The 53,564-nt window shown below is 44.3% G+C and overlaps 1 protein-coding gene across 4 annotated transcripts; it reads right to left on the bottom strand.

Moving 5' to 3' along the window:
- Window positions 1-17,703: 17,703 nt before the first annotated feature.
- Window positions 17,704-49,282, bottom strand: TBC1D24 (TBC1 domain family member 24). 4 transcript variants are annotated; one of them, XM_069983970.1, is made up of 8 exons: window positions 49,233-49,282; window positions 30,834-31,858; window positions 30,251-30,268; window positions 24,536-24,694; window positions 21,279-21,342; window positions 19,828-19,923; window positions 19,029-19,254; window positions 17,704-18,256 (listed from the first exon to the last, which is right to left on the bottom strand). In XM_069983970.1, the coding sequence occupies exons 2-8, from the start codon at window positions 31,796-31,798 to the stop codon at window positions 18,081-18,083; spliced, it is 1,704 nt and encodes a 567-aa protein (XP_069840071.1). In that variant the 5' UTR covers window positions 31,799-31,858; window positions 49,233-49,282; the 3' UTR covers window positions 17,704-18,080. The 4 variants fall into 4 exon arrangements, with proteins under 4 accessions (XP_069840071.1, XP_069840070.1, XP_069840069.1 ...); XM_069983969.1 differs by lacking the exon at window positions 49,233-49,282 and adding an exon at window positions 48,970-49,117; XM_069983968.1 differs by lacking the exon at window positions 49,233-49,282 and adding an exon at window positions 48,979-49,117.
- Window positions 49,283-53,564: the final 4,282 nt, after the last annotated feature.

Here is a 53,564-nt window from a genome sequence, read left to right as displayed (position 1 = left end):
CGGTACTGCAGTACCGGCTGGGATGATCTTCTCTGACACCGGGTCACGGAACAGCCCGTGTCTTACTATGTTGGAACATGGCCTTAAAAATTATATTGATATCTTACTTTCCTCAGGATTGTAAAGAGAATCTGTCAGCTGTATATTATGCTCAGAGCTGCAGAGACAGGTATATTATACCTTAGCTCAGTGCTTCCCAACCTTTCCACCTCGGGGCACCCCATGGAAAAAAAAATTTCTTTGGGGCACCCCTACTAAATAATGTTCTACAAAATAAGAAAACTGTCATACAGTGACTCACAGGTGACGTCTTCTTTGATCTGAGGCGTCACTTTCCCTTTTCCTCTCCATCCGGCCCAGTCCTCCATGATGATTTCTTCCAGCTACTTTTCATCTCTTCAGAACCTGCGAGACAAACAATTTAGGCTCCGCACATTTCTAGCAACTTCCTTCCCTTTCTCCCTCCTGTCGGCTCCCAAAGTAACTGCGCTGTGTGGTGTTATGTGCAGTAAAGCGAGTAGGAATGTGGGATGCCCCCTGTATGTAGGATCCCCTGCTGTGCCCCCATGAGCTAATAATGCCCCCAGAGGTGCCCCCATGAACTAATAATGCCCCCAGAGGTGCCCCCCATGAACTAATAATACCCCCAAAGGTGCCTTCCATGAACTAATAATGCCCCCAAAGGTGCCCCCCATGAACTAATAATGCCCCCAGAGGTGCCCCCATGAACTAATAATGCCCCCAGAGGTGCCCCCCATGAACTATTAATGCCCCCAGAGGTGCCCACCATGAACTAATAATGCCCCCAGAGGTGCCCCCATGAACTAATAATGCCCCCAGAGGTGCCCCTAAAAAAACCCAAAAACATCCTACTCACCTAATCTGCGCTGTGTGGCTGCAGGCAGCAGCTCTCCTCCTCTTCTGGCTCCATCTTGCGAGCTGCAGGGACGGGACCTCCGGCAGGCGTGATGACATCACATCATCACGCCTGCCGGAGAGGTCATGTCCTGGAGTCCCATAGGCTGCAAATATGAAGTGTCGGCGGCCTATGGGAGTGAATGTAGAAGCAGGACGCTGACAGGTCCTGCTCCTACATTCTGCTCACTTTAATGTTCCGCCTGCTTACTGTGCGGGCAGAACATCAAAGCGATCTGTGCATCCCTAGATCCCGCGGGACCCCTGGCAGGTTCTCCCGACACCCCAGTGTGCCGCGGCACCCCGGTTGGGAGACGCTGCCTTAGCTAATGGCTGTTTGCAAAGGTATAAAATCAGGTTTTCCTTTTAAGCTCAAGTGTCATAGCATGCACACTTCCTCTCTGCTCTGTATGAATAATATATAGAGTTTGGCTTCCAGCTCTAAACTTTGTACATCAATGATGCAAGGAAGGGATGAGGGGTGCATACTGCTTTTAAGCAGGAAAACATGATTTTATAACTTTGCAAACAGCCAAGAGAAAGGAATCATTTTTGTATCCTCCCTATCATCTATCTGCCCGTCAAAATATTACTATAGTAGCTCCATTGTACAATTATCTGTCCTAGTGTGATGGTTTCAGCCATTAGCTTCCTATAACATATACGAAATGTTGCAGGGCTTCTAGGTGCAGGTATAGAGGAGATCTAGTTGCATAGAGGAGATCAAGTCAGGGACATGAGTGTTGTCCTCTGCTCAGTTCTGTTTGATTCATTCTTCCCCGTTTTGTTACAATAAATAGGGAAGCATGGTGAGTAAGTGGCGGTTAGAGGAAAACAGAAGTTATTATTCAGACGAAGGGTCACGAGTTAGGAAATTCTTTAGGACAGGCAAAGTATAACCACAAGTGCTCAAGTACAGAAGAATACTCATCTTTGTCAGTGCTCTAGCTCCAAGGATGGACATAGTTGAGAAGAAGGGTGTAGGGTTGAGCACTGCTTTCTTACAGTACAGGGTCATGGGTTCAGATTCTTTCTTTCTTTTATTACCTACATTTCTTTGGTTTCTGTCACATAGATAGATAGATAGATAGATAGATAGATAGATAGATAGATAGATAATGGCTTACTGACTACCAGATGTGGGAATAAAGTTGAAGCGGTTTTATCTGACAGGAGCAGCGCCACTCCTGTCCATTGGTGGTCTCCGGTATTGCATGTGAGCCCTATTCAAATGAAAACATACTATGCACATAGCAATTGTACCTAGACTACAAGGAACAATTTTGTGGGCAAATCTATGTCTACAATTGAGGAAATTTACAGCCTAAGGGTCCATTTACACAGAAAGATTATCTGACAGATTATCTGCCAAAGATTTGAAGCCAAAGCCAGAAACAGACTACAAACAGAGATCAGGTCATAAAGGAAAGCCTGAGATTTCTCCTCTTTTCAAATGCATTCCTGGCTTTGGCTTCAAATCTTTGGCAGATAATCTGTCAGATAATCTTTCTGTGTAAATGGACCCTTAGGCTATGTTCACACAATGTTTTTCAAGCTCTGTTTGAAATTACGTCCGTCATTTTGAGTTTAAAATAATGGACATCTTTTAACTGTCTGGCCTTCCCTTAGAGCAATGATGGCTGCTGGTACATTATTCTAGTTTGGGTTGCTTATTGGCCTTTGGGTGTGTCTTAATTGAAAAGTCCATTGAATTTAATAGTAAAAACAGAGAAAGAACGGTGAAAAAAAAAAAAGTGTGTTAACAATTATAAAAAACGTCCGCTGTTTGCAAAAGACGTCCGAAAATAATGATCATGTTCATTATTTTGACGTCCACGGTAAAAATGTCCGTTAATCAGTACATTGTGCGCATTGGACGTCTGTCTTTCCATTGACTTCAATGCATTGCCATTGCAGTCAGTTAAATCACGGTTAAAACGGGGGTTATTTTAAATTGCAAAAACGGCTGCCTTTTGACGTTGTGTGAACATAGCCTAAATCACCAAATCTCAAGCAGAGGTGGTTGATTTTTTTTTGTGTGTGTGTGTCTACCACCGTTTTGTTTTTTTTTACAATACCATAGTTTTCGTAGAAAGGTGAGCACTTGCTTGAGATTCATATTTGGTGACTTGTACTGTAAATCGCTCATCTCTATTTTGGACTATGCATGAAAAAAAGATCTGTTACAGACAGTAGTATAGTCCCTGGTAGAATGGACATCTCAAAGATGTAGGTGAGACACTCGTCAATATGTAGCTGCCCGTAAAGAAGCACTCCATTTTTTTTTCTTTCTTCGGCCCAGCGGCAAGCTTGCGTACATTCTCACCCGGGCTGATCGCGTTCCCACTTTTCAGCGTTATTTCAATGTTCCAATGCTGTTCAGGTCCCACAGAATGCCTTTTTTAAAAAGAGATTTGACATCAGTTTCACCAGCTTGATACACAAGCAGCATGCAGCATGGGATAGATAAAAGGCTTCCAGAAACAGCGCTCAGGATCATTGGGGTTGCTTCTCCCCATCAGCCTTAACTGATATATCTGTTTACGTATATGTAGATCATCGATTATTCATGCACAATAGGGTGAGCGGGACCATTCCCATTGCAATATTACAGCTTTTTTCCAGCTGACTGGGGTTTGGGCCGCTTTAAATTGATGATCGGTTCACTTCAACTTCAAGAGTTTCCTTCAATAGAATGAATTGCCTGATTTAGTTCTATGTGACTGTCTTGGTCACACATTCAGCTTGAGTCATCTATGTGGGTAGGAATAACTATTTATCCTTAACACCACATAGATATGACATTGCCGCAGGTAGAGATGCACATCCTAAAACAATACAAGAACTTAGGTGCTCTAAGCTGTCCCATAAAAGTAGAAGTTCACATTCACAAAATATACAGAGAGAGAAGCTTGTACACATTATACAGCAAACTGACGCAACCATCACAGAATATCGCCATATAGTTAATACTTAGCGCACAAAAGGCCATTTGGGTGAATCCTTTTGTATAGGATGGGGGTTGTAATTCTGCAACAGCTTTCTAGCCACAGGTTGGGGAACACTGCCCTATTAAAGTCCACACAACTCTGTATAACTATATAGTAGTCACTCATAAATTATCACACTCTCTTAAATCTATCAAGTAAGGGGTTACTGAGTCTTAAACCAGAGCATAGTTTATTAAGTTGTGTTGCTTGTGTACACATTGGGTTGTGTCTCTGTGTACTGTAAGCAGAGCTCAAGATGACACAGGCTACGTGGACCCTGAATATACAACATCTTCCAGGAGAAAGTTTTCTCATCAAGCCTCTAAATAGTCCTTGTGGGTCACGTGTGTTTTAACACAAATAGAGCCCTCGATGCTCCGAGGAGCTGTGAGGCCTTTCATTGGCCTGACATTGCTGTGGCAATACTAAGGGGAAGCGGTAAAACGCGTGACATAGCGTTCATTCCACTAGTAAAACGACAAGTGGAAAATTATCGACTTTCCAATGCATTTTACACTACAAATGGGTGTTAACGTTTTCGGCTTTAGGCTATTTAATTTTTTTTTAAGAATATTCAGTATTCCGTGACTTGGCTTACCAAGGAGAGCCATTCAAAATTAAGGGTACAATGTCGCTTCTATCTCTTCTAGCTGTCGGTGTGGGTCCATATCAATCACAACTTCTAACATCTCTATAACATGTCAGAAGTTGTATGAAAGTTAAGGTACGTTTAAAAATTGTGGGCTTCTTATAGACCAACCCTTAAAGTGGCCTCACAGTTTACATAGATGCTGGCTAAATGATGGTTCAGCCAAAAGCCAATCCTCCCGGTCCATACATATACATATACCCTTTACAATGTATATGTATAGTATAAAAGCTAAAGCTGGCCATACTCAGTAGTTATGTGTTGGCCAAACCTGCCATCTGATGTGGTGTATAGAGATCTCCTGGCTGTCCTTGATGGCAGATGACGGGGAAGAAAAGGATTAGACATGTTGGATTTCAACTGCACAGTTGTTTTGCTCCTGGGGAGATAAGCCGCCACTAGTTGAGTCAGGCAGCAACCTTCTGCCCCCTTTCCATTTAGAACATATGCACGCTTGCCTCAACTGAGTGTGCACATGTATAAGGGAATATTAGTTAGCAATAGGATACGGGGTCAACAGCCACATCCAAGGGGAAGGAAAAGAATAGTAAAAGGCGTAACACAGACAATGTGGTATCAAGTCTGATATACGACTACTAGCACACTATGGGACAGGAGGATGCTGTAGTTGACCTAGACATAAAGATGGGCCTAAGCATCTACAAGGCTCATAAAGTGCAGCACAAGAACATGCTAAGGACACAATGACTAGCACCTGATGTGAGATTGACCAGATGGGTTGAAAACTGCATATCGACCTCCTAAACCATGGGTCTCCAAACTGCGGCCCTCCAGCTGTTGCAAAACTACATTTCCCATCATGCCTAGGCAGCCAAATCCAAAGCTTAGCTGTCCAGGCATGATGGGAGTTGTAGTTTCGCAACAGCTGGAGGGCCGCAGTTTGGAGACCCATGTCCTAAACCTTGTTATAAATCCCCGGTATTGGCACAGAAGTATAATCATAGCTATCATTATACGGAATGAGAACAATCATGAAAAGAGTCTGATGTCCCCAAAACGTGTAGCTGACCCTGGATATGAGGCACAGATGGCGGCTATTCCTATGTGACCTATACATGAGTGGGAGCTGTTTAGAGGTCATCCATCTCTCCACTAGTACACATGGCTGGTTGTATCTAGATGAGATGTTTTCCCTCTAAACACAATTTCTTTTTGGGAGGTTCTGTAGATACCTGCTGTGAAGGAGGCTGCGGCTTACGACTAGCCTCAGGTAGGACAAGCAATGACAGACTGTGACAAACCGGTCAGATCTTCCTTCTGTCTGCACCGAGCGGAGACAAGTGTCATGGCTTGGAGATGATGTGTTTGTTGGTAAAGAGACAAAGAAAGTGCAGTCAGGACAAAGAGGGTCTGTTATACCATACGCAGTGACCCCAGGGGCTTGTGGAAGGATCAGATTGTGTCATTGATGTGCGATATGCAAGGAAGGATATGCAATCTTTACTTAGATTATGCATGCACTGCCAAACTCTGTCCATGAAACTGAGCTGCATCCTTGTTACAGCAAGGGAAAATATACTAGTATACTAAAAAATTATACTAATATACTAGAAATTATACCACCCCAAAAAAATTGAAATTAAGAATTGTGGGGTTTCTGTATAGGATTTGGAAGACCCAAAGTATGCAAAGCAAATATATTGGTCAATACCCTTATGGGGGTCAGCAACCAGCTGTCAAAACTGTTTTTCTATCATGCCCTAGCAGTCGTATGGTTGGAATTGTAGTTTTGCAACAGCTGGAGAAACTCAAGTTGGGAAACACTATACTAGAATATTTCAATGGTTAATAATGGGAGTCTAAAGGGTAGAATATAGGCTGTCAACCTAATGGAGTGTGTGGGTTGGGCCTGACAGCTCCCACCTTCTAGCTAACTAGTCCTTCCAACCAACTATTTAGGTTAATTACCCAAGCCAACCAATAAAGATGTGTCACACAAGCTCATGCCCTCCTAATGGTGAGCAGCCCTGCCATATAGCAATGGCTTACACACTGGGATCCATACATGACAGCCATACAACCCTTCCCCCCCTTGTATAGCTCCTCTTGCAGAGCCCTTTGCACATCCCACTGTTATCAGCAACAATTCTATGTAATAGATACATATGTAGCAGTAGCTGCTATCCATACAGCATATTGTTTACCAAGATAGAAAACATCAAATTCACATATGTTTAGGAATGCAAGGAAACCCCACCAGCCAAAGATAAGAGCCCATATATGCCTAGTGGGAAACATATAAACCACTTGGTGTACCCCATACGGGTAATAAAGAGGTGATGGCCCACATGTGCTTACGACAGCATAAGACAGGGGGTTTGGGGTGTAAATACAGCCCTGCTTAAAGCCAATTCCAAAAGACTTCACAATATCCTCTAACATGCACACCTTAAGGGTGCGTCAACACTACGGGATTCACGTGTATAACCCGCGGCGTATTCAATCGCTCGTCCCCGCACGCGGCGGTGTGCTTTTCCACCCGTGCCATAGACACTATTCTGTGCATGGGCGGATTACGTGTTCTGCCGAATGAATTGACCTGTCAATTCTTTTGACGGAACGCGGAATCCGCCCGTGCACAGAATAGTGTCTATGGCACTGGTGGAAAAGCGCACCGCCGCGTGCGGGGACGAGCGACGGAATACGCCGCGGGTTATACGCTGCAATTCGGTAGTGTGCACGCACCCTTATATAGCAAAGTAGGCTGAAAAATTTCAGGAAAAATGATACCCTGTGGTATACTTATTGCAGGGCCGGAGGAGGAGGAACATGACACAGGAATTCACAGAACACTAACAATAGTAGTCATGTGCTGTCCCTTTATCCCCTGAAATCATGTTCATGTAGAAACCATGATGGTGGTATGAACAGAGCCTAACATATGGGGTTAGTAGAGGACAACAAACAAGATCATATTAGTATTATGAATTCATTTCTATATCCAAGGGACATCAGATAGGGAGATGACTCATATACCCCTCTTAGCTGATGTCTGTTTGCAAATGTATAAAATCATGTTCATTCTAAGCTCAAGAGTCACAGAGGTCACGCTGCCCTTCATCAATACCTACATCAATCATTCAGGACAGGGAGGGGTGGGGGAGGGAGGAGACATGCATTCTGCAGCTCAGCACCACCTCTATTACTCTTGAGCTTAGAAGCAAAACATGATTTTTAGGCTGCGTTCACACTATGTATATTTCAGTCAGTATATTTCAGTCAGTATTGCAACCAAAACCAGAAGTAAATTAAAAACACAGAAAGGCTCTGTTCACACAATGATGAAATTGAGTGGATGGCCGCCATTTAATGGCAAATATTTGCTGTTATTTTAAAACAACGGCTGTTATATTGAAATAATGGCAGCTATTTACTGTTATATGGCGGCCATCCACTCAATTTCAACATTGTGTGAACAGATCCTTTCTGTGTTTTTAATCCACTCCTGGTTTTGGTTGCAATACTGACTGAACTATACTGACTGAAATATACGTAGTGTGAACGCAGCCTAAAACTGCAGCCATCAATCAGCTCATTTGTTTAATCTCTTTTATCAGCTATCATCCCGTGTCTGAGCATGATATACAGCTGACAGATTCCCTTTAAGGTTGGCATTGCTTTCATAAGGTAGATCTCCCTAGCGTCACCGCTACTTTATCGCTTGTAAATTCAAACTGAATAAACTCAGTCCTTTATCAAGGAAATCATCTCTTCTTGGATCTGAGATCCAGTCCTGTCATCCCTGGCTAAGTAATGGAGCCTCATCTCCTTGATACTACTGTCTATGTACGCATTATTGAAGTGAATGAGACAGTTATATACATTTAACACGATCAGTTCTCCAAGGAGACCGTAAGAGGCCTCTGAGAATACAGATTATCTGATCATCCCGTTGCAGCTGTAGAGTATACATTATTTACACACAGCGCTGTAGGGAGCCAAGATCATACAGCCTGGTTATGGTGCACATACAGCTCCTTCTGCATCCCAGACATCCAGTGCCTAGCAGTCAGATTATCAGACACATAACTTGACATGATCCTGTTTTCCTCACTTCCAGGAGTACCGGACGCTAATGGGCCCAGGAAGAAAGGAACTTGCCGTTTTCTTTCTGCAGATGTATCTATACAGATGCATAGGTTAAAAAGAAGGAAATCACTTCCACTGTTTAGGAAAATATAGGGGGTGTTAGGTGGTACACTGTATATTAAATCCTATAGGTAACCTTTTAAAGGGGTTGTCTACTTTCTTCCACCGCACTTTACATTGTCTGCAATGGATAATTGGAACGCGGGCACACCCGAATGAGCCCACATTCCAATTCAAAAGAAATTAAATTCATCCGGCTGGTACTTCAGTACCGACCGGGTTGAACTTCATAGTCACAGAACAACCGCTGTCTTACAGCATGTGAACGTGGCCTTATACAACAATACCAGAGTCTTCACAGAGGTTGCTTTTGGCTGACCACTGCAATGGTTATTCTGACTGGTTCCTGATGTTACACAATTGCTTCTTCCTGTTTTCTCTGGTCACGTTCCGCCCTAGATCACCAGTGCCATTTACCCTGCAGAGCTCTGTCAGACGTCCTGTGTGCTCAGTGGGGAGATATCATACTCTCTTTGCTCTTCATGGTCAAAGCAAAAATCACTTTATTTTCTTACATTTAAGTCCTTCCTTTATATTTCTTATACTTTTTGGATCCACTTCTGGTTTTGGCTCAAAAATGAATAAGAATATTGCAATGTGTGATGTCTCATATGCTTCCCTTCCGCTCTCATGTGAGCTGCCTGAGGCTTTACTCCAGCTACAAGAGTCACATAACATATTACTGTATACAATGTGTGTGTCTATTCTTCTATTGCTCTAGTGCAATATAAAATAAAGTCAGCCTCCAGATCTTCAACTCCTAGGCCCCTATGACAACACTTCCTGCCTGGTCTATGATCATACAGAACATTCAATATATGTTATTGACTCTTTCACAATCTGCGTGTACATGAACGGCCCCTCTAAGAATATGGAATATGAAATTAAATATTCTGCGGGTATAGATACTATATTATTCCTGTTATGCGATTCATCCTATAGGTGTGGTGAGCTGGCTGTATGCTGGTGAAGGAATGGAGGAAGGGCAGATGTTGCAATGTCTAGGGTTACATGTTTCCAGGAACAAAGCAGGGAAATACTTGGTGTTTGTGATCTATAGCAGTGTGTGTTCAGCGTTTTACTACCTTTGTAGACAGTAAGATGTAGGTTGTCTCAAGAAGGAATGAAAGGGTTTGTTTGTTTTTGTTTCTTAAACAGTGCCCCCCTTGTATGTGGGCAGTGTTTACTATTGCAGCTTAGGCTTATTTGCATAAAAATAGAATGGGGGGTATCCTTTTAATTCTGAACCAAGTCTCTGCGTCAGTATATAATTCTAGGGCTGGACTGTGTTATCGCCCTATGGCCAAAGACAGCAGTCACAACTAATACACTAGTTGGTTAAATGGTGCAAGACCTAAGATAGTGACAGGGGTGTTGCTAAGATTCATGGAGCCTTACAGCAAGAAACTGTAGGGCATCCCCCATACTCATACGGAGTCCTGCAGCGTTCTGTTCTCCCAGCTCCTCGATGCACCAGTACTGCCTCCGGCCACAAGAGACTGGCAGAGGGTGTTGTAAGCCATAGCTATGATGGAGGCAGACCATGTATCCGTGCACAGGCCCTGTAGCATTTGCATGGTCTACCTGCATGTACAGTAGTATCCAGGCTGCGATTCTCCAGCTGTTGCAAAACGTAAAAGGCCCTATTTCACGGGTCGTTTAGAGGAGCAAACGAGCGCTCTCAGTGCTTGTTTGCTCCTCGTTCCCCGCTCGCGGCAGCAGCAAGCGGGTGAGTGCGGGAGGGGCAGCGGGGAGCTGCAGGGGGGCTGCCCGGGTGATCGCTGATCGTCCGGGCAGCCCATAGGATACAGCAGCATCTACTGCCGATGCTCCTATTCAACGGAGCGACGGCAGCAGATTGTTGCTGTTTCCTATGTATCCTATGCTATGTATCCTTTATCGTTGCACTCTATTCCACGGGACGATTATCGTCCATAGCGGCCGAATACGGACGATAATCGTTCCGTGGAATAGGGCCTTAACTTGCTTTCCCTATCCAGTGATGGGAAACCAACGGCCCTCCAGCTATTGCAAATCTAAAATGTTACAATGCCTGGACAGCTAAACCCAAAAGGTACTGCTGCTTAGGCATGAAAGGAATTGTAGTTTTGCAACCACTGAAGGGCTGTAAGGCTGGGTTTACATATATAAGTTGGCATCAGTTGCGTTTTTTGCCTAAAAACTGACCACAACTGATGCCAAAAATGCATCAGTTGTCATCAGTTTTTCTATCCTTTTTTCCATCAGTTGTCATCAGTTGTCACAATTTGCTCTTATAAAGTTGACATTTCTTTTCCCTATAGGTTTTCCTGTCATTTTCAAAGTGATTTTAAGGTACTTGCAGTATAGTATAGTGGCAGACCCCTTGGGTATGTTCACATCTCATTTTTGCCTGCTATATGGGAGGGGGTAGAGCTCACAGGGGGGGCTATATGGGAGGGGGGAGAGCTCACAGGGGGGCTATATGGGAGGGGGGAGAGCTCACAGGGGGGATATATGGGAGGGGGGAGAGCACACTGGGGGGATATAAATATTATGGGGAGCTCACAGGGGGGCTATATGGGAGGGGGGAGAGCACACTGGGGGGATATAAATGATTTTCAAAAGGTTTTATTTACACTGTTATACACAGCCCCGTTGGGTGGGCTTTCACAGGACCCCCGGGTTCTGCAAAGGCAATCCTCTTCGCCTGAACGCCGGTGCCGTACGGGATGCGTCCTGCCCGGCCAGGCATCCGGCGTTCTATTCGTTATAATGAGTGCGGCGCCGCATCGCCGGAGCGGTGGTCCGTCAGGACGCTGCAAGACATGTCCGGCGGTCCGGCGATGCGGCGGCCACTAGTTCACCGCCGCACATTTTGAACGATCCCATTGAAAACAATGGGATCAGTTCAAAGAGGCGTTTCCCTCCGGCGCTTTTCTCCTGCGCCGGAGGGAAACGCCGCCGCACATATGTAAACCCGGCCTAAGTTCTCCCAAATTTGAAGTAAATCAGTTGTAAAACCAACTTAACTGCACTAGATATAACCAGATGAACTTGCAGAAAATCTGTAATTTTCCATCCACATAAGGTGCATTCATTTGGAGTACAGAGAAATATCCTTAAGGCCTTATTCACACATTCAGTGAAGTTGTCCGTGATAACAGATCCGTGATCTTGGACAATATTTTAGCCCATTGCTTTCTTATTAATTATTCACACGTTCCGTTTTTTTCACGGATCCGCCATCCGTTCCATAAAAAAATAGGACATGTCATAACTCGGATGAGATGACAGCAGGGATTCCCCCATAGAAGTCTATAAGATCCGTGTTTTTCACGGATTGCACGGATCTGACATCACGGAGGTAGATAGCGGACTTTATCCACGGACCTTGAAAATCACTGAACGTGTGAATAAGACCTAAAGCTCCAGACCATTTGAAGTGTAAGCTATGAAAATCCCTGTTGCAGCATTCTCAATCACCAGAGGCCCAGAGCACTGTGCTCGGCCTACAATGATCCTGAAAAAGCGTTGGCTCTGCATACAAATACATTTCTTTAAACAACACTGCCCCCTCTGGAGAAACAAGGGAAGACCATCTTTATAAAGGCTTTACCAGCAGCTCATCTAGCGATATGGCTGCCCTATTCCAGAGACATGGAGCAGATATAGTTATACACTCAATGAAAACAAATAATGTACCCAGATAGAAATATTGAATTACAGCAATACTCAGCATTCAGCAGATATATAAATGATGACAGGTCTTACAGATGATACTGGGTCTTGCCACAAGAAGGTATAACAGAGATCCCCATATTAAAAAAAGACTCTCAGAGGCTACTTTTCAGTATTGCACAACTTGGTGAGAGATCACTTACTGATAAACATGCCTCTAGCAAGTTTGCTCAGTAGTCAGACTTTGAGAGGGGATGCATCAGTGGACAGAGAAGCAGGATGGCCGTTTCAAAAAACTGTCTGCCATCTAGGCCATTTCGACCAAGATGTTAGGATTATTGGTTATGTGAGGGCACAAACATTGTGAACAGACTCAGGAAGGACCACACAGATCTCCAGTAATGGGGACCATTTGAGCTCCCACAGTTCCCTTGTCCACCAGCCAGACTGTATAGTCAGTGATGTATTCAGGTTCTGTTAAGAATCCAGTGAGAGGCAGGTTGGAGTATAGAGGCCTTGTGTTTCCATCCTGCCTTTGTTATGGAGTGACACTGCCCCGCTGCTAGAATGATGTGGGAAGGACACACTGCCCCCTGCTGGTGTGATAATGTGGAGGGGACACACTGCCCCCTGCTGGTGTGATGATGTGGAGGGGACACACTGCCCCCTGCTGGTGTGATGATGTGGGAAGGATACACTGCTCCATAATGGTGTGATAATCTAGGGAGCCATCACATATGAGTCGGTCAACCCAAGTAGCGATATATGGGACACTCCTGCAACCCCCTGTTGTCTTTTATGCAGACGCATAACTTGAAGCCTGTGTCACACAGCCCCTCAAATATAATGCTCTATTTATAGTACTGTCTCATCATATGGAAAAAGCCCCCCCTAGCTATGCCCAACCTGGAAAGCCAGCTTTGCCAACCTATCAGCAGGATCTACAGGCCCAGCTGTAACTGTCTTAGGATAGAACCATGATCTTATTCATTGACAGCAAGAATAGAACTTGGGGATTGAGACGAACTGAAAGACAACAGTACATAGAAAGTTACAGAACATTTACAATACAGCTATTATAGGGGCTGTCCCATCAGTGTTATATTAGCACATGTGAACAGAATAACGGGGTCCCCTTCACTTGGTGCCAGATGGGGGAGCCCCTTACAGATGGTGGCCGCTTGTTTTGCTGGCCTCCGGTACATTTCCTGGCAGAATCATGTATTTCTCAGTCCTTTTGCGAACTAGATTATACATAGCCCTTGAGGCTTCATTTACATGAAACAGGAAAATCCCTTCAATACGGCACGGCTGACAACGCCAACTTCACAACAATGGTTACTTGGAAACAACAGTAGCATTTTTAGGGTTCTACTTGCTAAAACAGCTTGAGAACCACTACGCTAGACTGTATCAGTCTGAAATATGAGCCTATAATAGCCGATGATTAGAATACATTAATAGGATATGCATATTTATCCACCCTGGAACAGAACATTACCCTCTATTACCACCCAGCAGTAATGATAGCTGTAATGGGCTTATGATAAAATGCTGCCACCGCTGACATCTAGTGGACACGTAGTGAAGTTCACCTGGCTGAATCCTGACTTGAAACTAAAGGGAAGCAAAGACATTTACTGGCAAAAGATCAGACGATAAAAGCATTTTCCTATTAATAAACATTTAGCCAGTTTTCAATAAAAGATAGGGTAAGCGGAAGTGAGAGTAGTCTTGTTTTGTCGCAGTCATGGAATGACTGGTTAATCATTTACAGAGTCCGCTCCTTATAAACATACATTAACCATTTACAGGGCAATACTGGATAGTTAGTGTACAGCAGTGCTCCCCAACCGGTGACTCTTCAGCTGCCGCATAACTACAGCTCCCAAGCTGCCAGGGCATGATGGGATTTGTAGTTTACAAACCTGTGTTCTCCAGCTGTTGCAAGAGACATGGCTAACAAATCAAGTTTTCACAACACTGGCATCAGGAAATCAGACTGGTGTAGACAGGGATAAAGTGATAAAGAAGATACTCTTCCTGTTCCCACACCAAACAACTGGGTCCTTTTCCTGCTATAGGTGGCACAATGCAGTGATCAATGGGCTACCTTTAACAGGACGTTAACCTCCAGCTGCTCTCAACTCCTTGAAATGTGTACAGTAGCCAATGGCTTACAAAAATAAGCAAATGAATGGAGACAGTAGAAAGCAGCGCTGGGCCAAGTGTCTCTCTTCCCAGTAATCTCCATTTTGCTGAGACTTTTAAATGGAGACTGGCTCTGGCAGCAAGATGGCGAGTGAAGCACTTCGCTAGGTGCTTCTCTTGTGTCTAACGATTCTTGGGGGTCTGAACACCTGGACCCTGTTAAACCTTTTAACCAGTTAAAGGGGCATTCCCCCCAAAATTATTTTTGCATTAATACGCTGCCCACCCGTAGCTTTCCATCTTTCCAATATAAAGTTATTATGGATTCTGCACAGTTTTGCTGTTATCCAGCTATATTCACCCCCACGGATTACAGAGAATCATCAGACCTCAGTCCACTCAGACACGCTCCCTGCTCCTGGCCCCCACCCTCCGTGTCGGCATCACGTGTCCTCAGTCCCAGCACAGTAACACTGATGAGGCGGCTGCTGTTACAGAGGGAGACAGTGATCAGCGCAGCTGTGACAGCATCCCTCTCTAACAGCAGCCACCCGGTCACCCCCAGCCCAGAGCTCACCCAGTGTCTAGAGCCTCCAGGCAGCACTCACCCGCAGCACACAGCCTCCCCCCCCCCCCCCCATCACCCGTGGCATCCCTCACTCACCCGCGGCAACCCCCCCCCCCCCCGCAATCGTCCGCAACTAGCTCCGCCCCCCGCCAACTCAGCTCTGCTGCACCGGCGTCCCCGCCAGCTCAGCTCTGCTGCACCGGCGTCCCCGCCAGCTCAGCTCTGCTGCACTGTCATCATCTCCTTCATTGTCTCAGCTCTGCTACTTCACCATCATCAGGCAGAAGCATTGCATGATGGGAAATGTAGTTTCCTATCTTGGATATAGACCATGTTTTAGAAAAAGTTGTAACTCAGGAACGTCAGCAGCTAGAAAGATGGGAGACGGCTCAAAATACTCAGGGGGACTTGGTGAGTAAGACCAGCTAGGTTTGGGAGCATTTCATTTTTTTAGCTTTTGGGGGGAATACCCCTTTAAGGTGCGTTTACACAAAACAATAATTGGCCCGATCGTACGATTAACGATGTCGGAGTAACGATTTTTTTTCATAACGATCAGTGTTTAGACGGTACGATATATCTTACGGAAAATCGTTTTGCGATCGCTTAAGCCTATCTCACACATTGGTTAAAATCGGCGAACGACTGTTCACACGGAACGATCTGCAAATTTTTTGCGAACGACGATTTCATGACATGTTGAACGATCAAAATGAACGATTTCTCGTTCGTCGTTTGATCGGTCGCTGCGTTTACACGTACGATTATCGTTCGAATTCGATCGTTATCGCGCAAATTCGCACGATAATAGTTATGCGTAAACGCACCATTAAGCATTTCACAGCAAAGGTTTTAAGGCAATGTAATGGGTGCATATAGATGCCAGTGCAGCCGGGTCTCTAGTGTATTGATGTGAATATGGATACATGGAGCAAGATGAAGTCCGACAATGTATAGTCACATTTTCTGCTCAGATTCAGTGAAATCTTGTAAAAATTAAAAATTGACAGATTGTTTTTTATGTCATCATCCATGTACAGTGTAAAGCTCCATCCTACGTCCATCCATCCAATAACCTATATTGATATATTATGTGTTAGGGTCCATTTACACAGAAAGATTATCTGCCAAAGATTTGAAGCCAAAGCCAACAGTGGATTTGAAAAGAGGAGAAATCTCAGGCTTTCCTTTATGACCTGATCTCTGTTTATAGTCTGTTCCTGGCTTTGGCTTCAAATCTTTGGCAGATAATCTGTCAGATAATCTTTCTGTGTAAATGGACCCCAAGTGGCTTTATTTACCAGATAGGCCTTTTTCCCCTTTAATTTGCTGTAAACTGTCTATTAGGGGAATTCTATATCTAGCAGTAGAGTCCTACTAGGAACATGGGAAGTGGGGGCAGGGCTTAGCTTGTGCTATGTGCAGAAAAGAGGGAAGTGAGCCTGTCTGCCTCCTCCAGAATAAAAGCAGAGGGACCCGTAAAGAAACAAGTGAAAGTGGACACACTTTATCTATGAATATAATTTTAAAACCATAAAAAATGCTTTAATCTGTTAACAATCAGTGGACCTTTTACTATTTGTCTCTGCATTGAAGGTAAAGGCATAATGTTTTGTATAACTTTTGTGTTTCAATAAAGATGGTTTAAATAAATAAATAAATAAATGAATAAATAAATAAATAAATAAGGATATGGCTTAGCTGTGACCTTAAAGGGATACTGACAGCATGGATATGCAGATCACATAAGCATTGCATACATGTCTTCTGTTTCTGTTCTGTGATCCGGTGTCTTCAGTAAAAAGCAACTGTATTCTGTGCGGACAGTGTAAGAGAGGTGTCTCCGTGACACTGTCAGCGCCTGCCCTGCTTTGCGGCCGCCGCTGTATCTGTCCTGCCTCCTCCAGAATGATTAACAGCAGGGCCAGAGAGCAAGAGGGCTGAGGTTGTGCGGGGCAGGCACTAACAGCATCACAGACCCACCTCTGTGACACAGAGCCTGGATCACGGATCATTGCCAGAGAGGTATGCTTGCACTGCTCCTGTGGTGGCCTCTGGAAACTGGCAGCACAGATACATGCATATCCATGCTGTCAGTTTCCCTTTAAGGAGTCAAATGCTGATATTGTGTCTGCCTACTGCTTGCACACCAGTGTCTCAGCGTTCAGACCGTGACCAATCAGAAGAACGAGCTTGAAGAAAATGGCGCTTATTGCATTCATCTTCTGGCTCGGTGTCTTGTGAGGAGACGTCCACATAATGAAAGTCTATGGGGCACGTCTCTTCAAGGACACAGAGCAGGATGTCCTCAATCTACTGATAGTTTTGGGCCTGAACACTTCTTACATGTCTCTCTGACCTTTTGGTGCACTTTAATTTAATCATGATACTTATAAATCTGAAAAAAAAAGAAACCACCAGTGCCTGAGATTGACTTTTATTCCTGAAATCTTCACCACCTACAGGGTGATCCATATAATCTCACAGCTCTCCAGACTCAGGGTTCTTTCTTTATTGGCCCTTTAAAGAATTGCTAGTTTTGTAGAACAAATAAGAGAAGGGAGGACTACTGAACATGGGGCACGGGGGGGGGGGGGGGGGGGGGGGGAAGGAAGAGGACTAGACACAAGGTGACAGAACCACAGGGAAGATGTACACAGCAAACACGAAGGAGAGAGACGTCACATAAGGGGGTCTGCCATCAAGATATAACCAGGAATGTATCTAACAGGAAACTGTTCAGGGACTGGAAAGTGCATAGTTCTGCTTGGTCCAATGATATGGTAAAGATACTTTCACCACTGCTTGCGTGAGGACACAAGCCCATTAATAACCAGACGATCAGTATCTAGAGTCCGACAAGGCAACTCCTCACATTGATTGAAGACGAGCAGATGAAGATGCCGCCATACCTGCACCAATGTCCCAGCTGACATTTGTTCGGAATTGCACATTAATTCTCTGAACAGGGTTCACCTCATGGCAACGCAGCAGAGCGCTCATCATTCAGATTGTCCTTGAAGCCCCAGACCTCAATGGTGGCGATCTGGAAGGTCTCTGAGCACAGAGGCTGGTTGTTGAAGGTATTGCAGTGACTGGTTCGTCCATAGTTCAGATCGGAATCCAGATACAAGGCTTGTCCATCACCACCACCTGAGGGGGCACCACAGTCAGGTTATACACCACATGCTATAGCCAAGGGTAAATTCTACTATAAATGAGCACATCTCTAGACTTATAGTATCAGTGGAGGTGCCAACAACTGAGAGCTTATGGCTGCTGTCACCCCATAGTATGCAGTAACCCCCCCTTATCTTGCCTGCTAATATCGATAGCCTATCCTAAAGGCAAGGCCATCAATTTTATATTGGTCTAGGGTCTTACTCCTGGCACCCCTATCTATTAGCTGCTGGATATGCATAAATTAATGCTGTAATTTTCTAGAGCTCACATGCAGTGCATACATCCCTTCTGCGCTGCAGTGAGATCACACAGCAGTATGAAGGTATGTATGCACTGCATGTGTGATCTGAAAAATAACAGCACAGATATATAAATACCTGTGCTGTCAGTTCCAATGGCCACACAAACAATACAAGGATGGTTCATTTGGCCTGGTTGCTCGAATACTGTGCTATGTAAATGCACTGCAGATGAGTGCTGATGAGAGTTCATTTGTGGGTGGCTGAGAAATCTCTAGGTGATAAAGAACACTTGGCTACCACTTAAACAACTCTCTACTGAACTTCCATACATAACCTAGTACAGCACTCTTGCCATGTTCAGAAGTCCCATAAAGGGCAAAAAAAGAGGGTAAGTAAAGCATGCATGGTACCTATTGATTTGGCTTAAACGGATTTTTTGCAAATTGTCACATCAGCTGGTATAGGCCTTCCCTTTCACAGGAATGTCCTGAGCGACTTACCAATGATGATGCACTCTGTGCTCCCAGCCATGAACATGGAGGCCGTTTTAGATGGGAGGTTGAAATGACGAGTGGCCAGAAAAGGCGATAGACGATTGGAGGGGTCGGAGCTTTCCGCTGTGTCCTGGACAGAATTGGAATCGTTGTCGGCAGCTGCTGAAGCAGCTCTACCGAGCTCAGGATGTTTTATTATAACCCACTCATAGCGCTCCACCTCTGGCTGCAGCTGTGTGAACAAAGGGAATTATTTTTATTTAACCAGTATATTTGAGCTTCTGGCATAAACTGTGCAGAAAAATATTATAGTTACTTTGGTGTGGCCACAGAGACTGTACCATACCCCGCATGTACTTGAAAATAGCGACTTTGGAACTGACATTATTGATAAAATTATGAGGACAGATAAACTAGGTTCTAATCTATAAGCCAAGGAATGCCCAGTTCACTTACAAAGACACCTGCAGCACAGAGGATTATAGCAGTAGATCCTTACCCTTGTGTATGGACAGGATACAACATAGAAGATCTGGCCAAGTTGAATTATTAACAAGAAGTAATGGAGGAGTTTTATTACAGTAGAGATACCCTTTGAGAACAGCGACGCAAACTATAGCAGGTAAAAGGTCTTGTAGTGGAAGAGGGAGCTGTGGTTAAAGCTTTGGCTGTCCAGGCATGATGGGAGTTGTAGTTTTGCAACAGCTAGAGAGCCAAGGTTCCCCACCCCTCACATACAGGTTGCAGAATGAGCATAAAAGCGGATTTGTTCATTGTGTTATACTCCAGATGAAGTAATTCTTACCCGAAATACGAAGCACTCTCCAGTCCCAAAGAAGCTCAGCTTGTTTCCACTTCTCCTCCGTTCACTCCAGTCGGTAGACAGATATGCACCACATACCTAGGGTAACACCAGTGCAAACGCACAAGAACCATAGATTATAGGGATCCCATTAAGAATGAGCAGAGAATGCAACATAAGTATTGAACACAGTACACAGTCCAGTTTTTAAAGTGAATCTGACAACTGTATGTGATGCCCAGAGCTGTAGACAGGGGCAGATAGTAAATAGGAGAGATAAAACAAATGATTGTTGTCTCTTTGCTGATGGTGTTTGCAGAGTTATAAAATCATATTTTCCTTCTAAGTTCAAGAGTTGTAGCAGTGGAGCTGAGCTGCAGCATGCACACCTCATCCTCCTCCGCCCCTCTCTGCCCTGCACGATTGATGTATAGGGTATGGCTTCCAGTTCTGAGCCTTTATATCAACCATGCAGGGAGGAGGCAGCATGCTGCAGCTAAGCTCGGCCCCTTCAACTCTTGAGTTTCAAAGAAAAACTATTTTTTATTTTTTTTTTTTAAATCTGAGTTTAAAGGTTACATTTTAAACAGAGCAGAGTAAAAAGTATAAAGCATTCTTGGAGGATAATTGCTGCATCACACATGCGACAAAGATCATAAAAAGTCCATCTGTTCGCAAGGTCCATCTTGAGGAAAAAGGAGATGTATGGAGTCCATATGCCAATGATGCAACGTGTGCCAGTATTCCGGGGTAGGACTGATCTCTCAGCATATAATTGAAATAAAAGGTGAGATAACCGCAACCATAGCATAAAATAGCAATAAACAGACCAGCAATATGGCCAAAAAGGAGAGGGCTGAGTGATAAGATGATCAGAAAACAGTAAGGGGCGGGGAGGAGGAGGCAAAACAACAACAACAACAACAACAAAAAAAAAACAAGATGTGAAAGCAAAAAAAAATAAAATAAAAAAATCAGTCCATTTGAGCCACCCATTCAGCAATGGAAGGAGCAACTGTGGACTTCCAATGTCTGGGGATGACAGTTCTTGTCAAAAAGTGGCGGAGCAACCCTTTCTTGGCAGTGGAGGAGGGGCCAGGAATGAGAGACGGCAGAGCCTTGGACTAGGGGAGGGAGTAACATCCTCATCAGTGACCTGCATGTAAATATCAACAAGTGCTCTCCAAAAAGGATGGAACAAGCCCACCAGATGTGAAGCATTGAGCCTATATCCACCGCCAACTTGAATCCAACACATCTGGATAAAAATTGCTGATGTGTTTGGGGGCACCAATACTATTGCATTAAGATTTTGATGTTTTTAGAAAAACATCTGCCTATCCTCTACCTGTCCCCATCTACAGCTCGGAGCATCATTTACAGCGGATAGATTCCCTTTAGTACTGCTTTATATACAAATAAAAGTAGTAGACACATATTGACTGATTACTCGCCTCTTGGTTGCTGGATTTGATGAGAAGCAGGGTGGGCTCATGTCCTTCACAGTGCATGTAAAACCTGACAACAAGAGTACTGGGATTAGACCATGGGCAAAATAGTCTGCAGGAGTGCTTAGAATAACCCTTTCCTTGTCTTCTTAAACAACACCTTGTAAAGTCAGTGTAGCAGTAACCTCTTTTCCCTCCAAACGCCATCTATACCAGCGTACTGGGAAAATCATCAGCCAGGAACAGTGCAGCCTTTTCAGTGTACTTTCACCAGCACTATATCATGACATAGTACAGAGGAATAGGTCTTGTGAATAGACAGGCAACTATGGGAGGAAGTAAGTTTAACCTCTTTAGGACGGAGCCAATTTTCGTTTTTTCCTCCTTGTGCTTAAAAGGCCATAGCACTTGCATTTTTCCACCTAGAAACCCACATGAGCCCTTATTTTTTGCGCCACTAATTGTACTTTGCAATGACAGGCTGAATTTTTGCATAAAGTACACTGCGAAACCAGAAAAAAATTCAATGTGTGGTGAAAGTGAACAAAAAAAAAAAAACACAAAAAAAACACATTACTTTTATTTGGGGGGGGGGGGGGGGGGGGGTTGGGGTTATTGTTTTTACACCGTTCGCCCTGGGGTAAAACTGACTTGTTATGCATGTTCCTCAAGTCGTTACGATTAATAACATGTATAACTTTTCTTTTATCTGATGGCTTGTAAAAAATTCAAACCATTGTTAACAAATATATGTTCCTTAAAATCGCTCTGTTCCCAAGCTTATAATGCTTTTATCCTTTGGTCTATGGGGCTGTGTCAGGTGTCATTTTTTGCGCCATGATGTTTACTTTCTATCGGTACCTTGATTGCGCATATGTGACTTTTTGATCGCTTTTTATTACAATTCTTCTGGATTTGATGCGACCAAAAATGCGCAATTCTGCACTTTTTTTTGCGCTTATGCCGTTAACCGTGCGAGATCAGAAATGTGATTAATAGTTTGGGCGATTACTTACGCGGCGATAGCAAACATGTTTATTTATTTACTTTTATTTAAAACATGGGAAAAAGGGGGGTGATTCAAACTTTTATTAGGGGAGGGGGCTTTTTATTGATAACACTTTTTTTTTACACTTTTACTAGAAGCTCCCCTGGGGGACTTTTAGTATAAGTATACTGATCTCTCATTGAGATCTTTGCTGTATATCGTCTGCTGCAGCCGAAAGCATCTGAGTGCAGAGTCGGGATCAGCGCCATTTTCGGAGACCCCGGCCGGAGCAGGATGTGTGGATAGCTCCTCCGGGACAATGTCCAGGAGGAGCGATCCACCTCCACTAGACACCAGGGACGGCTGCATGCAGTGATTGGATGCAGCTGTCAACTTTGACAGCTGCATCAGATTACTGAATTAGCAGGCACGGCGATCAGACCTACCCGCTAATAGCCGCGGTCCCGGGCTACACGCGACACCTGGGATTGTGGTGGTTCAGAGTGGGGTCGCCGCGTGGCCCCGCTCTGAACCCCTCTTAAGGACGCATGACGTACGGGTACGTCATGCGTCCTTAAGAGGTTAAAGTGTCACTGTTGTGAATTTTTTTTTTGCGGATATCAGTAGTACAGGTGATTTTAAGAAACTTTGTATTTGGGTTTATTAGCCAAAAAATGCATTTTCATCATGAAAAAAAGTTTGAAGCTCTCCCCCCAGTCTTCATGGTTCTTTTATGGAGAGGGGAGGGGTGGAGGGAGATGAGGCACCAAAACAGGACAACAAAGATACAGCTACATCACCGGGCTATCTCCTCTAAAGTCAGCACTGACCTCTCTGACCTCTAAATATTGGCTTTCACACAGCTCCCACTGTGTAATCCTTTGTTCTCTGCTGGCGACTAATCTCCCTCCTCCTCTCTCCATAGGTTATACAGTGATAATGTGCAGTGAATGAGAGAGAGGAGGGGGGGGGGGGACCTGGGGAAAGGCTTTCTGAATGCAGATAATGGCATATTTGCCTAATAAATCCAATTACAAAAAATTCTTAAAATCGCCTGTACTATGGATTTCTGGGGGACAGTGACACTTTTTCAGCCCTGGTCCTGCCCCTGAAATAGAGAGAATGATGTACACCTAGGAGGGGCTTAACAGCAGCAAGAGCCCACCCAAAAGTCCCCTTGTCACCAATCTAATAAAACCCTTCAAGATTTTAAAAGTCTTTTGAAATAATCGGTCCGCTTTAATTCACGCAACACATTTCCTCCTTTAAAGAAATATTAAAGAGTGTTCTGGAGGCGGAAGTCAACACAATAACGTACAGAAGAACACAAGTTAAGGAATTTATGAAGGTTGAATAACACCAAGAAGCCTTCAGGTGCTGTTGAAAAGAGTCTAAAATAGACTGAATACAGTGCCACAAAATAGCGGCATAACCATACAATGCAAGTAACAATGGTAAGGCCCATACAATCACTACGGGGAATACACCAGGATAAAGCAGGAGAAACCCCACACAGATGTGTAATGTGTACTCTACCACAGTGCTTCTCAAACTGTGAGGCGGCCCTCACCAGTGAGGCGCCCCCTAGTTGTTAGTGAGGCCCAGCTGGGGAGCCAGTTTTCACAAAGTAACTATGATCTGCACTGTCCTTTTGCTATTTACAAAAATCTCCATTTCAGCAACATTAATTTATTTTGTACTTAATATATTAGTATCTAGAGCTTGGGAGACAGGTGAAAGGCGGCCCTAGCATTATTTTCAGCTTTTAAATGGACTTTCACCACAGATTGTGAGGCCCAGGCGTCCTCTTGGTCAGTCTGGTAAGGCCCAGGCATTGCCTTGGTCTGTTGGATGAGGTTCCAGTAAAAGTTTGAGAAGCGCTGCTCTACCATATGTTACATGTGTTTGCCAACAACGGCAGTCTTTTATTTTCAGCTTTTGTTCCTCCTTTATAAACGGTGTCGACCAACGAAAGCCATTCCCTATCCACATGATCTGGGATAAGTGTCTGATCGACGGGGGGGGGACAACTTTTGCAACCCCCAATAATAATAAAAATGGAGGTCCAAGCATGCTGCACTCCAACTGTATAGGTGATGATGGTCTTTCAAACCCCTTTGGAAAATGTTAGAACTATGGGAGTATGTGTTTGAAAGTAGGCAAGAAAAAAAAATAAAAAAGTAAAATACCTATTTAGTAATCTGCATTATAGTATGCTTTCCATCCCCAACCCACCACAATACAAACAGAAGGTCTGTACTCACAGACCACTGACCTGCTTAGGCTGTTGCCATGTTCTAGATTGGTATAAAGCAATAGCGGCTGACTGAGGGCAAACCTCTCCGGGATCCAGGACCATATGTCTTTCATTTCTTTCACGCTCACAATCTCAGACTTGAAGTTTTCTGCATGGACAGCCAGGTGGACATTCTGTCTGTCAGAAACATGGAGGGGAAAAGATCATTAGGAAGAAGAAGGCGGCAATGCCGACACCATATCGGGGCGGCTACAAGGCACAGAAGACTGCATCATTTTCTCAGGGAAGTATTGTTTGTATAAAACTTGGTAAAAGCTTGACGCCCTTACAGGGGATCTGTGCTCCAGCCATGCCAATACCAGACCTGAAGCATGCAGCAAGCTATGTATATATAAGCCTGATCCTTCCGCCAGGAACACCCATCCAATGCATGGATGGATGATACACCCATTTATATATACAGGTATTTTTACATCTGGTATTGCAGCTCTGCCCCATGATAGGAGCTATGGCACATGCAACAAGTTAGTATAAGCATGGAGAAGATAGAGGACCGAGCGAGCCCCTCACTATGATTGTGTATGGGATCAGCCATGCAACATGGAACAATAAGCTGGGATTGGGTGTCATACAGAGTTTCTCAGACAACCTCTGCGTCACTGGAATTGAACAAAGGTTCTTGTAAATGCCCTTGTAAATCTATAAAGATAACATAAAAGATTCATTACGCGACATTGTCTGGGATATGGACGCATCGCTGAATAAACAGCTGTCCCAGTCACAGTGACTTGTTCCTGCAACAATAGTGGCATCACCTAGAAAAGGTTGGACCATTTAGCACAGCTCAATACCTTTTGAGCACGAACATTTACAGTACTGGCTCCATGTGAAAGCCCCCTAAATCTGAACCCAGACCTGCACAAACTGTCCTGGATGCCGGCTAGTGTCTGGACTAGGTTTCTTTAAAGATTAGGTCCCAAGGGATAGAAAAAAAAAGTTATTCTCACTTTACCCCAATACCTATGTTGGTTGTCGCTTTCCTGTGTAAGTGCTCATTACTATAATATTAAAACCCCTTAAGGTCAAAGCCTATTTTCGTTTTTGCGCTTTTGCTTATTCCATTTTAAGTTTAAAAGTCCATAGCGCTTGCATTTTTTCACCTAGAGACGTATATGAGCGCTTATTTTTTGCGAAACCAATTGTACTTTGCAATGACAGGCATTATTTTTCCATAACATATGCTGCGAAACCGGAAAAAAATCATTTGTGCTGTCAAATTGAAAAAAAAAACGAATTTGTTTTGATTTCGGGGAGTTTTGCATTTACGCCGTCCGTCCTATGGTAAAACTGACTTGTTATGCATGTTCCTCAAGTCGTTACGATTACTATGATATATAACATGTATAACTTATATTGTATCTGATGGCCTGTAAAAAATTCAAACCATTGTTAACAAATATACGTTCCTTAAAATCGCTCCATTCCCAGGCTTATAGCGCTTTTATCCTTTAATCTATGGGGCTGTGTGAGGTGTCAGTTTTTGCGCCATGATGTGTTCTTTCTATCGGTACCTTGATTGCGCATATACGACTTTTTGATGGTTTTTTTATTACATTTTTTCTGGATTTGATGCAACCAAAAATGTGCAATTTTGCACTTTGGAATTTTTTTGCGCTGACGCCGTTTACCGTGCGAGATCAGGAATGTGATTAATTAATAGTTCGGGCGATTACGCGCGCGGCGATACTAAATATGTTTATTTATTTATTTATTAATTTATATTTATAAAATGGGAAAAGGGGGGGTGATTTGGACTTATTAGGGGAGGGGATTTTTTATTAATAAAAACACTTTTTTACTGTAACTAGAAGCCCCCCTGGGGGACTTTTATATAGACAGCACTGATCTCTCATAGAGATCAATGCTGTGTATATACACAGCAAAGATCGATTAGATCGGTCATAGATTACTATGGCCTGCTGCAGGCCATAGCAATCTATTGCCGAGCCGGGATCAGCGTCATTCCGACGCTGAGGCCCGGCACGGGCAGAACAACGGTTCTCCCCCCCGCGATCGCATCGCGGGGGGGAGATCAGTCCCACTAGACACCAGGGATGCACGGAGGAAAGCCTCTAAATGCAGCTGTCAGGTTTGACAGCTGCACTTAGAGGCTTAATTAGCCGGCGCGGCAACGGGACCCGCGCCGGCTAATAGAGGCACTGCCCGGCTGCACGTGTCAGCCGGGATCAGCGCCGTTCAGACCGCGGTCCCGGCGGGACCCCGCTCTGAACACCCCGAGCGGCACCATGACGTATCAGATACATCATGGGTCGCTAAGGGGTTAAAGAGCTGACTGGTGATTTTACCATGGCCTAGGCTGACTCACTGCTAACTATGCTGAAACAGCAGGGGTATAACCTGCCCATACCACATCACTGAAAGCTGTATAGTGCTAAGATAATGGAAAGCTTAAAGCGTAACTGTCATTTCAGGGCCATTTTTCTGAAAACATTAAATATCAACAGTACAAGCGATTTTAAGAAACTCTGTAATAGGTTTTATGTACTAAAAGAGTTTCCTTCTGGACTGAAAAAGCAATCTCCCAGCCTCCCCCCTTCCTTCAGATGAAGCAGGATTTCTGTCTCCATTATGTGGCTATGGAGAGGGGAGGGGCTGTTAGGAGTGACTGAGCACGGAGGATTTCTGCACAGCACAACACCCTGCAATCTTCTCTCAGTAAGTTCATAGATAAGCACTGACCTTTCTGACCCCAGAATCCTGCGTTTTAGGTGCCCAGAGAGTCTACAAACAGCTGACCTTCATGTCACCTCTTCCTGCTCACTCATCTCCCTCGGCCCCTCCCCCCTTCATAGGCTTACAATGGAGAGAGCAGAACCAGTCTTCACTGGCTTCTCTGTAATGAAGACGGATTTGCCTGATAATGCACAGATAAGAAGTCAGGGGGGGAGGCTGGGAGATTGCTTCTTGAGTACAGAAGGAGGCTTTTTTGGCTGATGAAACCTATTACAGAGTTTCTTAAAATCGCTTAGACTACTGATTTCTGCAATAAAAAAAAAACACATGACAGTTACGCTTTAAAGAAGCATTCTGGACATTTTTTTTTATTTGTGCCCCCCACTGTGCGCTGGCGTGTATACTCACCAGCGAAGATCAGTGTTGCGCTGCTTCGTTCCAGTCCTGCGTCGCCGTTCACGTCACAGCTCTTTTGTCTCCATGTTGATTGAAGGCCAGAAGTCACACTCCACTGTGTGTATGGGACCCGGCCCCTTTAACCCCCCCCGAGCATACATTACCTGCTCGGCGCCGCAGCTGTGTGTGACGCTCCCGGCTCCCCTCGCTCCCTATCAGCCGGCTGATTGCCTGATGGGGAGCGAGGGGAGTCGGGAGAGTCACACACAACCGCGGCACAGAGCAGGTAATGTATGCTTGGGGCCAGGGCTGCGGGCGGGCGGCCGGGAGTTTAAAGGGGCTGGGTCCCACACACGCAGCGGAGTCGCTGCGTGTATGAGACCCATGCAGCTTCACAGTACAGGATCCGCAGCGGATTTCCTTGCAAACTCGCAGCATGAAATCCGTTGCAGATACAGTACGTGTGAAGCTACCCTTAATTCCAGCTCTGTGTTGCGGCATTCCTCAGTTATTATTACTAGAAATGCATGACTAAATAGGCAAGTAGGCATTACCAGTTCGGGGAGGGGTTTTGTTGTCTGTACAATCTGGCACGGTCAGCTGTGACTGGAATTAAAGGGGTTGTCCAGCGGAAAACATTTTCTTTCAAATCAACTGGTGTCAGAAAGTTATATAGATTTGTAATTTTCTTCTATTAAAAATTCTCAAGTCTTCCCATACTTATTAGCTGCTATATGTCATGCAGGAGGACATGTTATTTTCAGTCTGACACTGTGTTCTCTGTGGACATCTATGGCCAAGAAAGGAACTGTCCAGAGCAGGAGAGGTTTTCTATGGGGATTCATAGAAAACCGAGACACAGTTCCTTTCTCAGCCAGAGATGTCAGCAGAGAGCACTGTGTCAGACTGAAAACAACATTTCCTCCTGCATGACATACAGCAGCTAATAAGTATGAGAAGACTTGAGATTTTTTAATAGAAGTAAATTACAAATCTGTATAACTTTCTGACAGCAGTTGATTTGAAAGAAAAAGATTTTCGCTGGACAACCTCTTTAATTCGTGTAGGGACACACACCCAAGTAGCAACACCCAGTTGGCAATTTCGTTGAATAGATCTCTAATAGGAATCATTAAAGAACAGAACTAGATTTAAAAAAAAAAAAAACCTGCAGCACATTGCCCCCCTTTGAGAAACTGGTGGATAGGAACGACCTAGCTAATACTGAACGCTTCTTTTTCATGAAAGTTTGTCACCTTTTGCTGACCCACTTGGGATCGCTCACTGTCTCTAAACAGGCAGCATTTGAGCAATTGATGCGTATGGGTACATCCACCAAAGGGTTGATTTCGGCTATATGTAATTAATTCCCCTGTTGGCGATACCCTTGTTAGGTACAAATACATTGACAGTTGGGAGGCAGTGTTGGGTAGACAGCTTTCACCTGAGTGTTGGAGCATTATCTGGCATATGGCGGCAACATCATCTATTTGTACAAGAGTTAAAGAGCGGAGATCCCTAGAACGTTTAATGGCTTTGTTAAACAATAAACCAGATACCTCTGACCAAATAGGGTCACCCTGGAATTACCACTTCCTTCCCAATATCACGTGAATTGACAGAATCTTGAATCCTCCCCCCCATATTCCCCTTGTATTTTTAAGGCCCTATTACACGGGCCGACAGAGGAACAAACGAGCGCTATCAGCGCTCATTTGCTACTCTCGTTCCCTGCTCGCTGCAGCCGCTATTCCACGAGGCAGCAGCGAGTGGGTGAGTCCGGGGGGAGCTGCCCAGGTGATTGCTGATCATCCGTGCAGCCCATAGCATATAGCGGTGGTCCGCTGCCGCCGCTCCTATGCCACGGAGCGATGGCACCAGATCGCTGCTATATGAGTCGTTTGTCTTTCAACAGGTTGAAAGACAAACAACTTCAACGATCAGCAGAAATGAACGATGTCGGCCAATCGTTGCCTTCTATTCCACGGGACGATTATCAGCCGTAACGGCAGATATTGTCCGAATACGGTTGATAATCGTTCCGTGGAATAGTGCCTTTAGTCTATGTCCTTTAAATGTTTTTTGTGTGTTTTTTTATCCTACACAAATGTTATTTGACTGGTGTTCTGAAAGAGGGTAATTGTTCAAGCATTACTATTGTTGTGACCTATGATCAGCTTGGAATGTTTTCCTGCCTTATGATATATTATATTTTTGTATATTTTACAATGAAAAACTAACAAAAATTACATTTAAAAAAAAAAGGAAAAAAAAAAAAAAAAAAAAAAAAAAGCGTTCGAATCAGTAGGGGCCACAGATCCTCTTTAATATACAAAGGATTAAACTGATATACCTAAAACTTACATATCCTGTGTTGCAATGAACAAAAAAACAAACAAAAAAAAAGGTATGCAAAAATGAGTAGCAAACAAATTAGTGTTGAAAGTTTTAATGTTATTGCAGTCTATGGGGGGGGGGGGGGGGGGTTTAGACAGGCAGTACAGCAGGCACTGGGAGAATAAGCAAAAGTTCAAAAGTTAGCTCCAGGGTAAGGAAAAGTAGAGAGACAGCAAGGTCACTTACCGGGCAGGAGACTTTACTCTGGAAAAAGGACAGCAAGAAGCGGAGGAAAGGAAGAATAAAGAGAAAACAGAGAAAGGGGAAAAAGAAAATCTGTCAGTGAAACATTTCACATTAAAACCACTGACCAAACGTTCTACTGACCGAGCCCAATGGAATTTCACCTTGGAAGGAAAATATTCTTTATTCTGAAAGTTCAACACAGAATCACTGAGGTCTACTGCATGGCTACAGACCAGCAAAACAGTAAATCAGCTGTGTAAATGGGTTGATATCCAGGAATCTGCACTTTAGAATGGGTTTCACCCAAGGCTCACACTTATCATTGGAGCAGGTGCAAACCTCTTAAAGGGCATGTCCACTTTTGCAAATAATATTTTTATTTTTTATTTTTATAAATTAACATAATAGCTAGGGATGAGCGCACCTCAAGCATGCTCGAGTTACCCTCATCTCTAGTTATAGCATCAGACCACATGCTTCTGCCAATAAGAGTGGCCACAAAAAGAACGCTATTGTCTAGTGCAGATTCCACAACAGATTCCTATAGGAAAGATATCATTCTTACTATATTTTGGCCACTTACCTTTTCTGTTTTACAGTGATACCTTTCTGCTGGAGAGCTTTTTCGTTTGCCATCTGAAGCAGATGAATTTCTTTCCGGGAGAAGAGCCGTATAGCAAAGGCCTTCTCTAATAACTTTTCTGGAGACACAGACTTGTCGATTTCCCTCACAAATGCCTGGATATCTCCTTTTACATTGTTTGACTCCATTGGTTGGCCTCCTCTTACCTTGTGGAAGAACTTTAGAAGAGCTAAGGCTACCCTGTATAGCACTTTGTAGCCCTCCACCAGAAACACGTCAAACAAACGTGCAATATAAGTAAAGGGCAGGTCTCCGAAAAGCCACCTCTGCCAGTCAGTATAAACTTCCAGGACATCTGCGGATACGGCTACCATGAGCTTGTGAGGTCCCTGACAGTATTTGCCTGCGAGATCACCAAATGTCATGCAGGAGGACTCGAAAGCCAAGAAAGTCTGGTCTACAAGTCGTTTATTTGGGTCATTGCAGGCCAGTATTCTGGAAACACTTTCAAAGCATTCTGCCTCATCCCGACTATAATGGAGGAGAAGGGCCACAATAGATGGAAGGACAGGGCAGAAGGAAATGTCGGGGAACTGGTTTGATATGCACAAGAGTATTTTTCGAACAGCTCCGATGCCTTCAGAGTTTAGACAGTAGCTGGGAACCTGTCGATCATCCACAAACTCCGGCAGAGGTAGAGTACTTGCATTCCGCTTGCCCACTATTTTGCCCACAATGTCTCGATACACGCTAGCGTCGGGTGTGACTGTGCGGCACGGGATCTCCTTTATCAGTTTCTGATACACCTTGGCCCGTAATGAATGGCTTTTTGCCCAGTACCCCTGACGGGACAGCTGTTTTAGCTCCTGGAAATCTGTACAGTTTAATACTTTAGGGCTCTGTTCCTGTCCTCCAGTCTCCATCTTATCCCAGTCCACAAAACTGCCATATTCTGTGTCATCCATGGCTGCCCTTTGGAAGGAAAATCAATTTTCAGGATTTTTATTCTCAGTTCATAGTGTGATCTGAAAAAAGACAAAACAACATTATCAGCCAATAGCATCCCAGGCCAAGCATCTTCTGGTATAGCTCTGTGATGTGCCGTTCCTGTTACTTTTACTAGAAATGTACGACTAAATTGGCAACTAGGAGTTACCATCAGAACTGTGATTTCATTGGGAATACAAGTATTTCCTAAGACAGGTCAGGCACAAGTCATCGTCAAAGGGGTTGGCCACTTTATAGTAAAATTGTTCAGTGTACAGTATTAGTAAATGTACTCACAGCACTTACTGACACCCTCTTCCAGGCTGTGACATACTGTTCTGTATACTAAATGGTGATTCTGTCCTCCACTGAGCCTGTATATCCCTATGGAGGACACAGAAGGAGGGGCATGGTCACATGGTCCTCTATCTTATGGACAGGTTTGCCGTTCAGCCTACAGAGCAGGACAAGAGGGGAGTCTGATTTTAGCATGAATTTAGCATTATGAAGTACACAGGGAGCTGCTGTCAGTATATACCAGTGCTTCCAAACCTTTTCCACCTCGGGGCAACCCTTAGGAAAAATATTTTAGCTCGGGGCACCCCTACCAGAAAATGTTCTATAAAATACAAAAAAACCAAAAAAAAAAAAACACCAGTGACTCACAGGTGACATCTTCTTTGATCTGTGGCATTCACTTTTGTTTTCTTTTCCATTTGCCCCAGACCTCTATGATGATTGCATCCAGCTACAGTTCATCTCTTCAGAACCTGCCAAACATCCATCTTAGGCTCCACACATTTCTAGCAACTTTATTTCCTTTTTCTCTCATGCTGTGCCTCCCATATAGTAATAATGCCCCTGCTGTGCCCCCATATAGTAATAATTCAACCTGTACTGTGCCCCAATATAGTAATAATACCCCTGTTGTGCACCTTATAATAAAAATACTCACTATTGTGCCCTCCCTAATATTAATGCTCCTATTAATGTGCCACTCATGGTAATAATGCCCCCCACATGCTGTTCCCCTCATTAATAATGCCCCCCATGCTGTTCCCCTCAATAATGCTGCCCATGCTGTGCCACTCACAATACTAAGCCCTCCCATGCTGTGCCACTCACTATACTAAGCCCCCCCATGCTGTGCCACTCACTATACCAAGCCCTCCCATGCTGTGCCACTCACAATACTAAGCCCTCCCATGCTGTGCCACTCACAATACTAAGCCCTCCCATGCTGTGCCACTCACAATACTAAGCCCCCCATGCTGTGCCACTCACTATACTAAGCCCTCCCATGCTGTGCCACTCACAATACTAAGCCCCCCCATGCTGTGCCACTCACAATACTAAGCCCCCCCATGCTGTGCCACTCACAATACTTAGCCCCCCCATGCTGTGCCACTCACAATACTAAGCCCCCCCATGCTGTGCCACTCACAATACTAAGCCCCCCATGCTGTCCCACTCACAATACTAAGCCCCCCATGGGATTGAATGTAGGAGCAGGACTCTGACAGGTCCTGCTCCTACATTCATTTCACTTTAATGTTCCGCCTGCTGACTGTGCGGTCGGAACATCAAAGTGATCAGAGCATCCCTAGAAGCTGTGTGGCCGCAGCTTCTAGGGATGCTTAAAATGACAGGTTCCTAATTCCCACCAGATCCCATGGCATCCCTGGCGGGTTCTCCTGGCACCCCGGTTGGGAATCGCTGGTATATACAGTGAGTACACTTAATACTGTACACCGAGCAACTTTACTATGAAGTGGACAACCCCTCTAAAGTCAAATGTCAGAATACAGTAGGAAAAATCTTAGGAATATTAAATGTATCTTGAACTTACTGCAGCTGTCACATTTAGGCCCCTTAAAAAAAAAGCCCAAAAAGTGCAAAGCAACATCTACAAGTATGACACGTCTTATTTATAGAGCTCTCTGAAGGAAACAAAAACAGAACCCAGTGAACCTGTGCGAGCCGCGATAACATCAGCGCTGACCCAGATAATATGATACCCCGGGCTAAAACATTAAACAGGGATGTCCAAACCACATGCAGCGCCAAAGCAACAAGCAGGAACATTTCACCCATACTGCTTACATTAGACCCTGGAAGCTTCACCTTAACTACACAATCCAAGATTTTTATAAACCTGCCTGTTTTTGTTAGATTAACCCTTCTGAATGGTGGCAGGTGATTTTAGTGCTCACTGCTGTTACTGAGCCCAAGAGTCCTCACCATGGTGTACAGCTATTTCTCGCTCCCTCTACATCAGGGGTGGGACCAGAGCTGAAGTTTCCCAGTAGTACATAAATGACTAAATTTTACTTACTTCTTTGGTCAATCAAAGCACATACAGTGGAGAAAAAAAAAAAGTATCTAATATACTGCTGATTGTGCAAGTTTTGGCTAAGCTTGCAGGTAACTATCTTGCACAGTGCACATGCTAAGCCACATCCACTTCCTGTAAATTGTCCTCATCTAGCTGTTACCAGAGTCAGAATTCATCTAACAGATGGAAACAGTTAAGGGAGATACCTAGTGACTTTACAGATATTATTCTGGGGTAAGGAGCTTTTTTTTTCCCCCAAAGTATGTTAGGAATCAATGGCTACTAAATGGATAAATTGTGGGGAAGTAGCTTGAAATGACAGTGCCCAATTAAGCTGGCCATACATTTTAGACATGGGTCAGCTGAAAAAAAAAAAGAAAAAAAAAAGGTCATCTAATCTTGCTAAAAGCTGTGGTTTTGGACAACTTTGTACATGTCTGGCCTTCCCTACACAGGGAACACTTGAACCTGGCAGTCTGAAGATGCACCACATTGACACATAGGTTGAAATCATGATGCAACATCATGCATCAGTTATGCGCTAAATATTGGCACATTTTACGCCAGACACTCCAATGTTTGGCATCTTCCATTGGATGCTTCATGCATGAGGCTTCTCTCTCCTGGAAGTTTCTAAGGGGAAAATCTCTTTGTACATAAGACAACAGAGCCCGTACATTGAGGTTGGGAGGCCTCTGTGCACTGCTGGTACAGGAGTTCTCTGATGAAGTAGTTGCCTTTGGGAGTCTAACCAACTGTTGCGCTGTTCCACTGACAGATCTACTTCCAATTATTTCTGGAGCGGGATGAGAGCGGTAAGAAAAAAAGGGGGAAAAAATTTAAGTTTAAGTGCGGACTACTGGCTCCCAGTTATTATTTTATACCATTAGTAACAACTATTTACGTCTTTTCCATGAGTTGATGGATTTCTGCAAGATGACATACTCCATAAAGCCTTGTTTTTGGCTACAGGAAGATGTTGAGGTTTGTAGTAAAACTGTCAGAGACACAGGATACCAAATTCTACTTAAATTGATGGCTGAATTACACAAGAACACAGACAAACATGATGGTGGGAACACAGGGCCTTGGATTACATCATCCTGGACAGAAAGCAACCAAAACACATTTTCCAAAGGACATGCCTGAAGAATGGCAGTATGCTTCTAATATGGCAGAATCACTATCAACACCAAGGACTGACAGGGATCTCTTACAAGGTGAGTGGAGGCAACAAACAGTACCCGCAGGCTCTCACTGCTGGCACTGAAGCATTACACATAGAACAGGTTTTTCATCCTGCTGCCCTCTCTACAGATTAAAGCGGTATTCCGCTTAAACATAACATTTCATGTATTGCTGCCCATTGTAAGACTAACAATTTCTTCCATATATATTATTATCTATTCAGTCTCCTCTCCCAGTTCTAATCCTGCTGAAGACACAAAAAGCTGTGTGTTAGCTTTTCTCCTTCTCCCCCACCCTTCTAAGACACAAGTCCTTATCTGCATCTTTGTAATACCAGATAATCACAGTGAGTTCATCAGCAACTTGACCTCAGAATAACCCTCCCAGCATTACAAAGAAGCTACAAAGTTGCAGATAAAGCCAGTCAAGGGCTTTTTTTGTTTAGGGGAGAGGGGGAGACGGAGAGAAAAGCTCACACACACAGTTTTTTGTGTTTATCAGAAAGCAGAAGCTCAGAACTGGGGAAAGGAGAATGAATAGATAACAACAAGTATGGATGAATTGTTAGTCTCACCATGGGCAGCAACATAGCAAAAGTTATGTTTAAGTGGAATACCCCTTTAATGTGACCATTATTTGGGTCCAGATGGACCCATGGAAATTCTGCTAAAATAGTAAATTAATGGATTGCAGGTCTATGCAGTTCCTCTTAGTTTAAGGCTTTCTGTCAGAGTATAACAGAGGATAATATGTCTCCTTAAAGTGAATTTGTAACCCTCCCCCTCCCTCCACCACCAGTAACATTCATAAGCTGTGATGAAATCCTTTCCTGTTGCAGAGTTTAAAACCTCCTGGTGCTGTATTTAGCCTAAAAAAAAATTCCAGAGTAGGGGTGTGAAAGAGGCAGGCCTAGAGTGTCCTTGCCCTAGGCCTGAAATGCCTCTGAGGTCTTCCTTCCCACCTGTCTTCTCTTTAGTGACAACCCCGGCCGGATTCCCTTTTCAGCTCAGGGCACAGAGCCAGGCTCACCAGTGTTCCTATGCCGCTTTGGGTTGCAACAGCACATGCACAGAATTGGGGTCGGTGCTAAAAAGGAGAATCCTGCCCTGGGGAGTTGCTAAAAAGAAAAAGGGTGGGGAGGAAGAGCTGAAAAAAGGCATTGCAGGCCTAGAGCACAGATGCTGTAGGCCCACCTCTTTGACTCCGCTTCTCTAGAATAAATCTGCAATTTTTCGGTAAAAGATGGCATTGGGAGCGTTTTAAACCCTTCAACAGGAAAGGTCTTCAAAACAGCTTATGAATGGTACCATGTGGGCCATGCAATGCTTCCTGGAAAAAAGGTATTGGTTTTCTCGTGAAGGAATGCTAGCTTGCATTCCCCTGTGGAGCCTTTAAGAGTTCCTACACCTGCTGGTGGCCACATCAAGGAAACATATTTCCTCGTCACTCCCACATCAATGGCCTCTCTGTTAGCCCTAAGAAAAACCAGCTGTCTACAGATGGGTGACTCTTCCTTTAGGAGGTTTAGCTGATAATCCTTGGTTGGGTTATGAAGTTCTTTAAAGTGTCATCGTCACGTGTTGTTTCCGTCATGGTGGCTCATCTACCAAAACAAATGATAGATGGTAATGAAAGTGGAGATGATTAGGTAAGAGGAGGAAATGCAATGCAGCAACTATAGCTTCCACCCTGCTGTGCACCAGAGGAGGGGGCTACCAGCACAGCTCCATTACAGAATCGCTGCACTATTCAATAAAGTCCTGTAACAAGATTAAACACTGATTGATTTTCCCTAGCATAGCTGCCGGCGACTTGGCGTACCATACACATCGCTACACACTGCCAGCACAGGAGACTGACCGCTTCTCTACATACATAGCTCTGGACGCAGGATCCTTACACTGCATGCTTCTATGTGCATATGTTCATCATGGACAGCATAGACCGGCACGGTGCACAGGAATCAGTTATGGTAAAAAAAAAAAAAACAAAAAAAAAAAAACAAAGCTATGTACCCTACAAAGCTAATGTATTTAACATTAATGTCATCACCTGACCACATTGCCAAATCCCTGGTGCATTACATTACTACAACCAAAGAGTTACTGGGGCCACCATTGTTGTTAACAGAACAGTTTTCGGAATGTTGGTAAACTCCTGTAACTGTATATGATTCTATTATATAAAATATTCCTGATCGGTCATCAACTTCTTGGGATAACATAAATGCTGTACAAGCTCGTTTCACGCAACTGCGCTTCAACAGACCCCTGGGTCTGTTGAAGTGCAATTGCGCAAAACAAGCTTGTAACCTGCACCTTTCTGGCAGCCCCCCAGTTTATGTCCATGCGTTAAATAAAAGAACTCTGCAACAGCATCTTCATCGGTGAGTGCCACTACTGCTTCTTTATTGAACTAACTTACCATTATGGATTAGTTTTTGCATAGTGAGCACCACTGAGCACATAAATATCCAGTGAAACATTGTTGGCAACCTGCTCTGGAACTTGTAGTGCCGATCATTTCTTATTTTTGTCACATAACAAATGCACTTGTGTGTGCAGTGTGTATAGGCTGTATTGAACTGCAACATTTTTCATCACGTCGATGAGCTTTATGCACGGTCTGGTCCCGCAGCACTTCATTTAGCTAAACAAGGGCAGAACCTCCTTTACCAATAATTAAGACTGGCTTCACTGAGAATAAAGACATTTGCTTTGTTCCAATTGATAACCTGGGCACGTGAATTAAATGGAAATGCCAGGCTTCTAAGACTCCAGCCAGCAGACTGATGAGATCTCCGCAGAGCAGACAGCACCCTGGGGACCCATAGTGGAGGAGAAGGGATCGCCTTACCAGGTGTCGCAGCAGCGGCGTGGGCAATTACACAAATAAAAAGTAATACTTCTCTCACCGCCTACGTCAGCTGGACCGGGACGAGGAGCGGTTCACCTAAAGTTCAGCTGAGGCAGACTTAACCATTACTATGGATGGGGATTCTTTGGCAACAAATGTAAGCACACATAGGCCGAGGGTTTATTACAAGGGATGCCTCACAAAGATGACGCCTGTCTTTACGCCCTGGTAAAGGCCATGTTTTAATGGGTTTCCCTTGCAATAAAACAATCTGGCCAGAGAAGGCTTCTTCCTGTAAAGTCTGTTTGCTGGGTACGAAGACGCTGAACCAGCAGGGTAACGTTAGAGGCCATTAAAAGTGCTGGATTTGCACTTTTGTTCAAATTGTGGCTAATAGGAGTCAAGAAACCAACACATATACATTGGTCAACTACATTAAAACTTCCTGTCTAATATTGTGTAGGTCCTCTTACCACCAAAACAGCTCAGACACCTTGGGACTCCACGAGCCCTTAGCTATCTGCAACAGCTCCTTCAAGCCCTGTAGGTTATAAAGCAGGGATGGAGAACCTTTGGCCCTCTAGCTGTTGCAAAACTACAATTCCCATAATGCCTGGACTGCCAAAGCAATGCTTTGGCTGTCCAGGCATGATGGGAATTGTAGTTTTGCAACAGCTGGAGGGCCAAAGGTTCCCCATCCCCGTTATAAAGTGACGCCTCTACGGATTAGACTTGGCCTTCAGATTTTCTAGAGCTCAATCTGGTTGAGCATCTGGGAAGTCACCACCTTGATCCCTTAGTTATCTTCCTCATTCCTGAACACTATCCTGCTGACAGAGGGCACTGCCATAGTGCATCCCTGGCACCATCTCTCACTCAGGCAAGTGAAGCACACGCATCCGGCTGTTCACATGATTTTCAACTTCTTCCATTGCTTCCTGGTCCAGTTCTGATGCTCCTAGGCCCAATATAGGCACTTATGCTATAGTTATGCAGCCCTACACTACAAGCTGCAATGTCCAGAGTGATCCCATACCTTTTTATCATAGCAATTTGCTCTACAGTAGAGCTTCTGTGGAATCCGAACAAATGGGAGCGTGTTCACTCCCTAAATGCTTCAGTAAGCTTTGGCAACCCATTTTTTAGTCCACCAGTTGCCATTCCTTGGACCACACGACTGGCCGTTCTGGAGATGCTCGGACCCAGTCCTGTATACATCACGATTCATCTCTTGTTCAAGTTGCTTACATCCTTATGCTGCGTTTACACGGAGCGATAATTCACCCAATCGAACGATTAACGATTCCGAAGTAACTATGTTTTTTTTAGAACGATCAGAGTTTAGACGGAATGATACATCATTTGAAAGAATCGTTATTGCAATCGTTTTAAGACCGCTTAAGCCTATCTCACACAAAGGGTGAATCGGTGAAAGATTGTTTACACAAAGCGATCTACGAATTTTTAGCGAACATGTTGAAAGATCAAAATGAACGATTTCTCGCTTGTCACTTGATAGTTCGCTGTGTTTACATGAGCTGATTATCGCTCAAATGCGATAAGTCATCGCGAAAATTCGAACAATAATCGTTCAGTGTAAACGCAGCATTACACTCACTCATTTTTCTTGCTTTCAACATCAAGACCCAACTGACCGCTCGCTGCCTGACAGCTGCCATTGCCGGGAGATAATCTCAGTTATTCAATTCACCTGTTAGTAGTTTTATTTTATATATTCACATGTATTTCTTTTCTTTAACTTTATTACCTCTAAAGGTTTAACCAGGCAAAAGCTGATGGCCTATTACATTACAAACAAAAAAAAAAGCGGTGCGGGTGATCTTATCCAGCAGATGATCTCAGAAGAGATGAGGCGCGGTTACGTAATTGTAAGCGCTGGTACCTTTGCCTCCATGAATGATGCTTTTGTTCACAGGCACCCGATATGGGCTGTTAGCTGCGGGCATACTCTACACTTGCAGGAACATTTAATTTAAAGAGGGGCGGCAGACACTACAGAGCGCGCGGTGTAATTATTCAACATGACAGCACATCAGCACCGAGGGGAGAAAAATGAGGCATAGAGAGAAGAAAAATAAAATCCCCTGCTTTATGGAAAATGTTAAGGTTACAAAAAGGGAAAGAAAAAAAAAAAAAAAAAAAAAAAAAAGACTCCAATTACCTGCAAATATGGCAGATGTAGGCAAACACGACACGTGTGTTATTACATCTCTGTACAGCTTGATGCCCACATTATTTATATAAAATCACATATGACATCAGTATTATACAGGGTGGCCAGCGGAAATCTACCAGGAACAATGCCCACAGCAGACTAGGAGACGGGAAAAAGAGGGCGGCCATTGGGCAATCGGGTCTATGCAAAATGTTCATCATCCCAGGCAAAGGCTCATGGGTTAAAGCTAATCCTCCTGAGGGGCATGGTACTGCCGTACTGGGGCAGAAACACTAGACATTGTAGAGAGCACAGACGACTGCATGAAATCACATCCTTACTGCAGAACTAATAGATACACCACACTGTGTGTTCTACACTGCAAACAACATAGAAGTCTACTCTCTGTGTATACAGCAGTTATGTATCCATGGGTACAGGCCAATATGATTGTAAACCCTCACAGGCAGGGTCCTCTACCCCTATGTACCAGTCTGCCATTTACCTTACTCATGTAATAGGTTTTGATTTTTGTAATGTTCTGTTTGTCACCCCCTATAGCTTGTATCATGCGCTGGAACTTATTTCACTTTAAAAACAACAACAACTCAATTTTAGTTTTTTTTTGTGTTTTATGGCAACTGTATGCAAATCACATCTTTGCTAGCAATTTTATATGGGAATACAGAGGTTCTGAGTATAGCAATGTTCAGATGCCCAATAAAGAACGAGTGGTGCGCTGGCCATACACATGGTCAGCTCTGTTTATTCTGAGGACAATTATGTGGTGATCAGGGTTGGGGCGTAGTGAAAAAAAAAATAAAAATAAATCATTGCCGCGATTGGCTGAGCATAGTTATACTCAGCCAATCGCGGCTGAGCAGCTGATGACGCGCTGGAGGGGGGCCGGCATGAGGGAGGGCTGGAGCGGTCCAGCCAGCCTCCTGAAGATGACGTCACTGTCCCAAGATGGCAGCCGGGGTGGACAGCAAATATGCAAGTATAATGCACCACACTTCTGGGTCTAGCATGGGGGGAAAAAAATGGGAAGGGGGGCATTCACTTAAATAAAACACATAACAATATTGTATAAACTTTGTAATGTGTGTTATTTACGGAATAAATACTTAACACCACACTAGCCCTTTAACCCTCCCTATAGAAAACATAGGATAACTGAGACAAAAGTTTCTGTAGATGGGGAGGACATGGAGAGAACAAAAAGCTGAATGATCGTTCATCTGTCATTTATTGAGGGTGTATTGCCACTTTAAGAGCTTTTACATGAAAAATTTTTTTAGACGTAAAACATCCCAACACAAGTATTATGTACTCATCATTGGGGCCATAGAATTAAACTATATGACTGCCAGGAAATTTCCCACCTGTTTTTACTTTTAAATGCATACATTAAACAGACAGCAAAAGCCCAGTGTGGCCCGAACCTTACAATGCGGCCCATTTGACAGAAACTTCCAGTGATTTGGCAACTTGGAGCAAGGCCCTATGTGCTAGATTAGCCAGGGCCTCAGGTTTTTTGCAATGCTGTCAACAGTATCCAAAAAAATAGTGGGATTGAGGAAAAATATCCAATGAAGAGGCAGGGGAGGATGTGTCAGAACACATAACTCGCTGTCTTAGCACACACGGGCTACAACAGTGTCAGAATTTAGCATATGCCCCATGAATCCATAAGCCCTTGCTGAGAGATCTTGATAGTTCAAGTTGGTGGAGGTGCCACAATAATGTGGGTACGGTTTACTTGGCACACCCTGGCTGCCCTGATACCCGTAGATAAGATATCAATGCATTTTGGCCAACCAAGGTCCTTCCTTCATGGCGGTTGTTTCCCAGATAGAAGAACAGAATGATAGCCACAGGCGGTCCACTCATGCCCGGAATTGTGGTCTAGCTATAGCCGGGGAGCCTCACATTGGAGACCATTGGCTCAGAGCAAAGGAATTACATAAGTGGGTATTAGGAATTGTTGGCGGCCTCAGCCCACAATCATGGCATAAACAGTGTAATATGGTATTTTCAGCAGGACAGGAAGATGTACAGTACATGCCTCAATGGGTCTGAAATTTAATTTCACTCCAGTGAGTCACCATGTAATGAAAGACATGTGGACGGCATTTAAGGGAAAAGCAAGACTAGAAGACACTATAGGCAATGTGCAGAGCTTACTGGAATTCATACGCCATCATAAAAACCACATTGTCCAGAAAACCTGGTGCTCTGAAGATTTAGGCTTTTGGGTATATCGTTTCAATTAATGCACAAAGTATTATTCTTGCAACAGTTGTTACCCCACATTTGAACTCAATAACTCTGCCAATGTCATTTCTAACAGTTTTAATTTTATATTCCCAAAGTCATAAGTTCGTCCATCCCTAATCTAATATCATGGACAAGAGTCGCAAAAAAAAAAAAAAAAAAAAAAGGCTGCTTTTACCACCCAGATAAAATACTTATAAAATCACTCCCCCCTCCTTGAGACTGACAATTTGTTGGTCCATACTTGTCAATCCCCTTCCCCCAGTTCTGAGCTGCTGCTTTCTGCTGAAAACACAGAAAACTGTGTGTGAGCTGTATTCTCAGTCTTCGCTCCTCCCCCTCCCTTACGAAACAGCTGTCTCTGCACTGTGTCATGCCGGTAAGGGTAATCACAGTGAGGTCACCAGCAACTTGACCTCAGATAAACTCTACCAGGATTAAAGAGTGCAGGTTCAGCTGGCCAGGGTCACTATTTATACATAAGCATCTTGGAAGGGAGGAGGAGAGTGTTAAAGGGGTCCAGCATTACAAAGAAGCTACAATGTTGCAGATAAAGCCTGCCAGGGACTTGTTCATCATCTGTCTCAGAAGGGAGGGGGAGAAGGGGGAGACACAGCACACAGATTTTTTTTTTTCCCCAGCAGAAAGCAGCAGCTCAGAACTGGAGGAGATAATAGATAATAACAAGTATGAAAGGAATTGTTAGTAGCAACATTACAAAAGTTATGTTTGAGTGGAATACCCCTTTAAAAGCAAAGAGTGAACAGATCCCACACAGTTTTCTGTGTCTTCAGCAGAAATCAGCAACTGAGAACTGGGGGAAGGAGACTGAAAAGATAACAACAAGTATGGAATGTATTTAACCTAAGCGGAATACCCTTTTAACAGTCACTGACTGACATCACTGAGTAAATAACTTGATTTAAAGCGAATTGGTCGTCAAATATGCCAATAGACGTTATTCTATGCTTACGATTCCAGCAGTGCTGATCATCTGGAAATCTTTTGCCCCTTCTGCACATCTGGCGATCTTTCATTATACGTGTATTTCATTATGCATTTCAAATGTCATTATATATTTCATTATTCGCTTGTATAGTGTAATGGAGAGGGGCACAGTACACCATCTTCTCCCATTGCTGTCACACCAAGAATAGAATTGGATGTGACAGCAATGGGAGGAGATAATGGTGCCATAAGCTAATTGGTATAACAGGATGGCAGATCGCTCATTCATTCTCTATGGAGTCACTGAACATCTCGGATTCACTTGATTCAAAGAGTTTGCCCACTGCCGGCATGATATTGACAGGGCAGGGAACGAATCCATTACATTCATTTCTATCCCCACAATAAAAAGGTATATACAGGCTCACAACAGTAAACACTGTAAGGGTAGCTTCACACGTACCGTATCGCTGCGTGTTTGGTGCGATTTTTACATGCGAGTTTTGATTTTCACATGAAAATCATGTGAAAAATCAAAACACGCATGTAAAAATCGCGCCAAACACACAGCGATAAAAATGCAGCGTTAAATACGCAGCGATATGGTACGTGTGAAGCTACCCCAAGTATACATACGGCCTGGTATCCACCAGACTTCATCAGCACCAACTGCTGATTTTGCATTGGCTTTCATAGAGAGATGACACAATATAGCCGTCTATGAGACATCACTGTAATGCAGTAAAGCAGCGGAAGAAGATTGTGACATGATATAGGGCAATACTAACTGTGCCACTGCACCATGGGAGCTAAGCTGCTAGAGATGACAAGAAAATGGTTGGCTGTATTTCCAAACAGCAGAATTGTGAACGCAGCTCTGAAGACTTTGGCCAAAATGTCATTGGCCGTTTTTTTTCGGACAGCCCTCATTTTGGCACCAAAATATGGACGGATTACGCAAATGACAGTCATCATTTGCATAATGTGCCTGTATATAGGTGCCAAAATGACAGGCGTTCAAAAAAAAAAAAAAACAACCTGTGGGAACATAGCCTAATACACAACATACTGCCCTGGTAAAGTGAAGAGTGAGCGTTGATTGGTTGCTATGGGCAAATAAGGTGGTTTTAGTAAGTCTGCGGCACTATGTGTATACACCGGGCATATGTAGATGTGCTACTAGCTGAACCTATACGTTACATTTCTGAAGTCTTAAAGAGGACCTGTCACCCCCCGTGCCGGGGTGACAGGCTCCCGACCCCCCCGTTAGATCCCCCTATACATACCTCATCGCGCCGGGTCCCGCTTCCTGAGCCGGTCGGGTGACTGAGATTTCAGCGCCCGAAGCCCGGCGCGCGCACTAACAGGAGAGTCCGATGCCCATAGAGAATGACGGAGCGTCGGACACATTATTCATTCTCTATGAGCATCTGACTCTCCTGTGAGCGCACGCGCCGGGCTTCGGGCGCTGAAATCTCAGTCACCCGACCGGCTCAGGAAGCGGGACCCGGCGCGATGAGGTAAGTATAGGGGGATCTAATGGGGGTCGGGAGCCTGTCACCCCAAGACGGGGGGTGACAGGTTTCCTTTAAGTCTATGATTGGTCTATGATTGGTTACTCCCACCATGTTGTTTGGCAGCTGCCACCTGTGCTGTCCATGTCTCTGACGGAGATGGGACACCGATGCAGTCAATGACTGGCTGAGCTGGACGTTGTTGCCAAGACAACGCATTAATTGGAAGCACCGGTGACCGACTTCTTCACATGCACCGGCTCTGTGCACTGGAGGCAGGCCCGATACCGTCAGTGTAATGATATCCTATCCCCTCGTTGACGCACCTCCATTAGAATCAAGGCCTGGGTATATTATTACACTGGGGGCACCGGGCCCGCCTGCACTGCATAAGGCTGGCCGGCGCAGATCGCAGGAACCAGGCCGTGTTTTGAAAAATACATGCGTCACTGGGATCTCTGCACCAGCACCGACTAGATAGTGTACAAAAATTCCACTGCTCAAAATGGTACATTCGCTTTAAAGTGATACTGTCACCCCCCTTAGGGCCGTATTACACGTCCTAATCAATAATGTAAAATAGTAAAATTGCAGCTCGTCTACTAAGCCTGTTACACGGCTCGACCATCATGCAGCAAGAGCTGCACGGACATTGTTAACTGAGTGCCCTGTCACTTCAAAGGCAGTTTCTGGAGAGAAAACAGGAGTGTACTGGGGAGGTGCAGTTCCACCGGCAGCGATGGGGAGCAGGCAGAAGCACCAGGGAGCATGCTCAGGTATGTATGAACTTTATTATTTTATTTACACAATCATCAGCCGTTGACCGCACATAGTTATTACACATAGTAATGTGTGGTTGGCAGACAATGATTTAGGTTAGGACCAGTCCTAGATACAAATCAGACGATGATATGCCATATCAGGCTGATTCAGCGACCGGTTTCTTCAAGTGCATCGGCCCTCTCTATCAACTGGAGGTGGGTCCAGCTCCCCCAGTGTGATGCTCCCTTTGGTGACGCACTTACAGTGTCACCAAGGCAGGGCTTCATGGCAATTGGGTCACATCTCCCTGCTGGAGAGACGGAGCCCAAGTGTTGTGAAGCTCCACCTAGCTGACACTGTCGACTGATGAAATTAAAGTGTCACTGTCGTTTAAATTTTTTTTTGCAGAACTCAATAGTACAGATGATTTTAAGAACCTTTGTAATTGGGTTTATTAGCCAAAAAATGCATTTTTATCATAAAAAAAACCTGTTTGAAGCTCTCCCCCCTATCTTTATGGTTTTCTATGGAGAGCTAACGGGGTGGAGGGAGATGAGGCACCAAAACAGGATGACAAAGAGTTAATTTACAGCTACATCACTGGACTATCTCCTCTGAAGTCAGCACTGCCCTCTAAATACCGGCTTTCACACAGGTCCCGCTGTGTAATCCTTTGTTCTCTGCTCTCTGCTGGTGACTAATCTCCCTCCTCTCTCCATAGGATACACAGGGCTCGACTGATGTTAAAGTGTTGAGATTTCCTCATAATGAGAAGTGAATGAGAGAGAGGAGGGGGGGGGGGGCAGGGGAAAGGCTTTTTTATGGTTTAATTAATGGAACCCTGAGATTGGGGCAGTACACTGGATAAGGGGGACTGTACCTTTCTTTATTGTGTAGCTGCTGCTCCAATGATACATGAAGGTTTTTGGAGCAATTCCAGACGTAAGTAGTGCAATAAAATATGTTGTAGGGATTGGATACGTTAAATGAGTAATTAAAAGTTTAAAGGAGAACTCTGGCCTGGGGGGGATTTTTGGCAGAGTACTGGGGAGAGAGAGGAAGAAAGACATAACATGCGCTCACCTCCCCGGGCCCCAGTGCTGGTGCCGGGATCCCACAGCTCTGTTCCCCTGGTCCCAGCACCTTCTGGGTCTGACTGGGGACCTGGGCAGTGACATGTTGTGTTAGGCCTGCTCAGCCAGTTGGCGACCAAGGTGGGACCCCTCTACAGCCGCTGACTGGCTGAGCAGGCCTAACACGTCACGTGCCAGGTCCCCAGTCAAAACCAGAAGCAGCTGAGACCAGAGCTACAAGAAACTGGCACCAGTGCTGAAGCGGGGCAGGTGAGAACATGTTACTTCTTTCAATCTTTTTTGCTGTTTGCGTGTTATTCGGTGCAGATGGATCTGTGAATCACAGGAAGCAGCGGTGACAAATAAGGACTGGGAGAGGTCATACCTGAAGGGGCAGGGGATCAGGGTAGGCGAGTAGCTTCTTATAGTGGTACCTTGACATGTAGCAATTCCCAGTACTGCCATTTCCTATGGGTTTATATAGTAAGTATGTAAATCCCCATCCCACTCAGCCAATCAGAGCACTGTGGCAGGGAAGCGCACTGATTGGCTGAGAGGGACGTCAGGGATTCAGGGCCTGAGCAGCAAGCAGGAGCTTCATGTCCTCAGACAACTTCATTACAGGTAAAAGGTTTAGTTTCTTATGTAAAGAATATATAGAAACATGTTTAACGTACAATATAAAAATATAGACCTGTGCGTGTTTCATACGTAATAAGAAGCCCATCTACATGCAGCAGCCTCAGAGCCCGGCTCTACTACATGGTGCTGACTGTAACCGGCGCCTTCAGTGCTCCACAGCAGAAAGCGTCACTTCTGGCTATAAGCGAGGTGGGGCGTTAGTTCTAGTAATCAGAAAGCACATGATGGCACCATGCGATGGCTGCGCCACACACGGGTATCTGCTGCTCCTCTGTCCATCTATGTACGGCCGCACTACATCACATGTATTATCACACAGCACTATATTACAACTCCCTTTCTATATTCCCCCAAATGTTTCATCACTACAACTCCCATCGTGCTCTGACAGCCAAAGGCATGGTATATAGCGGTGTTGCCTAACGTGTGTCTCTCTCTCTGTTGCACAATTACAACTCCCAACATGCTCTGACAGCCAAAGGCATGGTATAGCGCAGTGAACTACAACTCCCATCATGCCCTGACAGCCAAAGGCATGGTATAGCGCAGTGAACTACAACTCCCATCATGCCCTGACAGCCAAAGGCATGGTACAGCGCAGTGAACTACAACTCCCATCATGCCCTGACAGCCAAAGGCATGGTATAGCGCAGTGAACTACAACTTCCATCATGCCCTGACAGCCAAAGGCATGGTATAACGCAGTGAACTACAACTCCCAGCATTTTCAATGGAAGCCTGGGTCACTTGCTGACTACATGAAAGGCCAAAGCCGTGCTATTTTGATGTGGGATATGCTCACATGTTGCAGATACACATGCTGACTTCCCTACACAATTTAATAGGGATAATCTGCAACGTGTGAACATAACATTGGAGTCCATTCACACAGGAATAAATTCTGCAGATTTTGACTTCCCTATTGGGGTGAAATAAGATCTGTAAGAAATCTGCAGCATTTCAGTCCTGTGTGAACATACCCCAATCCACGGTCTGGCAAACATTGCAATTTTATTTTTAGCTTACTTGCATTGCATACAATGTCTGACTAATATATATATATATATATATATATATATATATATATATATATATATATATATATATATATATTATATATATACATACACACACACCCTGCATACATATGTATATAAAGGCATATATATATATATATATACACACACACACACCCTGCATACATATGTATATAAAGGCATATATATATATATATATATATATATACACACCCTGCATACATATGTATATAAAGGCAGGCTATCTGTAAGCCCCCCAGCCCATAGGGCAGCATTAGTGTGCAGGCCCATATACAGGCTGTGCAGCACCTGTGCCCCCTATATGAGGCGCTCCTCCTCACCTGTCTTACCTGCTAGGCTCGGGGCTGTGTACACAGGGGAGGCCTCAGCCGGCTGTCTCATTTCCTCCCCTCTTTATCTCTAGCAGCACTCCACTCTCACACGTCTCCTCCCTAAGCTGTCTCTCCAAGACAGCTACACAAAGCCACGCCCCCCACGTCGCTACCAGAGCTGTCACTCACACGCCACAGACACGCCCCTCACATGTGCTTCGCGCATATCAAGCCTGTCAATCACATCCCTCAGCCCCGCCTTTATTTCGTACCTCAGCTGTCACTCAAATGGAACGGTCAAGGTTGTCACGCTGTCAGGCGAAAAGCTCCGCCCATCCCTAATGGTACTGATTCCGCTAGTCAGCGCATGCGCAGTTGTCACTTCGCCTCAGGAAAGTCTTGGACGTTCAGTCACGGGACGACGACGCCTCAGAGCTAACATGTAGGAGAGTATAGGGCTGAGGGGAGAGACGTGTTATACCAGAGAGTGCTAGGGAGGAGGAAGAAGGGAAAGGCACAGCACCGCCATTGCTGGGGCCTATACACCTATATGTCTTAGTCACCTAATTTTAAAGGGGACATTCAATGAAAAAAAATATTTAGCATTTTGCCTCGTATATAAAAGTAAACTGCACACCAGCATAAATTATGACAGAATAGTGATCGCTCTCCCACTGTGTCTATGTATGGCGGCAGTCAGTGCAAAAATGGCCGCCCAGTGTGCTGTGTGCAGACGTCATGTGACCAGAGTATGGCTAGCCTGAAAGGGGTTATCCAGCGCTACAAAAACATGGCCACTTTTCCCCTTTCTGTTGTCTCCAGTTCAGGTGCAATTTGCAATTAAAGGGATTATCCAGCGCTACAAAAATATGTCCACTTTTCTCCCACACGTGGTCTCCAGATTGGGAGGGGTTTCAAACTCAGTTCCATTGAAGTAAATGGAGCTTAATTGCAAACCACACCTGAACTGGAGACGAGAGGGGGGAAAGTGGCCATGTTTTTGTAGCGCTGGATAACCCCTTTAAGCTTTATTTACTTCAATGGAACTGAGTTTCAAAACCCCACCCAATCTGGAGACAAGAGAGGGGAAAAAGTCATGTTTTTGTAGCGCTGGATAACCCCTTTAATGCCAGGACTTAGGTTAGCTTTTGGGAAGAAACTCTGCCCTTAAAGGGGTTATCCAGCGCTACAAAAACATGGCCACTTTTCCCCCTACTGTTGTCTCCAGTTCAGGTGCGGTTTGCAATTAAGCTCCATTTACTTCAATGAAACTGAGTTTCAAAACCTGCACCCAATCTGGAGACAACAGTAGGGGGAAAGTGGCCATGTTTTTGTAGCGCTGGATAACCCCTTTAAGGTAACGTTCACACGTACAGGATCTGCAGCAGATTTGATGGTGCAGATTTGATTTGCTTTGAATCTGCGCCATCAAATCTGCTGCAGATCCTGTATGTGTGAACGCACCCTTATGCTAAGTTTACACGAGGCGATTATTGGGCCGATCGCACGATTAACGATTTCAAAGTAACAATTTTTTTTTATAACGATCAGCGTTTAGACGGTACGATATATCGTACAGAAAAATCGTTTTGCGATCGTTTTGCGCATTCTGCAGCCCGCCGCCGAGAGCATACAGTACCTGCTCGGCAGCGCGGGTGCAGTGAGGCTGCCGGCTCCGGTCCCACTCAGATCAGCTGAGTGGGATCAGAGCCGGGAGCCTCACTGCAGCCGCGCCGCTGAGCAGGTACTGTATGCTCTTGGCGGCGGGCTGCAGGATGCGGCCGGGATGGGGGAAAGCGGGCGGCGGCGGGCTGCAGGATGCGGCCGGGGATGGGCTGATGCGGCCGGGGATGGGCTAATGCGGCGGCGGGGCTGTGGACAGCGGGGGGTTAAAGCACATATTCACAGCGGGATGTCAATCCCGCTGCGAATATGTGGTATCATAGGGGTGAATGGTACCGGATCCACAGCGGTTCTCGCTATGAATCCGCAGAAGTGAGACCCGCTGCAGATCCGGTAGGTGTGAAGGCACCCTTAAGGTGTTTTTCCCATATACGAGACAGATGGTTTTGGAAACTGGAGATTGGAAGGAAAAACTAACAGGTGTCTAATGCTCTTAGGTAGAGGTGCAGGTCCCATAGCCGTTTATGCACCTCACAGTTGACTTGGCTGTTTTTGGCTTCCCGACCATCTTCATTTATCGCATACAGACGGGGATGGCCGAGACACCATTCTTTTTGTCCATGAGAAATTCCCTCTGGGGTCCATTTACTTGTACCTGGTCCGCTGTGGTTTTGACAGTGTAGATTTTATACTGCTAATCTGATGGTGCAGATATAAGGTCCATTTACACAGAAAGATTATCTGCCAAAGATTTGAAGCCAAAGCCAGGAATGGATTTAAAAAGAGGAAAAATCTCAGGCTTTCCTTTATGACCTGATCTCTGTTTATAGTCTGTTTCTGGCTTTGGCTTCAAATCTTTGGCAGATAATCTTTGGGTGCGTGTGCACACTACGGAATTCGCACGTATGACTGGCACGCGGCGGCGTGCATCTCTGCTTGCGCCATCAACACTATTCTATGCACAGGCGGATTCCGCATTCCACCCGTGCATAGAATAGTGTCTATGGCACGGGCGGAGATGTGCGCTGCCGCATGCGGGTACGAGGGACGGAATCCGGCACGAGTTCCATAGTGTGCACGCACCCTTTCTGTGTAAATGGAGCCTTGATCAATATTGCTGAAATCTGCAGATTTAGTTCGCTAATCCCTTAAAGGTGTATGAAAAAAAATTAATACTCCGTACATCCATTTTTATATTTATCTTCTTTGCTTAAAACCAGAAAAAAGGAGGCGGCAATGCGTCATAAGTCTACAATGACAATTGAAGGCTTAGTTCACATTTTTATTAAACAATGGCCGTAGTGGCAGGTTTGCATCCACAGCCGTTCTTTAAATTACCCCATTAATCACTATGGAATCCCAGCCGAGTGTAGTAGTATACAGTCCAGCCCGGATTCCTTGTGGCCGCAGAAAAAACTGACATGTCACATTATTGAGGCAGTCGTCCTCAATAATCGTGTGACATAATAATAATTAATCGGTAACAGGTGGGCACCACAAATAAGATATATACACCTACTGATGCTCTATAAGTACAGACTACATTAGAGGGGTTGTCTAGCGAAAATCTTTCTGGTGTCAGAAAGTTATATAGATTTGTAATTTACTTCTATTAAAAAATCTCAAGTCTTCCCATACTTATTAGTTGCTGTATGTCCTGCAGGAAATGTTTTATTTTCAGTCTGAAACAGTGCTCTCTGCTGCCATCTCTGGCCAAGACAGGAACTGTCCAGAGCAGGAGAGGTTTTCTATGGGGATTTATATAAAACGAGACAAAGTTTCTGTCTCGGCCAAAGATGTCAGCAGAAAGCACTGTGTCACACTGAAAATAAAACATTTCCTGTAGGACATACAGCAGCTGATAAGTACTGGAAGATTTTTTAATAGAAGTAAATTACAAATCTGTATAACTTTCTGATATCAGTTGATTTGAAAGAAAAAGATTTTCGCTGGATAACCCCTTTAAATGGTTTTAATAGTATAACATACTATAATAAAGCTATTTTATACTTGATTTTTGTGGGCATTGTGATTTCATATGCGCTAGCTTTTTCTTTTTTTCATATTTATGTGATATAATACTAACATCACCACTCAACACTTAATGTCCATAAGTATGGCACATGATTGCCGGGACTACTGACTGGCACTTCATCAATGGCAGATTGTAGGCAATATCTAGTTGGGGTTTATTGAAGCAACAATGCTGCATCGGCTGGGATTGAAGGGATCAATATTGTTTTTTTCCTAGCTTTTTCTTTTATTATTTCCTAACATATGTGCCTTACTTTTCAGGAATCAGAAACTCCAGTAAATCTCATAAGTAAGCCTCCCTTTAAATGTGCGTCTCATGAATGTCTGCATATGTGACCGTGGCACTTCCATTTTGCACCATTGGATCATTGCAAGGTAATACTTTTTTTCCCCCATTCTTGAGATTGCAGGGGAAATAGTGGACATAAGCCTATTTCATATACTTCATTTTGGAAATCGGTGGGGCCTGAGGTAAAACAAGCTTCACCAGCGTGATCCCAACATTTATCTGTCACATGATCATTTTTTTACATATTTCCCCTTTAACTGAGCATTCTAATCTTTAAGAGAACCTGTCAGCAAGACAATGCTATCTAATCTATCAGCATTATGTTATAGAGCAGATGATATATATCTTTGTGGGAAAAGATTCAGTATAACTTATAACACGATTGAAATCTCTGATCATTCTGTGTTAAGGAGTCCAGTGGGCGGTGTCACTGAATGGTCTGGACTCTTTAGCCTGGAAACATCAGAGATTTCAATCAGTAAATTACAAATTATACTTAATATTTTACCATAAAGTTATATATCAATCCGCTCAGTTCCTCCTGCTCTATAACATGAGACCAATAGCTTAGGTAACATCTTCATGATGACGGGTTCCCTTTAAACGTTTATAGACTATATTTATAGCCTTATAGTTTATTTATAGGCTGACTGAGAGA

Source organism: Dendropsophus ebraccatus, chromosome 9, assembly GCF_027789765.1.
Source record: "Dendropsophus ebraccatus isolate aDenEbr1 chromosome 9, aDenEbr1.pat, whole genome shotgun sequence".
Taxonomy (NCBI): domain Eukaryota; kingdom Metazoa; phylum Chordata; class Amphibia; order Anura; family Hylidae; genus Dendropsophus; species Dendropsophus ebraccatus.
Note: the sequence above shows the minus strand (reverse complement) of the source record. Positions and strands in the feature narration are given on the sequence as shown.

Coding starts and splice junctions, on each gene's coding strand:
- TBC1D24 (XM_069983970.1), bottom strand. CDS start 31,798: ATGGATGACACAGAATATGGCAGTTTTGTGGACTGGGATAAGATGGAG. Junction 19,924..21,278: donor TCAAATCCAGCAACCAAGAG/GCGAGTAATCAG, acceptor GTGTTACCCTAG/GTATGTGGTGCATATCTGTC. Junction 19,255..19,827: donor GAGAGTGCTTCGTATTTCGG/GTAAGAATTACT, acceptor TTGTTCACACAG/CTGCAGCCAGAGGTGGAGCG.